Source organism: Antennarius striatus, chromosome 9 (genome assembly GCF_040054535.1).
Source record: "Antennarius striatus isolate MH-2024 chromosome 9, ASM4005453v1, whole genome shotgun sequence".
Taxonomy (NCBI): Eukaryota; Metazoa; Chordata; class Actinopteri; order Lophiiformes; family Antennariidae; genus Antennarius; species Antennarius striatus.
The window spans coordinates 5,392,753-5,464,841 of NC_090784.1; the positions used below are offsets into that span (position 1 = coordinate 5,392,753).

The window sequence follows — 72,089 nt, forward strand, 5'->3', positions numbered from 1 at the left end:
GCGTTTTACAAACAAATAAATAAGTTGCAAGACAAAATCAAGAGGAAACAAGAACAACAATATTATTATTTTAATGATTATTATTATGAATGGTTGCAGGGATAACATAATAATAGTATTAATACTATGTTATTACTATTATTGAGTGGCAGTGACTTAGTGTTAGAGTGGGAGGTAGAGCGGGTTGTCCAATGTTCCCAAAATCGACATTCGATTCCCGCTCCCGCCCAGCCACCTCGGAATGTGAGCTGGCAGTGGGAGGTGTCAGCTCACCTCCCGGGCACTGCCGAGGCGCCCTTAAGCAAGGCGCCATGCCCTTTACAAGTTGCTCATTAGGGCGCACCACAATGGAGCTGCCCACCCCTCTAGCACCCCCACACTGCATGCCTACAGGCCCATAAGTGTGTGTGTTACGGGCCTGTACACACTATATATATGAATGAATAATAACTAACAGTGTGAAAGAGTGTGCAACTAACTACCGTAATTTCCCTTTGGGGATTAACATAGTATATAAAAGAAATTATTATTATTATTATTATTATTATTATTATTATTATTATTATTATATTAACATGCAATTTGTGTGGATCCCAACATTATTTCTGCACTGAGATGAGACAGGTAACAAGCTACATTATAGTTACAGTACAGGATATTACAATCTTTCCAAAAGCAATAGAATATGGCAGTTTATTTCACCCCTCTTAATGGATTGCATTTCTTCCTGCAATTTTATGATATTTATTGAGGGGTAATCTTGCTGTGACATTGCTTTTCTGATGGATTGTGCACAATTATACTAGGAGAAGAAGTACAAAGGCAAGACTGTGGATGTGTTCATGCATGAGCAGTGAGAGAGGGTGTGCTCATCAATATATCATATTTGGAAGCCCAGGTGTAGATCCCAGTGTAACCCAAGCTTTGGCCTCCCTTTACCCCTTCCTTCAGTACGTATACTTAGCCTCTGTCAATGTGACAGTCAACTGAGTGATGCTGTAGAACGTGGATTGAGGCTGAAAATGATACTCCAACCAGAGTTCCTCATGACATTGTGCTTGCCATGTTGCAAACATTTGCACTATTTTCAGAAAATTGTAATGTACATTATAATAAGCATCTCATGTGAACACTGTTGATAATGTGTCATATTCAAAAATGATGACATTATTTGCAGTCTTTAAAATGATTAAAATGTTATTGAATCTCAGTCATGCATACATTATTTCAAAACTTGTGAATCTTTTTTCTTTGATTGATCTCAATTGAGTCTAAATTGAAAATGGTCAAATTTACGAATACATATTTGGCCACTGCAAACGGAATAGAGTTTGTAAAAATTTTCAAGGCAAAGATTTTCCCTTTGAGTCTCACAAGATTAATTTACATCTTTGAAAACTATCAGATTAATTTCTGATTTTTATAATATTTTTAAACTATTATTGTTTTAGAATTATTCGATTTCGAGGAACCGAAAATAGAAATGATTTAATGTAATTCCAGTGACATCATAGCGACAGCAACAGCATACAATGCCAAAGTAATAAAAAAAATCAACCAATAAAATGTTGAGATATACGTTAAATAACCAATCAAATATCTCCATTTATTTGAGCGGCGTATTGACCGACCAATCAGAAGTCTCGATACTACTGAGGGTTTTATTTGACATACACGGTTTCCGGCATTCTGTCACAAATTGCATTGGAGCTATAGCCGCTGACTTGTCATATCTGTAGTAATGACTCTGTCGATGTACGTCGTTGATGCAGCATTGTTCATGTCACCTGTCTTCATTATCTAGCGGAAGGTAGGAAAGTAAACCACATTAAATTCTCTGGACCAAAACGGCTAACGCTAGTTATTGATGAGCTGCCATTTAAGCTAGCTGCTAAAGTAGAATATGCTAACTCTTACTAAAATGTATGACAACTTCTCAAACTTTATGCACTTTCCCACTCCATGCGTTAGCTACTGCATTTGACGTGGTGTGAGATTAGCCTGTTCAAATATATTGAGTTGATATGAAATAGCTGTTCCTGCTAAACGGTGGCTTGTAAATATTTCTCTTCACTGCAGCGTTTCTATAATTAATTAAGATCAGTTCATCTGATTATAATGAACTGAATATCGAGCCGTGCAGTTTCTCAAGCATATAACAAGGATGACTTCAGTCTGACTCAGCCAAACATAAAACAAAGTTTTTTGTAATTAGCCAGTTTATTCTGTTACATAATAATAATAATAATAATAATAATAATAATAATAATAATAAAAATCAACATTAAGAAGCCCCTCTACTAACTCTACAAAGCAATACCCACAGTACGTTGATTAAATATGAAATTTCCTGTATAGCTGTGTGCTTATAGTGAAGCTGCCAACTCAGGCTGTCCTGTAGTTTGTAATGAGGTCAGTGCTGTTCTGACCTTTGACCTCATCATAATGGATCACATCTTTGGTGCATATCCAGCATGCAAAGTTATACTTTTAGTTTGTATTTTGAAAACGTGTCAATGATGATTTTTTGTTTTAACAAATACTTTGATTTCTCTTCCATAGGTGCGCTCTACAATTATGGAGTTTTGAAAAGAAGAGTGAGAATTTTGGGGGGGAAGAGGCCTTTCCCCTCAAGATTGATGGTTGGACTGTTGGGAAAGAAGGTCATAGGATCGCTGAAATTCTTTCCTTTTTTAAAAAAATTATGTAGAGGAGAAACTATTTTTGAAGAAAGTAATTTACACAATTTTATACAAAACGCACAAAAGGGTTTGCATTTAGTCAAGTCCTGATGTCATTGTTTGCTGCAAGCACCTTACTTTGTCAGCAGATCTTAGTCGAAATGGTGGACTGAAACCAGACACACAGATTCTGGAGGTGCTAGGGTGCAGTGGAATCTCAACACAAGCACAATTCTAGCACTCCAAACCATTTCAACCTTTTTCTGACATATTTTTCTTCATAAGAGCAGCTCTTAAGCGGTTTTTATTATTTTTGGTTTGTAAGTTAGATTTATATTGTTTTTTTTTAATTTATTTGCAACTGTGTGTGTTGAGCTGTCAGAACTACCAAAAGGGAGGAGGGTTCACTGTGAAGTTTTGGGGAATTCAGAATGAATTTGGCGCCGCCAGAATGCACACCTAAATGCCGCTCACAACAGCATGCAGAGGAGGTTGTAGCAGCCTTAACGGGTGGCACTGAGGGTCAACTGCGGGTGTTCTTGACTTCATATTGCCACAATGCAGCAGCTTTGCGTGACCCGTTTGGTCGCACCGCCTTGCACCTGGCAGCTTCTCTGGGAAAGAAGGTCCTGCTGGAGTGGCTGCTGGAGAATAAGAGTGCTGACCTGATGGTGAAGGACAAAGAATCTGGCTGGACTGCTCTACATCGCAGTGCCTTCTATGGACAGATCCACTGTCTAATATCTCTGGTCAAGGTATGACACACATGTTACCAAAAGCTAGTGGCCTTTTGAATTGTCCAAGACGTTCTTCTTCTATTGCAGTTTAGCAAATTGTCTATGTTATTTAGTAATATATTAAGTCACCAGTGAACCCATAAAAGGAAGCAGGTACTAGTTTTCATTACTAATTTTCAACTACTCTACCTATGTTTAACCTTGTCCAGCATGCAGGACTGCTCACTACTCAGGACAAGGAAGGTCTCTCTGTCCTGGACATTACAATGAAGGACCGACCATCACATGTTGTGTTCAAAAACACTGGTAAGAAAAACTGATGTTGTTTGTGCTTTCTCTGAGTAGGGATTTTAATTATCTACATGTAACCTGTATTTAGTTCACAATATAAGGAAGAATATGGCTGTTTGATCAGGACTCTTGGTTTTGTGGTCCTGAATGCATTTCACAGTCTTACCTGCATGTAGGACATTTCCTTTGTTTTTTTACAGACACACACACACACACACACACACACACACACACACACACACACACACACACACACACACATATATATTTAGTCATTCATTCATCTTCAATGACGGCGTCTTCTGCTGTTGTGGGGTTGCTGGAGTATATCCCAGCTGGCTTGGGGTGTGAGGCAGTATACACGTTGTGTGCAATACCGGTGCACGGCACTCTTTGTGTATGTGTGTGTGTGTATACACACACACACACACACACACACACACACACACACACACACACACACACACACACACACACACACACACACACACACACACAATACAGTATTTATACTGTATATAATACACTACCCCTGCAAAAAATGTGACTTACACACATATTTTGTTGGATGCTTTGTTTATGACATGCTTTTGCAAGACTTCCTGTTAATAGTTGAATACAACATCAGAAAATTATATTTTCCATTTTTCCATTGAATTTTTTCCCCAGGAATTTGTATTAGTCATGCGAGAGTTGGTTAGCTACACTGAGTCTTTTTCAGCACATCCCACAGATTCCCAGTGGGGTGAGGTATGGAGGTCAGGTCTCTGTGGTGCCCAATCCATGAGTTAAAATTATCTCTCATCTCCCTGAAACACTCTTTTGGGATTTGAGGATGATGAATCATGCCTTTGCCACCTAGGAATATGCACGTGCTGTCAGGGAAAAACAAATTCTTTGATGGGGAAAACCTGGTCATATTTAGGTAGTCTACTGACCGCATTGTTTGGGCACAAGATATTGCTGATCCCAGACCTGTCCAACTGAAGCAACCCCAGATCATAACACTGCCTCCAGTGTTATGTGCTGTAAACACAAATCATGATGAATGCATCACTTCATCTGCCTGCCTTCTTTCCCTGTTGCTCCTGCCACTTGAGGACAGGGTGAATCGGGAAGTGTCAGAGCATGTGAGCTTTCCCAGTTTTTCAGCTCCTAAGCATTTTGACTAGCTTCACTGATTGATGTTTTCTGGAGGCTACACAGCAGTTTAGTCCCAAATCCAGGCTCTCCTTGCATTGCATGGGTGGAAATATGTTTTCTATTAACCTTTAGTTCTATTGTACTGATGATTTGACATCATTAACAATTTTAACATTTTTCTGATGGGAGTCTCTGAATTATTTACTTGGTTTAATTAAGACTTTTTTGTCTTAGTGTATTTGGCAGTATATATCTTACCAGTCATTATGATGTGAGTCTCACATTATGTACAAACTACTTTCAGAAAAAGTTATGGGGGATATTTTAAGCACTAACTGTGGACAAAAATAACTTTGGTCTGATTTTCCTGGTTATTCTTCTCTCAGATTTAATTAGCGTAATTAATCCCACTTTAAATTGAATGTCACTGCTTCTTTTATATTTTCTTATGAGTTTCTTATGGTTGAAGGTTTTTGTATGAATCTGCTGTCCTTGCTTCTTTTAAATATGAGAAGAGGCATATTTACTGGCATTTGAGGCAATAGCAGTTGTGGCTCTGCTTTTAGTTTTGTTTTCTTTCTTGTCACAGACCCAACTGAAGTTTACACATGGGGAAACAATACTAATTTCAGTCTGGGGCATGGTAACCAAGAGAGCCGACAGCATCCTGAGATTGTGGATGTGTTTGCCAGGACTGGAGTTTACATCAAGCAGGTAGGCTAACAGCACCCAGCAAATGTGTCAGCTCTCCAAGGAAGTAGAAAGTAATTTTCTACAATATACTGTATATCTTCCCTGACCTGAAAGCACAAGTCACAGCAGAGTTGTTTCTCATTCTAAGTCTGTGCCAACATGTGTTACATGAAAAAAAGCCACAGCTTGTGATTTTTCCAGAAAAGACAAACCATCTGGGTGAACCAGAAAGACTTTCCCTCGCCAAACTCTGGGTAACACACCTTGTCTTCAGGCTAAATCAGCTGTGGCACAAGTTCCTCAGAGATTTGCTCATACTGACTCATGGCTTCTCTAAGTGAAACATTTATTATATTGGATAATTTCAAAATGTCATTTTCATGAATAAATGAGGTTAGTGACTGTATAAAAATGGAACATTTTATTACCATGGGCATTATTAGTGGTGAACTCTTGACTTTGGAGGTGGGGGTTTAAGGGGAAATAAGACGCCAGCAGTCAAACTAAGGCCAGAGTTGATGTACCAGGCAAGAAACTTCCCTCCATAGTCTTTATTTGTGTCTCTGCTAAGCCCGTGTGTGTATGGTGGTACCATGCCGCCCAGCAGTGCCAGCCTGGCTACTATTTCATGCATTTGTCATGTGAGTGCTCTTAATGTGATTAGAGTGTAAATCCCTTCCTCCCCCAAGTAGTGTTTACACACCAGGTGCTAGTTATTGAAGCAGAACCACCAAGTTGGATTTGCTTTCACTTATATTTTCCATGTGTATTTGTTAAGTGAATCTGGGCTTTGTGTCACCATATTATTGGTGTTTACAGAAGAAACCCTGTGTTTGAGTTTTCTGTCTGCCAGCAGGGCTTGTCATGCAGAGTAATTTCATAAAGCCTTATGGCTGGGGGACAGATGGATCTGATTTCATGACCACACAATGACCCAAGGGCACTGCACATACTCTTTGTCTTCCTGTCCCAATCCAGCAGGTGCCAGGGGTTAAATATTAATTCCACAATGACATGATTTTAATTAAATGAACTACGCTGGTGTGTGTGCACGTGTGTGAATGTTCAAATCAATGTGATACTTTGGGATACATCCATGCTTTCTATTGAAAGCCTGAGAGGGGCAATGTATTAGTAATGATGTTTGCTTTTCCACTTGTTCCCTGGCCTTTATTGCCTCAGTGTTTTACCATCACTACAAGAGGACTTGGCTGAGGGACATGGAAAGAGACACAATATAGTCTCTACCATGAGGTCAAAATTATTTGACAAGATCATTAGTCAGCCTTCATTATGATTTGTATAACATTTTAAAATCATGAACAAAAAAAAATCCTATTATGTTGTTGTTTGTATACCTTTGCTCTCATTTAGGTGGTTCTGTGCAAATTCCACTCCGTGTTCCTGTCACAGAAAGGCCAGGTGTTCACCTGTGGACATGGACAGGGAGGACGCCTTGGTCATGGAGACGAACAGACTTATCTGGTGAGACATGTTAGAACATTACTTTACCCTGTGTGTTACATTTTTTAACATGCTGTAAATTAAATAATCAAATGATCAAATGTAAAATAATCAAAATTATATGTATTTTTTTAAGCTGTTGCTTGATTAAGTGTAATAAAAAAAACGAATTAACCAAGGTTTTATTGTATATCATCCACTTTTTACTTTTCTATTTTCATAAATAATATTTATATAATTGAGAGAAGTGACAAGGTAGAATTTGAAAACTTGTTGAATGTATGTTAATATTTGTCAGTTTGAAAAACAAATGACTCGGATATTCAGCGTAGGCTGTTTGTATACAGTTTGCATTAAAGGCTTGTTGAAAGGCTTGTTGAATCGCTTTTATCCATTTTTGTTGTTCGCCTCATGAATTTGAAGGGTCTTCCTCGACCACAGTCACAAATTAAAGCCCTAGATGTTCTTTGTCTAAGATTAAATATCTGAAGCTGCAGATGTTTATAGTCTCTTCATGATTTACTACACTGTAGACAAGGTAGGTAACTAGAAACATACTTCAATAAAATACTGTACAGATAAACACCAACTAAAACATGAGTGAATTTAAATAGAAAAAAAATACACACACACACAGTGCGCCCTTGTTCTATGTGGTTAATGTGTTCCAGGAACCAGACGCGATTAATGAATTCCGCGATAGAGCTATGAACTACTTATTATTTATGATAATTTAAACGTTTATTACCCTCCTCATACTGCTATTAAACCACCTTATATCTGTATTGCTGTTCAGATAGTATACATATTTTACATATTCAATTTTTCTTTTTTTTCTTATATTTATCCGACAGGCTAACTGCAACCTTCAGAATGGTATTTTGTACTGTCTCGTGAAAACGTGGGTCTGCATGAAAAATAAAGATTCTGATTCTATTACCTTTTCCCACACTCTTATCGCCTGTTTAAAGCACTTTTGTGTCTCACGTAAGTCCGAGACTCATGGAACCAAGCGCACGTCTGGATGCCGTCAGCCAGTAGAATGTGCGTACGGTAACACGTGACTGCCTACCAAAAATCCACAATGAGGTGAAGTCACGAGCGTTGATGCGCGAATGCGTGAGGCCGCACTGTGTCTGTGTGTGTATGTATATATTAACAAGTCTTCACAATAAACTTCAGGGTAATATTATAAGATGCTATCTTACAGTAGTTCAGTAATTGCATTCAGTGAAACACAAAACATCGGAGCTCCTGTGTCAACCGTCTGAGTGATTGTCTGTAAATTGTTATAATTAAGGCCCAGATATAAACTGAGTCTTTTCCTGGTGCTTACAATTCAGTTGAGGAATGCTGCCACACAAAATGCAGCAGGAACCCTCTTATCTGCAGCTCAAAGATTCAGTAACTCAGTTATTTATTTTTTTATTCTTTCCTCTCATCCACAGGTTCCTCGGATGGTGGAAGGTCTGATGTCCCACCACTGCTCCCAGGTGGCAGCAGCTAAAGACCACACGGTGGTCCTGACCGAAGAAGGCTATGTTTACACTTTTGGCCTCAACACATTTCACCAGCTAGGTCTGTCACCTCCTCCTGCCTCAGCACACGTCCCCAAACAGGTAGGAGGGGGCAGGCAGGCGAGTGGAATGGGGCCGATGATATATTGTCTTAATAGCATTTGCTTGCTTTTGTATACATGTTCAGTGTGCTCTATAATTTATAGATATGTATTCATTTTGGCTTCATCAGTACTTTTTACTTTGACAATTATCTCTGCTATATTTAAAAAATTTCAGACTTTGTTTCATTGCCTGTGTGATGTGTTGTGTGTGTAGGTGTTTTCCAAGACACTGAAAGGTAGGACAGTGATTGGTGTTGCAGCTGGAAGGTTCCACACAGTGCTCTGGACCAGGGAGGCTGTCTACACAATGGGGCTCAATGGAGGACAGCTGGGTACGTCTCAGCGTAGAAGGTTTAACAAAAGCAGTCTTGCAAGAGAGTGACCCTAAGTACTGTTCCACTTAAGGAAAAATATTTTTAGGAAGTTTTACTACAAATGTTGATGCTATTGTGGAATTTTTAGATCTTTAAAATCAGACTTGTGTGATGCAGAAATATTTTTTTAAATATAATTCACTCATTCATTAACCTCCCATACCCGCTTCAATCGCTGTCGCGGGTCGCAGAGGGCTAGAGTCGATCCCAGTGCACTGGGGCGTGAGGCAGGGTACAATCCGGGTGCGACGCCAGTGCACTGCAGAACCACATGTAGACAAGCTAGCACACACACCTACCGGCAATTTGAAGCCAGGTAATTGCCAGCAGTTCATGTTTTTGAAGGTGAGAGGACATGGGGAGAACATACAAACACCACACGGAGCGGGACTTAAACCGTGAACCGCCTTGCTTTGCGGCCTTTTTTAAATATAATTTTCATTTTTAACTAAAAGACTCCACCTGTGTTGATCTCCAGGTTACCTGCTGGATCCCAATGGAGAGAAATGTGTGACAGCCCCCCGGCAGGTGTCAGCCTTGCACCACAAGGATGTTTGCATAGCAATGGTAGCAGCTAGTGATGGAGCAACAGTTGTTGTGACTGAGAAGGGGGACGTCTACCTTCTGGCTGACTACCAGTGCAAGAAAATGGCTTCAAGGTGAAACAGACAGAATAATTTAGTACACTGAATAACTGTAAATGACTCAACAATCCTTGTTTTTACTCTTCTCCTCTTTCAGAGGACAAAGCTTCCATTTAAAAAAAGACCTTTGACCTTCTCTCTTAATGTAGACTTTGAGGAAAGTGTCCGATTGCAGAAGTAGCTGGCACCTATCTTTTTAATATCTAATGATCATTCCTAACCTTCAGAAGGCTGCATATCAGAATGCAAGGCATCATGAGATTATTTGTCTGGCAAAGGTATAGCTCTGATTTCCAAGGAATATTGTTTTTACTGTTTGCTCTTTTTTTGTTATACATCTGTTTATTCTGAATCACTTCTTATAGTCCACTGTATGCTGGTAAGAAAACTTAGTTATAAGAAAAGAGTGGTTTCACCTGAGTGCGGTAACATTGATGATGAAATAAGTGAACCCGAAGCCTCATAGATCTTGATCGGCTGATGATTAATTCGTGAATATTGTATCTAATATGAATATTTTGATTGGTCTGTTTCAGGCAACTCAACATCAAGAAGGTTGTGGTCTCGGGTGGTGGTTTGGACCATCGTGTGATTTCCCAGATCCTGAAAGAGGGAGGAGGGGAGAAGTTGACCATCTTAGCATTAGATGAAGCTGGGAGGGTAAGATTATTTAGAAAGTACCAGAAGAAAGGCATTTCTAATTTCTTTCTGAAACTGGCTCTATCTTATTATTACAAATGTAATACAAGGTATCATGCTGTTTTTCTTTTTTTAAAACATTGTTTTATTTCCCTCATAATCTAACCTATGTTACAAGTAGATGTTTGTAGGATCCTGAGACAGACGCTACGGCTGAAAAAGGTCAGTAAAGCTTGTGTTGAACCTTGAGCTTAAATCGTCTTCCTCTGTCTGTCAGGTGTTTTGCTGGCGTTCCAGCAGCAGCTCGGTGAGACAGTGCCGGTGGGCGTACGGCCGTCAGGTTTTCATATCGGACATCGCTCTCAGCAGGAACAGCATGATGTTTGTGACTCCGGAAGGGGAGGGGTTCAGTGGCATGTGGGCTGGAGAATACAGGATGTACTGGGAGAAGAAAGGTAACAAATTTAGCAGCATGATATTTTATGTTATTTCAGAACTTTTCATAGGACTTATGTTGATTATTTTCTAATATGATTAAATAATTATTGGACTTACTCTATTAATTACTAAATGTGATCTTAAAGATTAACATTCTCTCCAAACATTTTGGTTTTTGGTGTTAAGGTAATTGCTAGTAAGATGAAAACCTATGATCATAAAAAATTATTATTAGTAAAAACAAAGTGACAATAGGAGAGTTGTTCGAACTGAATGTGTCATTAAAATGTCATCGGGTGTTGAAAGAAAGTTGAGGCAGTAGTAGTGACGAGGAGGCCTCCTCTGGAATCCATTATGCAAATTATGGATAGACAATATGACTTATTTTAATTGTAATCTGTCTTGCTCTAATCTTCCAGAGGTCAGCGTGGAGGTTTGTGGACATTCAGATACTGGAACACTATATGAGCGAATAAGACTCGAGAGACTCCCATATGTGCACAGAGCTGTCAGTATCACCATGGACTCTAAAGGTCGAAATTTTGGGGTACTTCAGTCCGACCCCAAGACAAGGTGAGATCACTTTCTTTAAGCAGAGAGGATAGAAAGTAAACTTGAAGCCTTTAAAGACTTTTTTTGGATCAGACACAGCGGTGAAAGCTGTGCCAGTCGGTTAACTGCTGCAGTGATAAAGCTTCAGCCAAGAGACATGAAACACTTCCACTCCGGTTGCACTGCTAAAACTACTAGTGACTACCTCGAGAATGATAATTGAAGTGGAAATGAATGATATTATGGAACAGAAGATGGAGATGAATTCCAACCCTCACCTAATGAGATAATCCCAGTCGGTGAATAAAAGAGGTTTCATAATACCAAATGGAGGCTGGCTGACCATTATGGTTGTTTCTTCAGAATTTTTCTGTAATTCATTATTAAAAACGATCTGTTTCCCGTATACATATGTAGTTGTTTGGTACAATGTCAAAAAAACATTATAAGGTATTGTTTATTAGTGATAAAGAATTATTTATTAGTAAAAAATGTTGGATTATACAGAACATTGAACACAAACATCAAAAAGAGTTTGAACAGCTTTACTGGAAACAGATCTTATGATTTAAATACAAAACTCTGCCATCTGGAGGTGGAAACCTGTTCCTTAGGAGATGGAAGCAAGATCAATGTTTTAAAGCGTCATATCACCAGGTACTCAATCCGAATATTAGGTTGCTATATTTAGCCAGTTGGGCATCATGCAAAGTAATGGACTATCCATCTTATCAGGACGAGTGTTACAGACTCATTATGTTTATTTTTAACATTCATTTCTTCAGTGGAGCCAGTATTATAGCATGGTGGCTTTTTGATAGATTTATCATGCTCCTGTTCTGTTTAATTGATATGACGTACAGTAGAGTCAACATGATATGCTTTTCTTCAATTTTTTTTCCCTGCAAAAGACGTTTTCTTGTTAGAGAACATTTTGACTCTATTTCTAAGTAACATTTCGATACAAATAAGTGCCTGATGTCTTTACACATGATTTGCACAAGTATACTAATTGTTGTGATGTGACAGATGGTACACTGTTCCAATTAATCAATACATTCTTTATACAGCTTGTACGAGATCCCCATCACTTCTCCATCCTCCTTCAACCAACACTTCCGTAGCCTTTTAGATGAGGCTGAAGAAATGGACAGCATCCATGACGTGACCCTTCAGGCTGGCGATCGCACCTTTCCTGCCCACAAGTACATCCTGTCCATGAGGTCCGAGTTTTTCCGCAGACTGTTCATATCTGAGCACAATGACGTCGCTGAGGAGCTTGATGAAGATGTGAGGAAGAGTGAAGATGCCGTGGGTTGTGATTTGTTCATATTGGAGAAGATGTCGGCGGATATGCTGGAATACGCCTTGCACTTCATCTATGCAGACTCCTGTGAGCTCCTGGTCCACGGGGCTCGTCCAAAAGTCTCAGTGGGAAAAGACCAGGTGAGGGAGAGAAAAGACAACATCATATTCATTTACTGATGTCCTTGGATAAGCTGTTTCTAAATCCTGAACTCCATGTTCCACTGCCCACCCTGTTTTGGTTAGGTCACCAAGCAGGAGGATCTCATCAGCAGCATGCAGGATTTGAGTCTGAAAGGTCGTTCGGCCCTGGAAGTGTACCGCTCCCTTTCTCCTGCAGCCAAAAGAGATACTGACAAGGCCAAAAACAAGTGTGTTAAGACAGGCAAGAAGGAAAAAGGAGGGAAGGGTGACAAGGCTGGGTCCAACAACGCTGGAGCCAACCCTGTGAAATCTTTACAGGCCGTTGCAAAAAGGCTGGGCCTTGGAAGCCTGTCTGCACGGTGAGGAATGACATACAGTATACACCAGACCCGAGGCCAGTTGGTGTTAACTTTTATTCATAAAGCTTTCCTTTTCCTCAACAGGCTGGATGGAGTCAAATATGAAAATGGAAAGATCAATGTCGTAAACAAGAAAAGTTTCAACAAACCTAAATTCTACCAGAAAAAATGGTTAATAAATGAATCATTTATATCAGTTGTGGTTTTTCCAACACTCTTATATAGTTTAGTCCTTCTGATATATTTCTTGTTTTTTTTGTCTGTTTTTTGTGCAGCCCCTATCTGTGTGATGTTACTTTAAAATCTGAAGATGGGAAAGAGTTTCCATGTCACAAAAGTGTCCTCTGTGCAAGACTTGGTAAGAAGGATGAAGCAAATATAAAGATGTCCCCACTGGTTTATTCGGCTTCCACTTGTAACATCACTTGACTAAAAAGTTCTCATCTAAGTCTGATAAATCTTGTTGGATGTTTTATTGTCACACATGAGTGGCAAAATGTTTTAAACTCTGGTGTCAATCCTTTTTCCAGAATATTTCAACAGGATGCTCGGAAACCCTTGGATAGAGGTAACCAGTTTTAATCATTTTGATATAAAAATTAAGGAAGTCTTTTAAATATTCTATATATCATCCTAGTAAAATAAGCAGTTCTTCCTTTAGTTATTGTGAACTGTTTCCAAATTATTTATTTATTGGTGCATCTTCACTATACATTCACATATAAATTATATTGTATGACAACTGTATGTAGTTTTGCCTGTAAAATTTTTTCAATTATTTTTTCTTTTAATACATGTTTTCACAAACTATAAATTTTAATCTCAAAATTTACACATTAATTCACCGTGGTAAGTTTATGTATTAATTTTGTATAATATGATGAGTCTCATTTTTTTATACATCTGTGTTCATTAACTATTATTTTGCTGGTCAGAATTCTTCCAACATATTTACTGGAGTAGTCGTGCTGGTCTGATAATGTTTTCTGGTCCATAAGGCCACATCCTGCACTGCGCTTGAGATGCCCACCAGCTCTGAGGTCCTGCAGGTCATCATGGAGTACATTTACACCGATGACTTTCCCCCAGTCAAAGGTAGCCTCACCAGTTTAGTGTTGACTCCCAGCTCATTTTGGCTTACTAGTTTTCATGGGTTGCAAAATTTTGAAGGTTAGATAGTCATGATCTGTGGTGTTCTTGTCAACAGAGTCTCTAAATGTAGAGTTTGTCTGCAACGTGTTGGTTGTGGCCGACCAGCTGCTAATCACACGACTGAAGGAAATGTGTGAGGTCCTCATCACAGAGAAATGTACGTTATCCCTTCCTGGTACCCTTCATGTTTTTGCTGCTTCTTTTAAAGTGAAATAAATCTGCATTGTATTGTAAGAATCACCGTTGTCCCCTCATGGACTCATTGTTTTCTTTTAAATTACTCCATTTCCAAATTGTAAATCATGTGATTGCAGCATTTTACAAATTTAATTTGTGACAATCATTTCAGATTCAGTTGCTTCAAAAGTTTTTTATGTCTATTGTTATTGAAGGATTCTTAATTTTCTCTTCGCAGTGACTCTAAAAAATGTTGCAGAGCTGCTAGAGTTTGCTGCCATTTACAATGCAGAGCAACTCAAACTCTCCTGCTTCCAGTTTATTGTGCTCAACATGGCGGCCCTGCTGGAGTCAAGGTGAGAATCACAATAACTTTTACATTTGGTTATGTGTAGACTACCTGAGACAGGCTTGTAATCAGTCTTCTCTAAAAGCGTATTTGACTTCAGAGGTTGCATCCATCTCTGCAGGTGTGTGTCCACTCTGTTTTCAGTACAGTTTTTGCCATGGACATACTGATATGCAGCTGGACAAAACAGGAAGTAGCTAAAATTCTGTTTATCCTCTGTTTGTCTGTTTATAATCAGAGCTCTGGATAATCTGACTGATGAAGTGCTTGTGGAACTTTCCGCATCCTACAGAAAGATGGTGAGTCACCTTGCAAATGGAAACATCCCAGTCGGTACCATCTTGTCCTTGACTTGAATGTTGGCTTCTTTTTTGAATTTTTTATACCCCCATCAAAGGGGGAGGGGGACTATGGGAAACAATTTAATGAAATGTACATTCCAATAGAGACAGACTACAGTCAAGGATTGTTGACTTTCTTTGTTTTTTTGATTTTCATGTTTGCTCGTGTTTGATAGAACTGATTGTGGACTCTTTACAGGAAGTTGTAGTTATAAATGTTCAGGTGCTAAAGGCACATGGATACTTAAGCCATTAAGCTTGGTTCTTCCATTATCCTTTCGGATTTTTGAATTGCCCCTATTTCAGATCCCAGCCATGGAAAGGAGGTTCATCACTCCATATCCTGGTGCCCCAAACCTCAGTCTGTATGATGAGGAGGATTTGGACTCGGCATTCAGCCTCAAATCAGAAGTAGAACTAGATTATTCCAGCAGGTACACAAACACAAATCATCAACAAGTTAACTCCTGTCCATTTTCTTGTTTAAAAAAATACTAATTTCTTAATGTAACTTGCAGTAGCCACTAAATGTTTTAATCTAAAGTTAAATCACTATCCAGTCTATCTTTAAGTCTTTGAGTCATGTATGTTTTCCTCAAGTACGGTAAATGCAAAAGATGGTTCCATATTTTCCCTCCAGAGAAATCCTGTTAAAAAGGGCCAAGGTCAAAGCTAAAAAGAAGCCTCGGCGACGTTCGGACAGCTCTGGAGGTTATACTCTGTCTGATATCATCCAGAGCCCCCCGGCTACAGGTATGTTTAACTTGACAGACAGGATATATTTTTATTTTAATGCTACACTTAGCTTGGGGCAGTGTGACAAAAGGCAAGACTTGCAGGTTTCAGCCTGTTTCATACTCATTAGGTTATTGTTGGCCCCACCGTGTGTTTTGACACTTACATGTTTAGTCTTATTTTTAGTACAGATTGCTGTTACTTTATGTTGAAGTTTGAATCAAACTCCTTTGGACCTTCTCCATTTAAGCTAAAAGATAATGAATATCGGTAACTATAGTAACCAGCCTGGAGTAGAACTGCTAAAGGCAGCACACTGTTTTCCATCTGAAGAGAACAGAAGTCTTCTGTGTCTTTGGTTTGGTTGTTATGACTAATAATCTTGTCATTCAAATCGGACCTCTGTTGATACAGTTAATTATTTTTCCTACTTTGTCCTTTTTTTGCCTTTGGGTAAACATTGTTTTAAAAAGACATTGTGACCCTACAGTAATTGTATGATTACTGCTTGGTTGTAGATATTAAGCCATCTAGATTATAAATCCATCATCTTGGAAGCAAACCTCATTCATTCATTAATCTTCTACCACTAAGTAAACTTTTTTTGCAAGAAAACTAAGCTAAACTAACTCAGTATGCTATAAAAGGGTAGTGGGGACTGCATGTAATAAATGTACACTATGTGCTAAGTCAACATTAACAGTTACCTAATTTACCTAGGTATGAATTTTTTTCAACAAATTGCATTTTGAGTTGAAGTTATTGTGTTTTTCCTTGTAAACTTGACATCATGCTGCGACAGCATCACATCGGATTCAGGGAATCTGTACTTCATGTTAGTCTGCACACATCAGCAAAACGTCAGGATGCAGTATTTCTGTTTGGCAGTAAGACTCTCAGCACCAATTAGAAAAACGTTGAATGTCTGTTTTAGTTCACGGATATCTAGTTTTAGTCAAGGAAAAATGTGACAAACACCTTTATCACACGCATCAACATTTGTTAAAGAAAATGTCCGTTGAATAATATATTAATATAATCTCTCTACATTTTCCCTACCGACAGTAATTCCTCCGACACTGGTAAAATCAGGAAAGGTGAACTCCACAGAGTCCCTGCAGGAGCTGCTCACGTCTGACTCCGAGGGGAGCAGTTTGGGCCTCGGCAGTCCCCGAGACGTGCAGTCCCCCGTCTTCCAGGACAGAGCTGAGGTCAGTGTTTGACCAATTAGACCTAATCATGCTGTAATTTCAGATCAAACTTAACATAGGAGTAAACCACTCCTGTTTACTACTGGGGGTAAACGGGAGTGGTTAGTGTCTCAAAACAATGTGAAGCAACTGTCAGTTGATTTGATTTTAATGAGAAAGTTATCCATTGTGTTATTTTGTTAGGCATTCAATAATTGTATTATATGGACTGGTGATTATAAAACTCACAGATGCTGGAGACACAAGCATAAAGTTTTTATCACCTGCAGGATGAGAAGGCTGTCAGTCAGAAGACCCCACCCAACACACCTCCCTTCAGGAGGGACTGCCTTCCTTCTCCCCCCAAATCTGCACCACAAACTATTCCAAAGATCCTTCCATGGTGAGAACAGCTTCATTCTCACTGTATTTTATTCTCCCATTCAATAAAATACTGTAGGTGGAATATTCAGGAGGAAATCCTCAGTTAGTATTGGGTCAGTTTTTATGAAGCAGGTCTTGAGTTGGATGTGAAGTCAGGTGGATTCAAAAAGCAGAACTTACATTCTCCCACTTTGCTGGTAAAGATCATTTTAGATTGAAATTGAGCCAACTGTTATAATCTGCAGTCCTGCTCGTCCACCACCAGTGCTGGATCTGAGAACCATCATGGACATGGAGGCCAACTCTCTGCAGACTGTAGGAGCAACTCCTAAAAGCCCTGGAAGGTATGAAGTCCATCCATTCGTTTTCTGATACCGCTTTTGTCTGCTGTCGTGGGTCATGGGGAGCTGGAGCCTATCCCACCTGGCTTAGGGCGTGAGACGGGGGAAACTCCGGGCACGATGTCAGTGCACCGCAGAGCCAAACAAACAAAAATTGCAGTGGCAGTTTGGTAATAAAGTACTATCTGATTTTTGTGGGATTACAACATGAAAAAGTTTGAAGGGCATAATCTAGGTTTGTAGTCACTCCACCTAACGACTCATATTGCACCCCCTTTCTACAGTGCCAGCACCAAGCACTCCCACGTTCCTGCCAAACTGTCCCAGAAGCAGAGGAAGATGTTGGCCATGGCCCACAAGGAGGCCAGCGTTGAGTCAACAGCGTCCAAAATAGCAGCCACAGCCGTCCCACCCAGAAGCAGTGTGAAGGCCTGGTGAGTGACCACAACTCACAACCGTCTCCGGTTCCTCTTCAACGACTTACATTTTTTTCACTGCTATGAAGTCTTCAGCAGCTTTGGATTAACAACACATGAGTCTAAGTTTCATTGCATGAAATGACAACCCCACAAAGATTTATTACCCGGCTGTAGTTCTGCAGAAGGTTTTGGCAAAGATTTCTTGGACATCTATGAAGGAGGCATATAGAATTACTTTTGTTCGTCCTTACATGTGTCTGTATCTCCATCCTCTCCATACATGACTGGTTTTACAGTAGGTGTGATCTTTTCACATGCTCAACTGCTCTCTTCATTGTACTAATGTGTACATTTTATGGTGCATGTGAAATTAGGTGAGTTTTCTGTTATTGTCTACATATGACAATAAAGTTGACTATGACTATGACAATTTTGTTTGACTGTGTGGGGGTGTGTGTTCCATAAACCTCCTGTTGAAATCGTTGAATTGTGTTTGTGTGTAGCACACCCTTTTTTTTTTCCAGTAATGGCCACATCTGCTCCCATCAGCTAACACACAGCTTGCTTCACATTTTAGAGCCAGGGTATCAAAGCTGTATTCTGTTCTGAGGTGTAAATATTGTTCTTGTCGATTGTGAGTCCATTGACACTTTTTCAGGCAGTGAGGACCAAATCATGTTTTGCAGTTCACAGCCTTGTCCTGGTGCTTTGGTTTCAGTGAGGGTCTTTTTGTCCATGCATCTTTGACATCTTGTGTTACCAAACTTATAAAGGCGTCTCTGCAGTGTTGTACCCTTTGTGTTTTTTTGACAGACAAGACATCCACATACTGAACTAGTTGTCACACTGGTTGCCAGCGTGACAGGTTCTCAGTTACAGCTATAGCAAACGGAATAGGACTTGAGGAAAAACCCTGTGGCATTTATCCATTTATAAAGGTTACCATTAAAAGTACAAGCAGTCCAAAATTGTGAGCTATCTGACTGGTCTCCAGCTCCCATTTGGTTTTTAAGCAGGCATGATGGGGGTGTGACATGGTGAATTAGGTGAAACAGGGGCACCTTGATCCATGACTGACTGAATGGGAGCAACACCATGAATTGCTTCAGAGCTAAAGAAACAGTAACGGGTTGCACCCTTTACATTTCTGAGGTCACCTTTAGTTTCAAACTATCAGGAACTGTTGACATTGTTTCTTCTTCAGTCGTGTGTGTGAACAGGATGTGAATAGGATGTAATTTTCAGGGATGCAGAGTAATGACTACTACCATCTGTGTTGACTTGCCAATCCGAGGCCTCTCAGTCTTATTTTCTTCCTCCAAGTACAAACAGAGTTCTTGTCAATGGAATATAAAGCACAGAGCCAGGCCCTAAAAACATCTACAGTTGTGAGTCAGAGTCAGACAGATGCTGCTGTAAGCTCTGAACCACAAACACTTGATCAGTTTCTTCGCTATCAGCACTCTGTCCTATACATTTTTCTTCAAATGTAATCTGTGGCCCTTGGTGAGATGTGTCACACACATTACAGACGTTCTGAAGCTACCTACACTCATGGTATCCTGGAATACACCCTGTTAATCAGACGTAGTAAGTCCCAAAAATCACTATAATCACTTTCAGCTGACAACACACGATATAAACCAGCAGTAACACTTGTTTCAGTGACCTGTTGGGTCACAGTGCATTTTAATGCTCAGGGAACATATGAGGTCACAGCCCAGTAAACTAACAGTGCGCATATCAGAAAGGAGAAATGGATGTCCTCCTCTATAAACACCAGGACATACAATCAGTAATTCTATATTGGCTTCAAAATTAGGAACACAAAAGGCTCCTACTGTTTTTAAGAATGTAGTTGTTTTGGTGCTTTTGGCAGTAATTTAGATTGAATACCAGAGAACTCTGCTCCTGAATCTATAAGATATGCCACATTGACATCTCACACTTGAAGTATCAATGCAGGGTCTGTTAATTTTGCATGTTGGTATGTGCTAACGCGGTGCACTGGTGTCACCCCTGGTGTTTCCTCCGCCTCACGTCCTCAGTCAGCTGGGATGGGCTCCAGCCCCCCGCGACCAGCCACAGTGGATGGAAGCGGTTGACAGTGAATGAATGAATGGTATGTGCTAACTGGATTGTCAATGCTGTAATTTAATCCTGGACGTGTGTTTATGTTTGTGTTTGCTCATTTCTATGACCTACCTCCTCTGCTTGCATTGACTGCATTTTGGGAGAACAGAGACTGAACAGACAGTCCTTCAGGAGGTGCATGTGGGCACAGTCCTTTCTTTTGGCAACCCGTTCTAGGAGCAGCAGAATCGCGTACAATTTGGTCATGAACTCCATATCGGTTGCATTTCCAGCAGCTGTAGTCAGTCCTGGTATTCTTCTTTTGGATTCGTGGAATCAGTGTGTTTTTCCCCTCTGCTGGTCTCATGAATTTTCTGCCCAGCAGACCTTCAATGGAAAATTAGAGCGTACTGCAACATACAGCCAATTCATCATCATCACAAAACTCTGGATCACACTGCTGGTCTCATTGTCCATTTTCACAATCGGATGTTGGTCCATTGAGGCTGGAAACACCTGCGATAACAACAACTGCTGCATTGCCAAGGCCCGTTTCTCACCTCTGGTCTTTTTCGGGTCATGGAGTTCCTCTGCAACCTCCTTCTGGTCTCCTGTTGGTCACAGCTGAGAGTTTAGGAACATCACCACTGGCATGTGGTTTATCGTTTTGTCGCATGGAGCCATGGAGACTGCGTATAGCAGAGGCGGAGTCTGCTCTCTTGCCCTATTTCCCCTTGTGGTTAGACATACTCCCTTCTATTCTCAGGTTTAACACTAAACTTGTTAGTGATTTAGTTAGCATGTCTTTGTTCTGCTTCTTTCCTATAACTGAAAAGCTTGCTTGGCTGCTTTTTCCTCCTTTCGCTTTTCTTTTTCTTCTATCAGCATTCTACATTTTTCTAAACAATCTATTTAATTTGCCTTTAACTGGAAAAAACCATTTTATACTTACAATGAAGGATTTAGGTGAATCATTTGCGTGATTCACTAAGAAATTACATGCCATACATAAATTTAAACCACCATGGAATTATGTTCCCTAAGTCTACCCCACCAGAATTACAAGTCTTCATTGACACCGCCAGACTTATGTGTAAGTAAGTAAGTAAGTAATGTAAGTGAGTGTGACCATGAAGGATTTACATCACAGTTAAAGTAAAAGTCAGCTTATTGTCAAATGTACCATATATTGAAGGGGCGGCAGTGGCTCAGTGCGGGTCGGCAGGCGGTAGAGCGGGTCGTCCTATGATTTCAAGATCGGCGGTTCGATTCCCGCTCCCGGCCAAAAAATACCCGGCGGTGAGCTGACAGTGGGAGGTGTCAGCTCACCTCTGGAGCACTGCCGAGGTGCCCTTGAGCAAGGTGCCGTCCCCTTTACAAATTGGTCATTTGAGGCGCACCAAGATGGAGCTGCGTGCCACTCTACCTCCCTTGCATGCCTACAGGCCCCCTTGTGTATGTGTGTGTGTGCTACAGGGGCCTGTACACACTAATATATATATGCATGTGTTTGAATCATTAGCTAGAGTGTGCATTCTTAATTTCCCTTCGGGGATCAAAACAGTATATTAAATTAAATAAATTAAAAATTAAATAAAATATATGCAGGACATACAGCACAGATTAATTTGCAGTCCTCTCAAATCCACGGTCAACAGGCAGTACAACACTGGCAGTACAACAGGGGCAGTACAACACGGGCAGTACAACACGGGCAGTACAACAGGCAGTACACCACAAAGTATTAAAAGGAAACTCAAAGGGATGGTAAACATGCATGCTTAGTAAAAGAAATGTCATAAAACTACTCACTTGTAAAAGTAAATGGAGCGTACTGTCTGGCAACCCTGACTGACTTCAGGCGGGATCGTGTCCTCCTTTTGTAGGAGCGGAACTTTCCCTGAGTCTACTAGAGACTCCAGCCAGCAGTTGACCCTCAGGCATGGATCATGTATCAATTAGCGACAAGTCCATCCCGTCCTAGTCGCCAAATGTGTCAGGGAAACGTTTATGCAACATTGAGAGTTGCATTACAGACTCGGTGTGATGACCTAGAGCTGTTTAACCCATTTTAATCCAAATTAACAATTTTTAAAAAAATTAAATGATTTTCAGAACATTTGCATAAAATAGAAATACAAACATGTTGGAACTTCCAAAACTCCTTTATATCAAGTAAGAAAAGCAATACAGGCTGTCCTCAAATGAGGACACTGGGTTGATATTTATACATTCCGGCCAAATAAAAGAATATTTCCATCTTCAGAAGACAATAAATATAAACGGTTTCTGCTTCATAGAAAATGACAAATGAACAAAAAACACTTAATGTAACATGTTCAGAAGCAGCTCATTCCTTAGAATGATAAGGAACAAACATTCAACACCTAAGGTTACAGTACAATTACAATATGCGTTTTGGTTGTGGGACATTTCCTATTGACTTATTCTTGCCGCCAATGCTGTACATTCTTTATTGGTTATACTGTCATGATTTCTACCAATTGTAACACATTTGTTGTCCACCCATTTCACAATGGGAATTTTTTCATTGTGATCAAACCTGTAATCACATGTTCCTCTCTGTTCTTTTTTCATTGTATTTGATTCCTTCAATGGGCACTTGCTGATCCTGTTTTCCACAATTGTTCTCATGGCATTGAATCCCAAAGTCCTCAAATGAACATATTATCAAAGTATACATTATAAGAGAATGAGTTATCTACAACCGAGAGCGTATTCAGCACCGCCTTAGAACTGAGCAACAAATCGCTGTCTTCTTCATTAACAGACCCTTTGCCAATACAGATCAAAACTGTAGCAGTATCCTGACACCCCACACAATGCCCAAAATTTATACCCAAATCGAATTGGTTTGCCCCGCATGAATTGCTTGTTAAAGGCAAGTGTTATGTCCATAATTGCACACAAGCATTTCGTCACCTGACAAATTCTCCTCAAACACTCCAAATTTTTGGAAAGATTCTTGAAGCATAGTTATCAGTGGCCTTATTTGTAATATTATTTATTATAATATTTATTTATAATTTATAATATATTTCTATCAGAGTAAACTAAATGACAAAAAAGTGGATATACCAACTATGGTAATAAAACATGTAAACACATATCTTCACTAATTCATGGAGTGACTTAGATATTCATACAGTAATTCCTAACTGTGGTACACTTGGATCTTACCTTTCAATCTCCTCTACATAAAAAAACTACCCACCAGAAGCTCCAGTCAATGAATGCTCGGCAGCACGTACAGCTCTCACCTGTGTTAGTCACTTTACAAGTTTCAAACGTGTTACGTTCAAGCTTTTTCCCACCTTGCAGTGCAAAACTTGTTTAGAACAATACATGAACATTATTTCATATTAGAAGTATGAAACTCGTTATGGTTTGAGCTAGTTTCTTCCAATTGAGGCAGCGTTTCTTCTGATGCATATCATTTGTGTAATGCCCAGTGTCCTCATTTGAGGACAGCAAAGTTTACGCCGTTCTGTAGTCTGTAATTACAAGCCTATTTCAAAAATAATAAAGAAAGCATAAAAATAAACCCTTCTGCACACTAGTCACTGAATAGCAGTATACGCAGATCAAAATTAAAGAAAATATTGGTAATCATATTCATCGATCTCCAGAAGTGGATTTTTGTCAAATTTCCATGGAGTCTTTCTTATGCTTTATATTATATAAATGATAATTTTGCATCATATATTGATGAATCAATATGTTGTTATTACCCTCACTTCATAATGTTGTTCTATAACCAATCCTTGTCATTATTTTCATAGTTTTTTATGCTGTCCTCAAATGAGGACTGTGGGTTAAAATGGATTAATACATGCGGCATGGAGAGAAGACTTGAGGAGTGCTCTCTGATAGCTGTAAGATTTCTAAAGCCTTTATACCAACCTAAACAATAGAAGTACAATTTATGACGTCCAGCTCTTCCTCCAACTCATTTCTGTGGTGAGGTTATCATTGAAGACAATTTTCTAGAAATTCTTGTAGAGTCAGTGAAGTGCCCCCTTTAGCCTCCTGTACCCCCCAGCTACATAAATAACACTCAAATCGAGGGTGTTGTATAAATCCTTTGACCATTACTCACAGACAGATTTTACGTTGACAATTTAAAAAAGTTTTGTATACTTAGATTTTCATGCTAAAAGTAAAGACACTTTTTTGGTATGACATAGTGTCCCAGAGGATTTTGTGATCAAGGAAGGGGTTTTTATTAAGGTTAAATATAACAGTCTGGTGCACTTTGAGAGCAACATAATATGGCCCAATAAAGGACATGAACATGCATATTTGTGCAAAAGGTCAAGTTAATGAACACTGTTGCCAGTTTGACTCTCAGTCTGGCACTATTGACCGCACAGAGTAAAAGGGTTGAAGGCATAAAACAAACCGAGGAATGTCGATGGACTGCCATTTAGCATTCCTTCTAACTACTGACGACAGACAGAAAAAGGAAGTTAACAAAAACTGGCCCCACAATTCAGTTAGTTTTTATATAGCATTTATATGACACCTTCCTGTCATTATAAGAGGTGTTAAGATTTTGTTCATTATGAAACATGCTGTCAAACAAATTGTCAAAGCCTACATTCACTGTCAGTTAACAGATTAAAATCTCCCAAAGAATGGGAGCAACAAATTAAACCCAAGTTACGACTTAACATTCTATTCATGCTCACTTTTTTTGGTCATTTGTTTGTATCTGCAGGGCTACAGCTGTCCAGTCTCCACCTTCCTCGTGCTCATTCCGGGCACTGCTGGAGGAAGAGGAGAACCGCCTGATTGGAGCAGGACAAACGGGGCTCCAGAGAGCCAAAAGTGCCCATGTGACTCCTCCTCCTGCAACCAAGAGGGTCACGTTCAGTGAGCCAGAGAAACCCACTGGGTGAGTGTGTGTGCATGTACTGCTTCCGTGTTACTACTGTCCACCAGGGGGCACTGTATAATTGTTCTCTTAATCCGTCTCTCTCATACTCTCTCACACACACACACACACACACACACACACACTGAATTCAATTTTGAGGATCACACAACAAACTTAATTATAAATCCTAATTGAACCACTACTGTGAATTGTTGGCCCATTTCAGCACATGCTTTGAATTTCAGATAAGGAACAAGGAAATAATGAAGAGTGTGTATCTAAACTTAGAGAGGGTTGATGCTCTGATCTGGATGGGGTGAACAGCTCAGAATGACCCGGTACAGCTGGATTGACCTGCCCACAGACGCTACGGAGTCGGCCTGACCTTTGAAACGTTCCCAGACAGCTGGACAAACACGCCACACTCAGACCGCGGCAGGAGCTCTGGTTCATAAATGCGCAGTTGTTGATTAACTAACATCTAACAGTTATGTATGAAGGCAAATAATCTTTTTATCATAATTGGCTTATTTGACTTAAAATAAAAGTCAACTTCATCTCTCCCCCTTTAAGGAAGTGCATATTTTGCTTTCCTTCTTCCTCTGCTCTGTGTTTATTCCTGCTTCACACTGCTGCCTCTAAAGCAGACGTCTATTAAAGCTGCAGAGTGAGTCACTCTCGTGAAGCGGCTGATGCTAATCAATATCGAAAAGGGCATCTCTCATGTCATAGCAGTTCATACAGAACAGGAAGCTGGTTTTGTGTTGGTCTTTATGTTTGGATGAGCAGACAGAAGTACGAGTTCAGGGCCCAGGAAGCAGCAGCAGCCCGGCATATTCCTACTTCCTCCTTCTGGAACCCCATTTCCACATCCCAAGATAAATGCAGCGCTAACACGTTGAGTCAGTGTCACTGTGTGTTTTCAGTTTTGTTTTGCTCTTCAATGAACATTTCCACTTTCTCTTTCCCACTGAGAGTAACATACACTTACACAAGCCCTTACTTCACTTTCCATATGACTTAAGCATGAGTCACAGTGAGTGATTAAGTTAATGCAGCGTGTCTCCAAACCTCAGTTTTCAAACACGATACAGGAATCAGACTTCATGAGAGCTCTAATCATCCATGTGACTTCACGTGTGCTGTTAAGTAGAAGTTTAGGGTCCTCATTGAAGAGGAAAATGCTGGACAGGTTGCGTTCTTTCACAATGAATGCATATAAATATTGAGAGAGGAAATGTTTCTACAATCTGTTTTCAAGGGAAACATTTTTTGGGAGACAAGCAGGCAGATGAACAGATGTGGTTGTGTAGCACAAGGGAGATTCAAAAGGCTGCATAAACATTCAAAGTTTGTTGTTAACAAATATGGACTTGCGTGCAAATTCATAAATAGTTTTTTTGTGCATAAAAAAGTAACACAAACTTGGATAACTTCAGGAAGATGTTTGATGATCTGGGGATTTCTTCCACAGGAATGCCTTCAACTTTATTATCGCCTTATGTAAATGCATCGCTCAACATCTAACAGGTTAACATCATATGACAATGAGTAATGCACAAATGTAATGAGACCACTCAGTAACAGCTGCAAAAAACAGCGGTGTTGTAAACAGAACCGGCACCAAACAGCAATCAGGCAGGAGATAAGGTAGGACTAGCTGTCATTCCTTTAGCAGGCAGAAAGAAAAGAAGAAAGGAAGGTCATGTTCTTCTGTATCAGCTTGATTTTTAATCGTACTTGTCATATCAGCTTGTTGTCACAAGTTGTTCCTGTTCTCTCTAATTAGACAAAATATTTGTTTTAGACTAAAAAGTAGGATGCAGAGAGAGAAATCAAGACAGAAAACAGACAGGTTTTCAGGAGCTTCCTAGTCGTGATACTTTTAAGGCAAGGCAGATCGGGATTCTAGACTAGATTTTATTGTCTTAAACATTGTGAGTTAATACATCTGATATCATTTTTGAAATTAGTGTGATGTCTGAACACATGACAGGACATTTTCATACATCATTTCCAACAGTCATTGTGACCTGTGTAATGGGTGTGTTTTTTAACATCAGTAACATTTCATAACCATGTTTGAGGTCTTTGAAAATCACGTGGGCTGCTGGTCTCTCCCACAGCATCAGCATCAACCTTAGTTCACAAAATTAAGACACTTGCCACTTACTCACCGTCTCTCTGCATCACCCTACTCTCCCCCTCAGGCCATGGGTGCTGGGAGCAGTGGGCAGCCCTCCCCACTCCTCCCTGGTGACCTTTGCCTCTATCGTGGAGGAGGAGAAGCAGCAGGAAGCTGCACTGATCCGCAGCCGAGAGAAGCCGCTGGCGCTCATCCAGGTAACCAGCGTTGTCAGCCGGTGTCAGCACTCACACACTCAGCCACACAAACACACTCCTGCCATGAATGGATGTATGGCTTTGTGTTCGGCTTCCAAGCAGAAAATATCGTGGTGCTTCAGGGCGGTCCAGCCGCTGCACGTGTCCCCTTTCTATCCCTACCTGGAGCACATTTTTCTAATCAAATTCACAAAATCACATTCTGTACTGTGCTCGCTGGAAACAGGGTGCCTCCACTTTGTTCACTGGAAGTCATCTTTATACTTGCCAGGCTTCTGTCACCACCTTAACCAAAGTTTTTTTTTTTTCTTCCTGTGGTTTCTGGTTGTAATTATGTACGTGACTGTGTTATCATTTATGCTCTCAATCCCAGGGTTTTTTCCTCTACCTACTAAATGAAACACACTTTTGTTGCCCCCATCTTTTGCTTGATTTCTCATTTTTTGTCCTTTTGTGTCAATGTAGATTGAAGAACGGGCCATCCAAGACCTCCTTTACCATTATGCAGCACGAGACAACCCAGATGAGATGATAGTGGTGGAAAGGAGTTCCAGAGGTCCTATAGCAGCTCCAACCTGGAACAAACACTGAAGTTAAACAGTTTAGCTGCTGTATACTGATAAAAAGAGAGCATCACGTGCTGTTGTCCACTCTGTGTTCTTGGCAACATCCCAGAACCATCATCGCATTCATCAGTGCATGATGAAATACAGTCATGACTCGTACTACCCATCCTAAGCTAATTCATGCTTGCACCTGCAGTGTTACTTTGTTTTATTGCTGCTCAACATTTTGTTTGTACTTGTGAAAGAGTCCTTTCATAATTGAATGTGTTCCTGAAGAGTAGTCTTGGGCTTTGGAATTACTTGTGAAGTTTTTGTTCAGCCTCCCTCTTATTTATGTGGGAATGTATCTCTACTTGGTAAACTACAAACATAAAATGTAACCAGCTCTTCTAAAATAAATGTTGTTACGTATGTGAAGTGACGTTTGCCAAAGAAATGGACAAAGAAGTGGTTCCAAAATGAATTGCCTTGTGAAGTCTTCTATTTTTGAAATCTGTTAACACGAGTCAGAAAATAGAAGAGTGCCAATTACCAGCTGTGGCAAAATCACGTTTACTTGGTTTCTTTAAAAGCTCATTTTTAGTTCTTCCAAATGCATAACATTCTTTTGACTGATTTCTTCACCTCAGTTTGTTTTAATGCTGAACAATTCTGATATTTAAAAAAACATTATTTAATGCAGGTATCGTAAATGCTAAATGCTCAGAAGTGTTGGATATGATTTTTTATCTTGAAATTATCAGATTAGAGGAGGTGGTAAACCACCATTATCAACTGATCTAAACTAAGACAGAGCTGGTACAAAAAAAAAATTACTCATTATCATTCTTTAATTTTTCAGTTTTATTTTCCTTTTTCACAGGAGTCAATGTATGCTTGGTAGGTCCCTCAGATCTGGGCTGTGTAATATCTTCAGATACCATTTGTGCCATGTGAGATATTAAAATGTAATGAGAAAATGGCATGTAATAAATCATCTCAGCTGTGAAATGATCCTGATTCTGTTCATTTCAGTCTAAATTGCATTTGTTGTATTGAAAGACCAATGACAAATTAAGTTTTTGCTCGTGTGTTCCTGCCTTTAACGGCAGAATCGTGTTTCTTAACTGAGAACTGAGGCTCTCAATGCATCTAATAAATGTAACATTTAACCTGCTCCTCTCCTGACATTTCAGCTGCCCTGCATGAGCAACGTGCCATTATGGAGTCTCAGCCTGTGATTAACTGTGATGACCCTGATCTGAACAGTGAGTGTGGTAATTTAGAGATTTTATTGGCTGTAATTGCAGTTAGAGCATCACATCGGAAGTCTGGGAGAGATGGCTCACGGGGGGAATATTAATTTCAGATTAGGATCTATTAGTCGTTGCAGAGACGACGCATGAATCAAAGACTCGTGGAAAGCTCCACCACTGCCTGACTGTACAAGGGCTGAGTTTTTCAAAAGAGCTGCTCATCCTGATCATTTACCCCATGTGATGAAGTGATTTTGCAGAGAGACTGATGCATTAAAAACAAAATGTATTTAAGAGTGTGTGCTCGGCTCTCGAGTGTTTACACATTGAGCTTTATCTGAGATTCCATCTTATTTCAGATGTAATGTTTACATGGGAACAAGAAACCTGTTCCTCCATATCCCTGGAAACGATTCAGTATCCAGATTTCTAATCATAATCTAATGTGCACAGTTCTGTTTTGTTTTTCTGTTGTATTCACTGAATACGTTCAAAAAGCTGGAAAAAAGGTGCTTTCATGCCACGATGATTGCATTACTTCAGCTTTGCTATGCAGGCTTCTCAGAATGGAAGAAAGATCTTATCCAGGTTTCTAAAACTAGCGTGTATGCGAAATGTTAGTGCTATACTTCAAAACGTGATAACATGCTAGTGTGTATGTAAACTCAATATGCAGATAATATCTGCATTGCCTGTAAAGCTGCAGCTCTGCTGCAGCCCTTTCTGATCAAATCTACTTCAGCAGCACCTTATATCAACAACCAAGTTATTTCTCTTTATTATTAATCACATATGACTATATAGTGTTGCATATTTACTAATAGCTCAGCCCAATGTTTCCGTTGCTCTTCTGAACTTAACAGTTTTACAGCCACATGGAGCAGGAGCTTAACATTTCAGCCATCAATGCCATTGATTGCTGGTCACTATTTCTAACAATCAAAAATTCTCTGAACTTTACATTAAGTGTTTATTAAATAACTTTTATTTATTTGTTACTTTTGATGATGTTACGCATTCTATTTAGCCCTATTGCCACTTCAACACGACCACTAGATAGTTTTCAGGCACCCTCAATAAGAAACAACAGGTGCTTTGTTTGATAAAGTGTATGGATTTTTTAAAATTCTGTTTTTCAAATGTACTAAGCTGCCCCACAATCCTTCTCAGGGTCAAATGGCAACTGCAGAACTTCCCCTGAGTTTCAAGCACCCTGCTATTCACCACTGTAGTGCACATAGTTTTGCAGGGAAGGGTGTGGCAGAGCAGTGGAACATATTTGAGAAAGGTGCGCTCTTCTTGAAAGAGATGGTGGAGGATAGGTCCCGACCATCAAGCCTTCCTGCCAGGCAGATGGAAAAGTCATACAGTGGTCGTCTGGGCAGTGAGGAAAATTTCAAGATTAATTTGTTCATGGAGAAAAAGGCATGTTCTAGACTCACCATGGAACAACTTCTGCATTCCCAACCTGTTCTGACTGGATAGAAGGGTGAAGTAAGATGAGTAGGGTCAAACTTCCTTTAACCAGATTCAATAACTGCTCAGGTTGTTGATCAGTGCCATATGTTTGGTTATAATGATGAACCTCAGCATCTTCATCTCTGCTACCTCCAGCTCTGTCTCCTGTCTTTTCCTCAGTCACACTGTCTCTAGACCAAACAACATCGCTGGTCTCACCACAGTTTTGTACACCTTTCCTTTCATTTTAGCTGAAACTCTTCTATCACACATCACACCTGACACTTTCCTCCACCCGTTCCATCCTGCCTGGACACGCTTCTTCACCTCTTTTCCACACTCTCCATTGCTCTGGGCTGTTGACCCTAAGTATGTACTTAAAATCCTCCTCCTTGATCTCTTCTCCCTGTAACCTCACTCTTCCACTTGGGTCCCTCCTCTGTCACACCTACAGCACACCTCACCACTGTCTTACAGTCCTCATACATGTCCTGCACCGCTCTAACATACTTCTCTGACACTCAAGACTTCCTCATACAATACCACAGTTCCTCTCTCTTACACTGCATCTCCCTGTACTCCTGTCTACTCTCCTCAGTCCCCTCAGTGTCCCACTTCCTCTTGGCTAACCTCTTTCTCTGTATACACTCCTGTACCTCCTCATTCCACCACCAAGTCTCCTTATCTACATTCCTTCCAGATGACACACCAAGTACTCTCCTACCTGTCTCCCTGATCACATTAGCTGTAGTTGTCTCGTCATCTGGAAGCACCTCCTGACCACCCAGAGCCTGTCTTAACTCCTTCCTAAAAGTCATGCAACATTCTTCCTCTTTCAGCTTCCACTATTTTGTCCTCTGCTCTGCTTTTGCCCTCTTCCTCTTCATCTTCCTCACCACCAGAGTCATCCTGCACACCACCATCCTATGCTGTTTGGCTACACTCTCGCCTACCACTACTTTACAGTCACTGATCTCCTTCAGATTACACCGTCTACACAAGATGTAGTCTACCTGTGTGCTCCTACCACCACTCTTGTAGGTCAGCCTATGTTTCTGCCTCTTCTGGAAGAAAGTATTCACTACAGCCATTTCCATCCCATCACCTCCTCATCACCTCTGTTTCCTGCACCAACATGTCCATTGAAGTCTGCACCAATGACAACTCTCTCACTTCTAGGCATGCTCTGCATCACTTCATCAAAGTCCAACCAGAATTTCTCCTCCTCCAGCTCACATCCTACCTGTGGAGCATACCCACTAACAACATTGAACATCACACCTTCTATTTCTAGCTTCAGACTCATCACTCTATCTGACACTCTTTTTACCTCCAGGACATTCCTAACAAACTCCTCCTTCAAGATAACTCCTACTCCATTTCTCTTCCCATCTACACCATGATAGAACAACTTGAACCCTGCTCCTAAACTTCTAGCCTTGCTACCTTTCCACCTGGTCTCCTGGACACACAGTATGTCTATCTTCCTCCTGTGCATCATGTCAACCAACTCTACTCTTTCCTGTCATAGTTTCAACATTCAACGTCCCTACTCTCACTCCTATACTCTTGGGGTTCTTCTTCTCTCTCTTCCTGTGAACACACTTTCCTCCTCTCCTTCTTCTGGTTCTACATCTTAATCTATTTTATGTAGACCACTACAGTTTTGTAGAACAAAATTAATAAATATTACACCAAACACATTTTTAATTGTGTTGTTAAATGCTACTTATAATCAATTTATTTTATTTGTGGTTTTTAATTCTTTCCTCAGTTTTTAATTCTTTTGCCACTGTCAACCTGATTATTTACTTTTGGTTAAAAAAAAAAGAAGCTTAATTTTCATCATCTTTTTATGAAATACACACAATGGAAGCAAAGTCATTTTTCACCCACAAAGGAAACTGAATTCTCGTTTACTCAAGTGTTTAACAAGTGTTTGAGGAAATTGCTGAGACACATGTAATGAGAACAACCTGAATGTGTGACTTCATCTGCCCTCTAGCTTGTCTATGACGAATAAGCTACAGGCAGATAAATCAGGTAAACTAAGTAAATCGATTTGAAGTCAATGGTGTACAGAATGGATGGATGTTGTGCTGTGAAAATATGTGTGACGACTCTTAAAGCCACAAAAAAATGGTGGTGAGGAAATCTGCCTGTTGGCTGCTTTATTTCATAGGACTACAAATGTAATTTCCCCGAGGGGATCAATAAAGTATATCTTCGTCGTCTTCTTCTTTTTCTTACAGTTTTACATACTAAAATACTATTTTGTCACACATTTCATTCCGTGAATTTTTAGCATTAGCCCTGCAGTGACCTGGGGTCTCATCTGGGTTGTGCCCTGACTCTCACCCGTAGCCAAGGATACATCTTAATTTGGTTTTTGTCGACCCTCTCCTCAATAAGGGAAGAAGGTTTAGAAAAAGGTGCATGAAGAAGACATAAACTCACCCATCTTCTTTGCTTCTTGTTGCACAGATTATTACATTGTTGGGAGTTACTGCATAATCAGTAAATTATTATAATATAGAATTATACCGGTTCACATTCCTATACTGGTCCAATTTATCCAATTGCATGGACACATGTCCTCATTGTTAGCCTAGCTTCTTGTTGTTGTCTTCTCAAACATGCTACTCTCTATACGTACATTTCATCCACACTTCTGTTACGTACTTCCTCCACTTCCCCATTTACAGCCCAATCTTCACAAATTCACAAACTTCATTTCATCTCTCATTTCATCTCAGCAGAGTCATCAACCACCCCCACCGGTGTCTAGACTCTATGGGGGATCTATCGCTCTGCCTCTCAGGATGAGGCTCTTTGATCACAATCTCCCTCTGGAGTCTAAGCACCAAAGACTTTCTGATGGACTACAATGTTCATACAACACTGATTAGGCAAGTTGTTAATTCATATGTTATGTAATACCACGTGTTAATGTATGTTTTTTGTGAGGTTATAAAACTTTCATCAGCCACCTCTATCGCCATGAACAATACAAAGAAAGTACTGTTGTAAGATATCGATCTCTATAAGGTGCATCCACAGCTGACACTTTAAATGTGGCAGAGTGCCTCATCAGACTGGCTGATGTGGCTGCTCCTCCATAATATCTTAAGACTTACTTAAAGTTATTCATACCCTTCTTGGGCTTGAATACTGACCTGTAGCTCAATCAGAGAGAGACTTCCACAAGCCTTTTCAATCCTATTTAGTGGACATGGAGCCAGTTAGCCTTGGATTACCTGACCAAACGGCCGTCACTCTGCTGGTAGCTTTACAAAGACAATTAGGGCCTCAGGAAGTGTTTTACTCAGGGATTGTGGGTAATCGTGCTGTACTCCTGCTGTCTTTGCTGCCATTCAGCTCACATCCTCTTGGCTTCCTCTGGCTATCAGTTTGACAGCTTCAGGGTCACGTGTCTCCTGGCAGAGTCTTCATAGCAGTGTTACACAGCAGACACTAAACCAGAAGCTGATTTCCAATACTGTATCAAGCAGAATGTCTTGACACATAATGTTTAATTTGTGCTCATCTGGCCCCATGCCTTTTTGACTTTCAAGATAGTCATTGGTTTGATTCTCAATTGATGTACTTGTCATTCCTTTAACTCTCTTTAAATACAGCATTGTGCTTATTTTCCTTCTAAATAAATGAAAATTATTGAAAACATCTTCATGTCTTCACACCTGATAAAGAGCTTGAGACAAGAAACTGTAATAATTAAATAGATTACGATAAAATGCAGACTTCCAAAGTGTGTTTATTAACAGTAATTACTTTGTCTTTGTTTTTGTTTGCTGAGTTTGTTTCGAGGGGTTTCAATAGACATCATAGTGATGTTACGAAAAAATTGCCCGTTAAAAAAAATGACACTCATGTCTCACCGGGAACAGGGAGAATAGAAGTTGCCTGGTCTGGTTGTGTTTTTCTCTCAGAAACTTTAAAATATCAACGATTCCCAACTTGACACTGTAATCACACCATCACCTCTATTTTGACCCGGAAGAAGCCAACACTACAAGCTATTTAACTAATCAGAACAAATTGCCTACTGTTGTAGGCTATATTTCTAAACTCTTAATACATTTGTGAATCTTCCATTGCCAGTAATATTTGCAGAGACAATGTAATAATTGATATTAGCCCACCAGTCTAGTCAGGCTTTAATGATAGGTTTATTATTGTGTGATATTCACAATATGTCCACAGCTCAGCACTTGGACCAGAGTTTGCATCAGCCGTTGCATCAGCTCCCCCTAACCAGATAGGATGACACAACTCAGCTTGTTAAAATTGTTGTTGTTCCTGTAACTGTTCTGCTTGACCTGGTTGCATTGCATGTTGGTAAGGATGTCCACAGGCAGGTCCAGGTTGACTCCCTATCTGGTCATTTGAACGTTTTTTTGTGGTCAGAATTTCCCACAATTAGATTAATGTCATTTTGAGCAACAATCCCTCACATGAACACCTATAAGAACCCAAACTGTTTTACCTTTAGATGGACCCAGGACAACTCAGCCAATTTCTAGTCTTCATGCCAATCTGAGCTAACCAGGTCCTAGCTACAGCTCAATATCTAGTAGTACTGGTTATATAAATGATATATTTTCCCCCACTTTCAAAAACACATGATTATTGCTTGTAGACTCATGCGTGTGAAATATGCAGGATGTGTATATGACGCACATTGGAAAAGCACACTCAAGTTAAAGGTGTGATTGTTGGTAATGTTTCCACCATGCCTTTGGGATTATTTGAAAGTCCAGGTGGGGGGAGACTATCATACCATTAGGGTGAATCCACTGAATGACTGTCAGCCAGAGACAGCATACTGTACCGTGGGCTACCATGATCACAGTCTGCAGCACCCATTAGTCTCAAGTACTTCAGCAGTGTTGAGCTTCTCTGCTGTCTCTGGATCTGCAGACTAAGTTCACAAAAACCTTGAAATAAGACAAATTGAATGAAACGAGGGTCTCTATCTCCCTGTGAAACAATACCCCCTTGTTACCCTCACCATTATTCTACCAGGAGTATTTAATACCAGTATTGCAAAAAACAAGCTTCTATTTGGGATCAAAAGAACTGTATTACTGAGAATCTTTGTGCTGAACTGATTACTGCTGCGTCTTCTTTCCACAGACCCTGTATAACCCCACAGTACTTCTCTTTAAAGGCAGAATGATTCTGCAGGTTTTTGTCACTGGGGTCAGATGCAGTGTGGCTGAAAAGTTCTGGAAATCCCATTTCTATGGACGTACCTCTGATCATTTTCCAAAAATAACTCTGCAGTCATCTCGGGGAACATCTTTCCAAATGCAGGTACAAACTATTTTGACCCTCCTGGAAATGTATTTAAAGCCATGAAAGGAGGGTGGGGCTAAAGGAGGAATGAAGAGACACTGTAGGAATCAGTTAAGTGACATTGTCCCAAATGACATGGCTCAATGGCTCAAAGTGTTTGCCCACATGTGAGAGCGATTGTCATGTCAAATGCTTTCTAAGATCAAGTCTTTCAGATCATATTTGATCTGAAAGACTTGACATATTTGATCAGTTATTTAATCTTCACTCCTGTTTGCCACAGAGGCAGCACAAAAAGAATTTCCAATCCTGCTGACAGCTTAAAAATTAAATTATTTGGTGTGGATCTATCACTCTAGCCATAACCGAGTCTACCCATGTGACAACAAAGCTTCTCAGTACTCTGTTTGCATAATTTAAAATTTTTCACTGCTTATTTGCCCATTTTGGAGCAACATAACAACCAACCCTGTTCTCCTATATAAAAGAACAAATGGACATGGGTCAGGCTTTTGAGGAAATACTCCTAATGAGAAAGAAATACTAATAATTATGTCAGGAGGAATGTGAACCTCATCATTCCTTCTTGTTTATACTGTGACAAGGCCGAATGTCCATAAATCTCATTCTTTAAAAATTGCTATAATTATAAAAAATGGGAAGAACACCGAGGTGCACCACTGGTGATTTTTGTAACAGACTTTTCCTATTACAGGCTCAGGACAAAAGCTATTCTGCATCAATTGCATACAAAATTTTTCTAATCAACAACAATTTAGAAGGTAAGGAAGCAACACGATGACTAAAAAACTTTTTCAACAACAAAAACAAATCTGAGTTCTGAAGATTGTGACACTGCATTAAAAAATAATAACAGAAGGGCAATTATATCATGGTATAGTGAATGATTAATACTCAGTCACATATTGTTATTAGACATCTTCTTATTCTTGTTTTAATTATAATGATAACATTTATGTCATACTCTTATTGACACTCTCCCTCAACAATTATATTTATTCAACACCACTCTAGCCTCAATCAACTCAAAACTTTCAGACTTCTTTTAAACGTGTTCCCTGCTTTATAAAACAATATGGATGGGCTATAAGTGGCCATATCAATAGCTATTCATGTACTTGAATTCCATATACTTGATCACAGGTACAAGCGGCCGAAAATGGGTTTTCTTAGGTGGGTTGCTGCTGTCTCCCTCAGAGATATGGTGAGAAACACTGTTAATCGCAAGAGGCTCAGTGATGAGCCACTGCTCCTTCATGTAGAAAGAAGCCAGCAGAGGTGGTTTGGCAATCTGGTGCCAATGCTTCCAGGGCGCCGCCCTCGGGAGATGTTCCTGGCACGTCCAACTGGAGGAGATCTCGGGGGCAGATCCAGGACCAGGTGGAGGATTATATCACACTGGGTTGGGAGCGCCTCAGGATCCCCCAGTTAGAGCTGGTTAATGTGACCAGGGAAAGGGAAGTTTGGGGTTCCTTGTTAAAGCTGCTGCCCCCACAACCCGACTCCAGATACTGTGGGTGCAGATGGTGAACAGCTATTCATATTTATGTCAATAAATACTAATACCTGGTACCAATTATTGCAAACTGCAAGACTGGCTGCTTATCCAATGTGTTAAGGATACAAATATATTGCCAACTTGTTGAAATACATAAAGCATTTTGTGTATGACTTTGCTGTTCTTTTTCAAAGTGGGTCATCATCTATTTATTTATTTATTTATTCAGTTAATTTTTTTCTTCTTTCCGAACATGTTATTACAACATATCTCACTTTCATCAGTGTTGAAACATCATCAACAACATCCGAAAAGAAAAAAAAAAGGTTAACGGGTAGAAGCCATTGGCTTGTAAGATTCCCGTCCACTAAATTATCAACAAAAACATCTCTCTCATTAGAATATGTAATCAACAAACTCAGACATTAAAAGTCTTCAACCAGCTCATACATTGAATTTTGACAGACGTTCATACCCTTATCCACTTCCAGATATTAGCCTTTTACCCTAGAGTATAACCATGTTTACATTCTTCCTAGGAACACAAGGTTTGTTAACATCATAAATAGTCAAAACAAGAAGTTGACCTTGCCAGTGTTCTCCACAAGAATATAACAATTATATTAACCTCTTTCAGCAGACAGTGTTTATACAAGAATTAACCAGTTTGTTGCAGACACTTTAACAGTTTCACATGGCATTATATTGTCAAAAAATATCAACATGCTCTCAAAGTTAATGTTATCCCATGTTATCACAAATACATGTTTTTTTTGGTTGTTTTTTTTGTTCATTAGTCCATGTTTGTGACATCAATGATGTTGATTTTTTTCGACTGTTCCATGAAATACTTGACGTGTCCAAAATCGTAGAGCTCCCAATATCGAAGTGACTCTGTTGTACTGATCTCTGGTGTAGTAACAATTCTTGTCCGTCTTTATTGCTCGTATTTCACCAACTCCTCTGCACTCCTGATCACCATTGTTTTTCATCTGGTCTGGAGAAAGCCCCTTTGTTTTGATGAAGATCCTGCAGTTGTTTGTCCAGGTGTTGTCGATCAGTCCATTCTTCTTCAGTTGTCGAGCTTTTTCGGCGATATCAGCATTCTTTTTAGTGAGATTAACATTAATGTAGACATTTTTTCCTTTCAGTTTGAAGCCTTGTTTCAAAAGAGCAATCTTGTGTTTACGATTGCTGAATTTTATCAGCACTGCAGGTGGTCTCCTACCTCCAGATGGTAATGGGTAACATGTCTCAATCTGGTCCCGATCTATAGTTATCTCCAGATCCCTCAGTTGAGAACTCATTTGTTGCTCCAGACATTCGATGTCAGCGCTAGCCACAGGATTTCTTTAATTCCTCGGCTTGATTTTGATTCCAGTGATAATCACATCATTTATACGAATGCTTTGTTCCAAATCATCCATTCTTTGTTGTCCCTGTTCCAAGACAATAATTTTTCGGTCTTTTTCATCCATGTCTTTCTGCATTTTCTTCATTTTGTCCTTCATTTCTTCCAAGGCGTCTTGCAACGGTTTTAGCTTTTCTTCCAACTTTTTATCAAAGTCACTCCAAAACTTATCAAAGTTGCTCTTTAACTCACTCTTTAATTTTTTCATAGAGACCATCTGGTCTTTAGTATCCTCTGATTTTCCTTTTGGTTTCGTCATTTTGCAGAGAATAAGCGAGAGTCATTCTGGGTATGAGTTAGAGAGATAGCGACAACAGGAGACAGAAGAAAGACGTCTGCTCCCATTGAGAGCCAGAAGTATCATAATTATGGTGTAAATTAATAAGCTACATTTAAATAAGTTTGTCATTTTTAAACTGCTTATCTAGAACCGGCCATGGAGGACACAATCTGAGCAGAGGTGCCCATACTTTACAGGCCAACCAAGAGACATAGTCTCTCCAGCGTTTCCTAGGTCTTCCCTGAAGCCTCCTCCTGGGAGGAAATGCCCAGAACAACTCCCTAGGGAGGCATCCAGGAGGCATCTGGAACACATGCCCAGCCACCTCAGCTGGACTCGACGTGGAGGAGCAGCGGCTCTACTCCGAGTTCCTCGCTGGTGACTGAGCTCCTCACCGTGTCTCTAAGGGTGTGCTCAGCCACTCTAGGGAGGAAACTCATTTCAACCACTTGTATCTGGGCTCTTGTCCCTTCTTTCATGACCCAAATTTCATAAAAATAGGTAAGAGTAGGAACATACTGTAGATTGACCGGTAATTCATGACTGCATCACTGCAGACGCTGCACCGATCCATCTGTCAATCTCACGTTCCGTCTTTCCCTCACTCATGAACCAGACCCCAACTTATTTGAGCTCCTCCAATTGGGGCAAAAACTCCCAACCGATCAGGAGAGGCTAGACCACATTTCCCGGTCAAGAACCAAGGCCATGACCATGAGCATTTGGAGTTTGACGATCCTCATCCAAACTGCATCACACTCAGCTGCAAATGGCCCCAGTGCACTCTGAAGGTCCAGGTTTGATGAGGCCAACAGGACAACATCATCCGCAAAAATCAGAGATTAATTCCTTTGATCTCCAACCCAGACTTTGGTCATACAGGGACTGGACAGACCCCTACTCTCGAAGCACTCCCCACAAAATACCACAAGGGACACGATCAAATGCCTTTTCCAGATTCACAAAACACATATGGATTGGTTGGGCAAACTCCCACAAATCCTCATGGACTCAATGGAAAGTGTAGAGCTGATCCAGTGTCCAGCAACCGGGATGAAAAATGCATTTTCCATCCGAATCCGAGGTTCAACTATAGGTCTGATCCTTCTCTCCAGTACCCTGGAATAAACCTTCCCTAGGAAGCTGAGAAGTGAAATCCCCCTATAGTTGGAGTGGCAGTAGCTAAGTCAGTAGAGTGGGTCATCCAATGATCCAAGGTCGGCGGTTCGATTCCCACTCCCGACCATTCACTCTAGGAGTGTGAGCTGTCAGTGGGAGGTGCCAGCTCACCTCCCTAACACTGCCGAGGTGCCCTTGAGCAAGGCACTGTCTTCTCAACAAGCTGCTCACTCTGGGCGCTTCAAAGATAGGAATGTCCGTCACTCGGCCTCCCTGTATTTACTGCATGTCTACAGGCCCCTTGTGTGTGTGTGGGGGGGGCCTGTACAAAAACATATATATGCATGATTACTAACCGCAAGTGAAAAGACAATAATTTCCCTACAGGGATCATTAAAGTATACTTCTTCTTTGGAAATACTGAACAATTTCTGGCTCCATAAACATTATAATTAAGCCTTTTAAATAATAATTGGATAACTTTTAACTCTTGGAGGAGATGTATCAATGCCTAACATTTGATAAGCCCTGGGACAGCCAATAAAAGTCATTCATGTGGCAGCAGTGTTTAATTGACTGAACCAAGTCATCATGCTACAAGAAAAACAAAAGCAAGCAGTTCTCTGCTGCTGTGAGATAGTGGATAGTCATGTTGAGTAATCAAACTTACAAGAGGAGAATTGGTGTGCTCCCAGAGGATTCCTGCCCTGAAGAAAAAAGCTTGAAAGTGTCAGCAATGTTAAACTTCTTGGTCTATAAATCCAACTGATGGCGGCAATGGAAAACAAACAGATCTCCCTTTATCCTCTCTGTCCTTTTATTGGTCTGAAAATGTTTCATAGGCCCCAACTGTGAAGGATTTGCTTTATGAGAAATTGAAGACATCTCTCCCACATAACAGACAGTCTCTAAAGTATTTTGGGAGTGTTTTTACTTTCCATATTTTGAGCTGCTGACATTTTCACTAAATGAACCCAAATGCATCAGATGACGGAAATGACAAGGATGCAATCTGGAGAAAGGAGGTGTGTGTGTGTGAGTGTGTGTCTTGCAAATTGCCACCATTAATATTTTTGACAACATAATCTCATGTCTTTCAGTAAGTTCTAACTAATGCATCATCTATTGAGTAGGCCTAAGGAGTCATATTGAAACATAGCTCATCTAAAGATATCAATGTGTACCTGCAGACAGTGTCTTTTATTTGACTCTGCACCGAGCATAGAGGATAGACTCAGACCAATCCTTCATAGCAGTCTCACCACACCTGGAAATCACATCGACAAGGATAGTTTCAGTTCATTGTTGCAAACCAGTAGTTCCACATACATTTCCAGATGTGGGATTCAATTTCAGAGACCTGCATTCAACCTGTCTGACACTTGCCAAGCATAGTATGAAAACAAATATTTTAAAAAAGAACAAATTTTAAATGACACAATGTACATATAAACATCCACTGTTTTCTTGGCTCTTAATTTGTGTTCTTCAGAATTATTTTCCCATTATTATTGCCTGTAGAAGCTGCATCATGTGCTTGAATATCAGAGACTATGTGGGGGAGAGAGTGACACAGGAGGCAAAGCTCCTGTGTGGGCTTTAGAGTTAAGACAAGTGCAATAGAGTAAATGGGATAATCAGGGTTTACAGATCTGTGTGGCTCCAGTGACGCAGGGCTTTACGCTGCCTAATAGAGCATATCTGACATCTGCCAAGCCCTGACCCTTCCGCTGACATCAGGACCCCTGGATGACCCCATCACATTCCACCTGAACCAGACTGTCTGGTTCATCTGACTTGATATTTCTGAGCAGGTTTATCTATGAAGAACAGGGTTGTCTCTGAAAGAACATGTTACAGGGCTCATCAAAGTAATCAGGGACTTCTGGTGAGGAGCTGCAGACCCTGACCTGAAGGTGTAAGCAGTTGAAAGGGAACAGATTTATGGGCTGAAAAAGAATTGATTTCCTGATAGTTTAAAGAGATCAATTCCCTACATGGCTTTGTGAGTTGTTCCAATATTAACGCACGGTATGCCAGAATGTATTTCATGTGGCAGGTGTCATAAAGAGTCCCGTTCTAAGTCACATCCTAAACCAGCCCACAGAGGGCGACATGGCAACATGGAGTATGCTTTCAATGCAGATCGCCATCAATTGAATCTGACAGAAAATACTAAATACATAGCCATGAATATCTCAGGTTATGTATTTACATGTATTTTGTTTTTTCATGTATAATTTATGTTCACTTATCAATGTTCTATTCAATAATAGGCCATAAATACTCTAATGGCTCCAAATACTATTTTATGTAGAAATTAATTCAGGTGCAACAACAATTCAGAGCACATCTGAAGGCTAAAATCGTCAGATTAACGGGTTCTTGATAGGTATTTAATTGAGTGTGATCTGGTTCATAAAGTCATGCAGTGTATCTTTCAGCGCGATCGTGTGCGCCGGGGTTTCAGCGAAAAGCAGGATGGGAGGGGGGCGGGATGAAGCGCATCTGACGCCCTCATCGGACTTGACTTTGCAGACAGACGCAACATGTCGTGTGGGCAGGTAACAGTTAATTTCTACACATCGCGGAAAATATGTTGAACTAAACAAAGTTGATAAGGCAAACTGGATTCCCCGAGCACATTCAGATTAGATTAACGGGATTATTTGTTGGCAGTATAATGAGAGTTTTGAGAAATACGATGGATATGCGCGTAAGGAGGTTCTTCTGAAGAGCAGATGTTCGGCCGTGCCAAATTGACACTTGATGAGCAGCATATTCATGCAAATTCATAAAATCATAGGCGTGCCTTTGGGCGATGGAGTCACAGCCGGAAAAGCAAACCCCCTCCTGGATCATCAGCGTCCTTCAAAGACGGTGATGCGCGGCGCTCGGACGCACTGACGGCGGCACAGATGTTTTAGAAGGGCAGAGAGAGAGAGAGCAAGGAAAGTTTTCTACGCGCTTTTTCTTGAGTGTCTGCATCGCTTCCTCAGCAAAGCACCAGTTGCTTGCCTCACTGGATCTCCAAAACACAGGTCTATTGTGCAAAACTATCACAAATTGCCTTCATTTATATATTTTGATTTGTATATGTTTACAGTCGAGTCCAAGAAATACAGAGAATCCTGGTGTGGATGACGTTGTCACCTTAGAATCTGTGCGTAAAGACGCGACCACAGATTCCGCTTTTGAGAAATAGTTTTTCTTTTTTCTTTTTAAATTTTATTTCACTTGCTTGAGACTTCTCAGCCTTCACCATGTCAGACGACGACAGTAGCTCCACTACCAGCTCCATGTCTGACACAGAAGGCAGCAGCAACATTAGCGTCCTCAACTGGGAGCAAGTGCAGCGGCTGGACGCCATCCTGACGGAGACCATCCCGATCCACGGCCGGGGAAACTTCCCCACTTTGGAGATGCAGCCGCGACAGATCGTTAAAGTGGTGCGTAGTCGGATGGAGGAGAAACAGATCCACGTCCGGGACGTTCGGTTAAATGGCTCCGCAGCCAGCCACATTTTACACGAGGACAGCGGACTGGGCTTCAAGGACCTAGACCTCATATTTTGCGCAGATATGAAAGGTGAAAGTGATTTCCAAACTGTGAAGGACATAGTTCTGGACTGTCTCCTGGATTTTTTACCAGACTGTGTGAATAAAGAAAGGATAACTCCTTTAACATTAAAGGTATTTAGTTCATTTGCTTCTTCTTTTTTTTTTTTTTAAAGTATGTGATAAAGGTTAATTGCATTTGTGTCAGTTCGGCTTAACTATTATTACGCACCAAGTAATGAGCAATTAGATTAGTTTAGTGATAGTAGAATGTAGAATGTCGGTTTTCTGTAGTTAAGACGATTGAGTTAAACCAATTAAGAAGGGATCCTCAGCTCAGCCACCTAGATCTCAAATCCAAGTATGTTCTATGCTATGTAATATTGGGGTCAATAGCATTAACAAGAAAAGATTTCTAACCACAAAGGAAATTATTAATACAAATAGAACATTGGATGTAATCTATAGTTGAATAATCCAACATTAGGTCCACATGTTTATGTACACTGTATGATTGTTGAATGAATAATGCAGTCTTGAAGGCTGTGTACTTTACATTTATACATTTCTCTCTCTGACACACAAATAGGAGGCCTATGTGCAAAAGATGGTGAAGGTGTGCAATGACTCAGACCGCTGGAGCCTTATCTCACTGTCCAACAACCGGGGGAAGAATGTGGAGCTGAAGTTTGTGGACTCTCTCCGGAGGCAGTTTGAGTTCAGTGTGGACTCCTTTCAGATCAAACTGGACTCCCTCCTGCTGTTCTACGAGTGCTCCGAGAACCCAATGTCTGAGACCTTTCACCCCACCATCATGGGTGAGAGCGTTTATGGGGACTTCAGCGAGGCCCTCGATCACCTTTCCCACAAGATCATCTGCACCCGAAACCCGGAGGAAATCAGAGGCGGTGGTCTGCTCAAGTACTGTCATCTGCTGGTGAGGGGTTTCCGGGCGGTTTCCGAGTCAGAGATGAAGTCCCTGCAGCGCTACATGTGTTCACGCTTCTTCATTGACTTCTCTGACATTGGTGAGCAGCAGCGCAAGCTTGAGTCATACCTTCAAAACCACTTTGTGGGCCTGGAGGACCGCAAGTACGACTACTTGATGACCCTCCACGGAGTAGTCAACGAGAGTACGGTGTGCCTGATGGGACACGAGAGGCGTCAGACCTTAGGGCTCATAGCCATGCTGGCAGTGCGAGTTCTGGCTGAGCAGAATGTCATTCCGAATGTGGCTAATGTTACATGTTACTACCAACCTGCTCCTTATGTGGCAGATGGCAACTTCAGTAACTACTACATAGCACAGGTACAGCCAGTGTTTGCTTGCCAGCAGCCTGCATACTCCACCTGGCTGCCCTGTAACTGAGTCTAGCCCAAGGAAAGGAAGTGTGAGAGAATCAGATTTGTTTACACAGGCGTGAGCGGCACAGTCCCAGCCTCAAAACTACCCAGTGTTTGACAGATGACAGAAAGAAGAGTCTTCTTTTAAAAGAGTGTTTTGTTCAGGCTTTGAGTATGAATGTCTGGTGTTCACTTCAAATGCATATTTGAATGTGCGCATCGCACGTTTTTTTTTAAAAACACCAGCGTCTTATGATTTTACACGAGCCACCCAGGTTTGGTCAAGATGTAACTTGGAAATAAAGGTTGGATGCAAATGTGTCACAGCCTTGAGTTTAAACAGCAGAGCTGTCATTGAAATTGTATGAGAATGATCAAACCTGTCAAGAACTGATCAGCCAGCATGTTCCAACAGCAGCACCAAGGGCTGCATCAGTTGAAGTTGACGCACGCACGCACACACACACACACACACACACACACACACACACACACACACACACGCACACACACACACACACACACACACACACACACACACACACGCACACACACACATCCTTGGTGAAAGCAGGTGTCTGCAGCACATTAGACTCTGATTTATGTCGGCTGAATGATGCTGTTAAACTAGTTCAGATAACAAGCATCATCACCAGGCATTTGGATACAATTATGGTTGTTTCTAAACCAAAGCATTTTCTAATTGTTTCCAACATAACACCCAATTTTGACGGGAGAGAAAAAAAATATCTATGAAGCTATGTCTGTTTGAATATGTGAATATTGTGTGCTTTAAGTGCCTATTGCCTCTCAGTGGACAGAGACAAGAATGAGCAGGCCATATGATTTTTGTGAATTAGCCCCACTATATTTTCACTCGAGACAAAAGCACCACAGAGGCTTGTGAATGTATACATGAACTCACACACAGTCCGCGTCAGTGTTGCAGTCATATAGGTGATTTATGGGTTGCTGACAGATTAGCATTTTCCTAGAGAATTTGCATTTGGAAGCTCAAAAAGGTCTTCTCTGAGTAAAACAAAGATCCTGTAAATACTAGTGTTGGATCTTTGTTGGAGAAAAGTTGAAATGTGTTTTTAAATTATAAGCAAGGGGGGAAAAAAAGGTACCTTCTTTTTGTTTAAAAGAAGTAGTAAAGAAACAGAGGAAAGGGTGTGTTCAGACAGAGCTCCGGCAGACTGCTGGTGTGTGTTCCTCCTACAGTGGAAGGATATTTGCAGAGACACCTAAGATGATGAGACACTATTTGCTGTAGCACCCTGGCAGGGAATTCCTCAGCTGCCGCCGAAGAGCTTGAACTCAGCTATGGATGGATCTGCAGATGCTGTGTTCGTGGTTCAGACGGGACGTCATTGATAACCCTACAGTTTAATGAGGTTGATTTTAGATATAAGAAAAATGTGTTGTTTGGACATGCAAGAAAGTAAAAGTCGTGAGAGAAAGGAAAATGTGTCTGTCTAAAAAGGAAGTGGATCTATGGAGTCGGTCTGGAGAGGTGGGTGCAGCTGGTGATTAGGTTTATCTTTGTAGGGCCACCACACTTTACTGTACACACCTTCTCTATTAAAGCCTGATTAAAACTTATCGGACAGCATCATACCTCTCTCCCTTCTTTCAAGGAGACCAAATTATTCTGTTACCTTCTCTCTGTTTAATCTTCTGATTCCTGTTCAGAAGGGTGGAAACTGAAGACAACTGCATGCATTCACACCAGCATCAGGAGAGTAAAATGCAGCTTGTTTGTTAGGTTGCTTTGTCGATTCTTACTGATGAGTTTAATGTTCCAGTCTACATTTTAAAGAACTCTGTATATATATATATATAAATATATATAGATAATAACATGCTTCATTTTTGCCAGCACACTTACTTTTAGCTAACTTCACTGCAGCCTTTTCTGATAGCGGAAAGAAAAAGGAAATAATTTCAAGCATTTAAGGGCTTTAAGCCCAGCAGACCAGCATCAGCCCAATACTATGATGTACAGAATAACTATCCAGCTGGGAAAAAAGCATCTCTATTTCACCCTCCGTTTCGCCTGATTCTAATCATCCATAACTGCTCTGTTCAGTTGTTTTTTTCTTCTCAGTAACTGTTGATGTGAAGGGTATTCTTTGGATTGTGCAGACCATGTATTGTCTTTTTATACTCAGTGGAGTCCTAACAGCTGACTAGCGGCCTAGCTACAGTCTGCCTGTCAGTTAGTAATCGTGCCTATCCCTTAGAGGTTGTGGGTTTCTGCATCGTCTTGTATGATCGTTTCTATTATCTGTTATTTTAAAAAAAAAATCACACTTTGAAAAAGAAAGAAAAATATCCTTGTCTTGTATGTATATTTTTATGATATTTTTATAAATGTACCAGACACTGTGGTGCTGCAGTGCTTTGGAATCTGTGATCGGGCTTCAAAGGATATGTTCTCAATAGCTTTTTTGCTATAATATGTTATATGTCCAGTGGGTCAAAAGGTTAAAGATGTTTTCATCAATAAAATATTTTGAAAACCTTATTTGTGATGTCTGTAGTTATTCATTATCTGAGTTTAAATCAATTTTACTGCCTTGGTCTAATCCTGATAGAAACCTGCAGCCGAACACGATAAACTGCTCATTTGTTGATTAATTCCAGCTTTCTTATTTCAGTAGAGAGAATTTTTTTCTTCTTCTTTTTTTAACTGATGTTAGCCATTCAGTTGCTTTCGGATGCTTCCCTGCTCACTCACCCAGAGGCAATTCCCTGACATGGCCTGCTGGGCCTAACAGACCTTGCCAGAAACCCGTCCAGATTTGCCTGAAGGTTCTGTTGCTGAATGTGAGGGGATTTGTATCCACCCAAAAAGAGAGTTCAACGCTTTTGTACCATGAATATCTTTGCCTACTCATCAAATTCTGTCTTAACAACCAAAGTCAAAAAGTCTCATGGTCGTCAAACTGAAATAAATCTCCACACAAGAGAGCTGACTGTCAAACAGGTCACATGACAGACTGTCCTAGATACAAAGTGATGCGGACAAGAAAACAGAATGACTCATAGATTCACTAAATATAGCAGGTATGATAAAGACATTATCCCTTTCACATAAGCGCCTTTACAGCTCATCATCTGAGCCATCAAGGGAATGATTGTCGGGCTGATCTACAAATAGATCTACAAATAGATCAGAGCGTATCCTATCGATTCAGCTGAATACTACACACATAAACAGGTGGAACTGTACAACTGTGGATACATTTAGTATTGTTTTAAGATAGCTTCAGAATAAAGTGTAAAACAATTCTATAAAATCTTGAGAAAACTTATATTACCAACAAAGTCCTGGTGGACAAATGCATACTGTTTACTGGACATGAGAGCGAGGTATTACATATATAATTAATATAGTGTATATTTAAAGCTTCTTCTCTGCATCATAATGTTCAAACATAAACAGATGACATCCATCAATGGCAGCATTAAGCAATCTACAAAACAATATCGTGAGAGAATAATATATGATATTATTATTATAGAATGATATATCACAAAATAGCCAACATCTCATGTTGGATTTTAATACTTCTGCTGTCAGAAATCAGATCATATTTTAGCTACCTGACACAGAGCTCATGCTTGTACTCTAATAATCAATAAATTTTTGAGGTTTAGAATTTCATCTGTATGTGTTAGGCGTTTTTTGCTCAGTGTTTTTAGAATTCGAGCTTTATTGTTGCATCAACTTGTTTCCAGTGGCAGAAGGTGGCTGTTTTCAGTGTGTGCCACCTGTTCATGGACCATTAAGTTCCCCTCCACCAGGATCAGGTACAGACCAAAACAGCTCTGGACATAAAGTGAATATTGATTTGTCCAAGTCCATTTGTCTGATGTGTAAAGAGACAACTGTTTGCTAAGATTGGAGCCCTTTTCAACCTGATATGGTTGTAATATGTCAGTGCAGTTAAAGTGAATAAGAGAAAAGAGATTCTCTTTAGTATCCATGTAGGAAATAGTATTCTTATAGGTGACCTGTAGGGCTCAACCTTGACACCTCTTAAGTGCATTAGATTTCCTCCTCAGGGGATTAATAAAGGATCCTGTTTCTGATAAATGTCATCTATTGCATACATAACCTAAAACAATAAGACAGGAGTTTTTTTAAGGTATGTAACATCACTCTCTGCTTCCTGACCTTTCATCAGCAGTGAACAAGACCTCTGGCACCTGCCTCTGAACTAATTTCAGGTGAGATTTGACTAAATCTCCCTGAAGAGCCCTTCTCATTTGTGGTTTTGCTCCAAAGAAGACAGACTGATGAAACAATGGCGCCAAAGGGTCTAAATCTCAGATGCAACATCAAACAAAATTGCCCTCCTAATTAAAGGAGCTTTGATTTAAAGTTTAAAGAGTGAGTTGTGAAAGACTCACTGCAGCAGCTAGCTGACAGAAAGTGATAAGTGAAGCCAACCAAAGAGGGAATCTCCGCTATATGTTCCTGTGAACGTTTTTCTACTAAACTATTTAATTTTCATTTGAAGCTTAAAAACTAGTTGCTCATCCCTTGGTTGTTTTTATCCCCCGTGCTTGTCTGAGAGCTCAGTTGAGCACTAATGGATTTTCCACCACATGGACTGGAGAACAGTCTGGTTATGGGACTTCTCCTCTTTTTTTCTTCTCCACTGTCCATTGAAGAGCTTTTTCCAGATGAAAGTTTTTATGGAATAAGTGGGATCCATTCAAACCAGGATGAGTTGTTCTAGTTTGATGTCTAATCTGCTGGTGGAGTGTCAAGCATGGCCAAATTACGTTATATTTTGATTTACAATGTGGCTTACTACCCAAACTCAAAGTGAATAGAACGTTTTGACATTTTCTCTTTGTGGGATATAGTGTGGGATAACACAGACTGGTCTGCATGAGTGCAGACCCCCAACAAAGCACGCTAGAGTTATTAACAAATTACAGAGGGGTGAGTTTGTACAAACAGTCAGGAAAGATTTATCATATGTGTCAGCATCCCCAAGAAAGATAAAGAGCTAGGCCAGGTCTGACCGAGAGTATGACCGGTCCGCCCAGAAGTCTGTCAAAGGTGTGGCCGCAAACAGTCCTGGAGTGTGACTCCTCTCTAATAAAGACAAGTTGTAATTACTGTCAATATGAGAGTTGACGAATCACATGCTGATATACTTTAATGTCTTACATCACAGTAAATGTTATCTGATGTTATCTGATGCACATGTAATGTGCATCACATGCAATGCACATGCATCCATTGTCTCTGAATGCTTGTCTTTTACATGATCAGGGAGGTGGGGGTCAAGCAGGCACCGGATCAAGTGACTATCTCATCGGCTCATAGAGCATTTCAACATCTTTCAGTTTATTTATTTGGTCTCTAGGCATACAAAGTGTGTTCCAAATTGATCTTAGTTTCCTTTTTTCAGAAGACCTTAACCGAACATTCTACCCATCACCAAAGCTGCTAAATGGTGAAAATGGTGACTCATTTAATCACTGAAAACATCTTTTTCAAGAGCTGGCAGACACCAACTGAGAAAAGAATGGAAAGAAGAAGTAAGGTTGGAAAGAACAGTAAATGTTGGATTTACATTTTCAGGTGATCACAAGAGTCTTACGTTGCATTGTGTTGTTCTTATCAATCTTTAAAATCCATCCATCCAGTCATCATGCGCTTATCCTGGGCTGGGTCATGGGGGCAACAGTCTCAGGAGGGATGCCAATATTTGCCTCTCAACTCATCCAGCTCCTCCAGGGGGATCTCGAGGTATTCCCAGGCCAGCTGAGAGACATAGTCCCTCCGTGTCCTAGGTCTTCCCTGAGGTCGAGACCAATACAGCGACTGCATTACTGCAGAAGGTGCACCAATCTGTCCATCAATCACACGTTCCATCCTTCCCTCAACTCGTGAACAAGACCCCAAGATACTTAAAGACCTCCATGTGGGGCAAAGCTCTCCACCAACCTAAAGGGAGCACACCACCCTTTTCCGGTCAAGAACTATGAACTCGGATTTAGACATTCTGATCCTCATTCCACTTGCATGACACTCAGCTTCAAACTGTCCCAGTGCACGCTGAAGGTCTGGGTTTGATGAGGCCAACAGGACAACATCGTCTGCAAAAAGCATAGATGAAATCCTTTGGTCCCCAAACCAAACTTCCTCCGGACCATGGCTGCACCCAGAAATTCTGACCATAAAGATTATGAACAGAACCAGTGATAGGGGGCAGCCCTGCCGGAGTCCAACATACACTTGGAACAGGTCTGACTGACTGCTGGCAATGCGAACAAAGCTCCGGCTTTGGTCATGCAAGGACTGGACAGCCCTCAGCAAAGGGTCCCAAACCCCATATTCATGAAGCACTCCCCACAAGATACCACAAGGGAATAAATCGAATGCCTTCTCCAGATCCACAAAATACATGTGGACTGGTTGGGCAAACTCCCACAAACCCCGGTCTGCCAGTCCAGAGGTACTGTCCCTGACTGCCATGCAATGTTACAGAGACATGTTCACTATGAAAATCCCTGCACATCCAGAGACTTGAGGTACTCAGGGCGAATCTCATCAAACATCGGTGCTTTGCTACCAAAGAGTCTGGTAACCACCTCAGTGACTTCAGCTTGGGTGATGGACAAGTCCACCTCTGAGACCTCAGCCTCTGCTTCCTCTGTGTAAGACATGGTAGCAAGATTGAGAGCATACTTGAAGCATTTTTTCCACCGTCCGACATTATCCTCAGTTGAAGTCAGCAGCTTTCCGCCTCTACTGTAAACAGTGTTTGCTGTGGAACACTTTCTCTCCTCAGGCGCCGAATGGTTTGCCAGCATTTCTTCGAGGCTGACCGATACTCCTCCTCCATGGTCTCCCTGAACTCCTCCCAGACCCAAGTTTTTGCCTCCATGACTACTTGGGCTGCAGTACGCCTGGCCTGCTTGTACCTGTCAACTGCCTCCTGTGTCCTACAATTCAGCAAGATTTGATTGGACTTCTTCAGCTTGACAGCATCCCCTACTTCCGGTGTCTACCTTACTTCAGGAGTTACCACCGCAACAGGCACCAGGGACCTTGCGACCACAGCTCTGAGCAGCCGCTTCGACAATGGAGGTGAAGAACCTGGTCCACTCTGACTCAATGTCCCCAGCGTCCTTGGGGATCTGAGAAAAGTGCTCCCAGAGGTGGGAGTTAAAGACCTCACTGACAGAGAGTTCTGCCAGACATTCCCAACAGACTCTCAAAACACGTTTGGGCCTGTCGAGTCTGTCCGGCCCCCTGCTCTGCCAGCACATCCAGCTCACCACCAGGTGGTGATCGGATTGACAGCTGTGCCCCTGTCTTCACCCGAGTGTCCAACACACGTGATTGGAGGTCTGGTGATACAAAAGCGAAGTGGATCATCGACCTCCGGCCTAGGGTGTTCTGATGCCATGTCCACTTATGGACATCCCTAAGTGTGAACAAGGTGTTCGTTATGGACAAACTGTGAATAGCACAGAAGTCCAATAACAGAACACCACTCGTGTTCAGATTGGGAAAGCCGTTCATCCCAATCACCCCTTTCCAGGTCTCACTGTCATTGCCCATGTGAGAGTTGAAGTCCCCAAGAAAAACAATGGAGTCCCCAGTTGAAGCACTATTTAGTATCTGTCCCAGGGAGTCCAAGAAGGCTGGGTATTCTGCACTGCTGTTTGACCCGTAGGCTGAAAGAACAGTGAGACACCTGTCTCCAACCCAAAGTTTAACCACGGTGAACTCCAACATATGACAGCTGAGCTGTGGAGGTATAAGCAAGCCCCAACCAGCCCGCTGCCTCTCACTTTGGGCAACACCAGAAAAATGCCGCTCTCAATGGTTTGGGTTCCAGAGCCCAAGCTGTGGGTGGAGGTGAGCCCGACTATATCTCAACCTCCCTCACAAGCTCTGGCTCCTTTCCCCCCAGCGAGGTGATATTCCATGTCCCTAGAGCTAGACTCTTTGTCTGGGTATAGGATCATCAAGCCCCATGCTGACAACTGCTACCCAATCCATACTGCACCCATTCCCTATGGACCCATCCTTCAGTGGTGAGTCCACCGGAGGTTAGGCCCACGTCGTTCTTTTGGGCTGAGCCCAGAAAAAAACCATATTATTATCCCACCATGTATCTAAAACGTGCGTGATTTCATGGCCATGCATCTTACCAAAATTTGTGGAAATCTGTGGACCCCAAGATTCTGCATAATCCTTCTGGAACTGACAGAGATGAATGCAGAGATATTAACTTCAGACACACTATCTGCAAGTATTTTCTTTGTAGAGGTCTATAGATTAGGCCAATATGAGCAAATCTGAGAAAGATTTTATTACAATTTGCATCAAACAAATGGTAATACAAGACAAGTGTTATCATCACACTAACTGGCCATCAAACACCTTGGGGAAACTGTTAGAAATTAGACACTGGAAATGATATAGGTATCAGTGCAAGGTTTTAATGAGTGAGATGCAAAGGTGAGTTTCTCTTTTTGAGGTTTTAAGATTTATCTTCTCCTGTAAAACACCTGAACTGACAGCAGACAGCAAAATAAAGAGCTGAAACGACCCAGGGGTGATGACTGATTTATGGATCTTGAAGGAAGCTTCAGAGGGTCAAAGTAATGGGGAAGGAACAGGGTGGGGAAGGGAAAATGGAGTGAATATAAGAATATAAACAGAGTTGTGCTTCGTGTGTGTGTGTGTGTGTGTGTGTGTGTGTGTGTGTGTGTGTGTGTGTGTGTGTGTGTGTGTGTGTGTGTGTGTGTGTCTTTATGTGTGTCTGTGTTTGACAGTGAGAGGTTCAGGGAGTGCAGGCAGGGAAGGTGATCCTGTGTTCAGAGATTAGTGTCACTGAACTTAGCAGGTTTATCTTATTTAAGACTCAGAACCTGCAGGACAGATGAGTCTCACTCAGCAATTGGGACACAGAAGTCTTCTGTCTGCTTTAACAGAGTCTATGTGGTGAGAATCTCTCTGATGAATTTATATTTACATTTATCAGAATGTATACCCATGGACATGGAAATAGGATCTGCCACATGTAACATGTCTAAACCTGGGTAGCGTATAAGGCACAGATAATATAATTTCCTACATGGACATGAACATCTTTCAAAGGTTTGGTAAAATAAACTATGACTTCTTCTTTTATAAACTCCAACTAGTAGTATAATGACATCCACCATCAGTATAATGTTAACCACACAGATTTCACATTAGAAGATAACCACCAGAGTGATTCTGGGTTACAGGTCTCACTCATAACTAATAAATAATGTGGACATAATGCAACCTGTATTGTCATTATGTCAAATGACATATCATGTTTACTTATAGATATAAAGTATACAAACAACTGAAACTGGAATATACTGTTTGGGAATTTGGTGTTCTGGCTTCTCTATTGAAAAGATGTCTTTGCAAAAGAAACCTTTAGACTGTAAGTGCATCATGAACAGACAGAAGAGTAAGGCCTCTAGGATAAACCGCTGAAAAAATGGATGAACAATTTGATTTGGATATCTAGTGCTGAAGGGGTTAACAGAACCCTTGTCAGATAGGTAGTTGCGACAGAACTTGTAGCTGTTAGGAAGTTAACCAGTTAACACCTATCTACCAATGCGTGTGTGTGTGTGTGTGTATGTGTGTGTGTCTGCTTGCACATGCGTGTATATGACTGAAACATTCCATCATTAGTAGGGAAAGCAACAATAAGAGAATTTGGATTAAAACTCATTTTAAACTTTGACTGAGATAAATGCCTGATATTTAAACCGTTATATATTGTTTAATAATATATTGTTTATTGTTTCAAACTACATACAGTACAATGTTGCATTGCATCATTATATATTAAATTAAGCAGAAACAAATAAGTAATAAACATTACTTGAATACTATATTTATTACTAGATGCAGGCCATTTACATTATTGATTATAATAAAGGATTTTTATTGTTTACAATAAACTAATAACATTGTACTACTTTTAGCTTCATAAATATCTGTTGTCACATGAGTTTACTTCAACAAAGGTCTCTCTTATGATGTGCATGTGTGCAAAATGACTCTGTCATGCAGTAAATAATGTTACAGTTGAATGAATACATGGTAATTATAGATGTTTAGTTGTTTTTTTTAATCTGATCATCTATTCTGATTATCTGATCTGATCATGTTTGTGTGAGGAGCAGAGAGAATAGGAAGGTGCAAATATCTTAGTCAGATTTTTACATGCATGATCTGACAAATCTGACAAATCAAATATGAGTGTTACATCACCAGCTGGATATATATCATGGATTCATTCCACTAAAATTCATGTGGATGTGGTAAGATGTGATGTGTTGTATGATTATCTAGATCAGCTGTGGGCAATCTACGGCCCGTGGGCCATGGTTTGTAACTGGGTTTAGTAATCTGTTCTGCCAAAGTTGCTTAAACTATGTAATTAAATGTAATCAATACTAAATCACATTAATTTTCTCCATTCATCTGCTCCTCAGCTGGCCCGCCTGTCAAATTTTAGAACTCTATGTGGGCCACCAGTCAAAAATTTTGTTTCCCCCTGATTAAGATGATGTGATTTTTAAGCTGATTGATTTTTAATTTCTGGAGAAATGAGACTGCTGATGTCATAAAACTACTTGAATAGAGAGTAGGCCAAAAACAGTATAAAATCTCCAATGTGCACTGAAAGCCAGTGGAAACAGTGATGACACAAAGACTCACATAGAACTGTACTTCCCACTACACGCTCAATATCTACCATATACCACCTACTAAACGGACACTGAAGTCTGCCACACCCATTACCCATCTGCTTAATGTGTGACTTGTTTATCTTGAATCAAAATGACCTCGTCCATCCAATATTATCTTACCAGAATTATTTCAAGGTTAAAATTAGAAGATGTGAAGTGGGGAGAAGTGAAGGTAGAGTTTGCAAGTGAGAAGAGCCTCGAGGAGACGGAGGATTGCTTTTAATGTTCACTTTTACTGGAGAATAAATTCAGTCTCTCAAAAAGTGACTGAATTTATTATTGGCTGCTGTGATCAGTGTGAGGCAGCCTGCACATCCACCAGAATGTCAGCCAGCTAAATGATGAGTTAGCTGTGAGTGGAGCTCCTAGATTCTGATAATGGTCATAGGCTACGTCACACATGCTTCACCTAGAAACATTGCTATGTGGAGTTGATTTGTAGTAGTAGCTGAAGGAAAAGATGTGCAATATAGGTCATAACCCTAATGGTCAGAGGTGAAGGAGAAATAGAGCATGTAATGTTAATTTTATTTGCTTTTAATTACTGATGTGCAAAGAATCTTGAGATAATATGAAGACAGATACGCAGACATTTTTTCCAATTTTTTCCAACGTAGGTGACATATTTGCCGTACACGAAGTACACGTATGATGCAATCAGAAAGAGAAACAAACAACAGAATTCTGGCACATTGGGCTAAACGCTAACATCAATGAGCTAACATCATAGAAGTAATACTTGCAGATACAACTTAGTAATACTGTGTCTTGGGTCGCACACTTCTATCAGTGAGCTATCATGTGATTTGTTATATGTGTGTATAGTTACTTGCATGGTGCATGAATTTCCCCAGGATAGCTAAACACTGCAGCAGTTCACCTAATGTTGCTTTACTGTCACTTGGCTAAAATTTGAAAAATGATTGAATATGCTCCCTGTTTCATTCATAACTTCTGTATATGCTGTATTTGATATGGCCATAAGGCGATTTGATACGGCTCATAGCATATTAAACAGACATACAGTATAATACAAGTATGGAATCAACAAATTTTCTTTGGATTGTACAATTATGATGATCTCATTCCACTTTGGCAAACACATTTAGTCTGCAAATAACTTGTGACAACAGGGAGAATAAATTTATAGTTTCCATTTTGCAATGATTTGATGAAATTCCATTCCAATACCTACCATCTGTTTCATTTCCTCCAAGCAGTTTTTTTTATTCCTTTTAATTATGTAGAATATGAACATGAAGTTTAAAGGCCACACTTAAATCATTTTAACAATTAAAGAGATGATTTCAGGTAAAGTTTAAGAAAACAATATAAGTTGAAGACAATCTCAGTGATGGAGGAGACGGGAGGGCGCCACAGGGTTGACTTTCTTCCCCCAGACAGCCTCAGGGTGACGTGAGAAAAAGTCTGTAGACTTTATCCTGTGGTGGTCATCTGGTAATGTTTGAAGGGTTCAGTCTGTGCCAACGTGGTGGATTCACAGATTAACAGTGGCTTTTATATCATATCAAAAACAAACAGAAAATCAATATTAAATCGATCATAAATTTCTTTTCTGATTGTTGGACCATAAGATGATGGGAAAGCGTATATATTTAATGTGTATCTGTATTCATTTTACTCTATTTTATTGGTATTTTACTGTTGTGGTTCCTGCGGGAACTTAACATCCAGAAAAGAAAGCTCAGTTCAGATGACGGTCACATCTCATCACTCCCCATCTCATCCCTCATCTCATCTGATGACACTTTCTGACTGTCTTTTGCCTGGAACTCATGACAACCTTGACCCTGATGAAGTCTTTGCCTCATATGAGGTGGTTTCTCTATCTGGACATGCATTCACATTGTTCTCAATGCTACAAATCCCAAATACTGATAAATAATCCATTTCCTCCTCAGCAAGTCCTGTTGACGAGTTAGAAAACATTTCTTGACAAGACTTGGAAAAACATTATTTTAATGTATATCTAAAATAGTTTTTATTTATGTAACAAAATATGACTGAAGATGATCCCAAACATAATGTGTGACGCATCAGCAATGACATTCTTCTCTGACTTGCACATGAAACCATTTTCAGCTGTGTCATCAGCTGCTGAGGTAATGGGACCCATATGGTGGGGCTGATATAAAAGCCAGGTAATTTCATACAACGGCATTGTGAAATGACGAGACACTTCTTGTTTGATTTGGTGCAGACTCTTACGTAAAACCAAGCTGAGATAAGGCTTTCCTGTCTCCCCACGAAGAATATCCATGTAACCTTGTATAATTTCCTTAAAAAGACATTTCATTACTTTCCAATTAAATCTGAGTGGCAGGAGAGCATTACGGGTGAGGAAATATATTAAGAATCCCTCTGGCAGGGGCAATTGATTTTCTTTTGAATGCACACAGTGCAAATAGAGGAGGTCGACTGAAACGGACTGCTAATTTAATCATTAGATGAGAGTGATGATGAGACACTTTGGATGAAGTCTACTCCAGTGACAGTTCTTAAGGTGCCATATGTAAACCGCATGTGCTTCAGCATGTTCCTATTACTATTTCCTTTATTTTAATGGATAGAAATTGAAACCATGTCTGTAGTTGCACTATGGGATGTCAATACATACTGTAGGTTGTTGGGACAAGCGGAGATAATGTACAACATTTATTTAGTTCATTTCTCAATGTTAAATTAGTTCATAAAGGTTTTCCTTGTTCCCCAACTTATAATTCTGCTTGTGAAGACCTTTTGGTTACTACGCAATGTGATTCATATTTACCTGTCCATATTTACCAATAATGGAATGCTTCTTCCATAAAGCATGAGATAATTGTGAAACAAGTTGAAACAGCTTTTCAAACAGCTGAACACCGGCAAGTTAGACGCACTTTAAGACAAAGAATAGTGACAACACGTAATTGTCGCATAATCACACTCTCCACTGTAAGAATTAAAACAAATACCTCCAATTTTTGCAATGCTGGAAAGTATCTCCTTTTTAACTCACCAGAATGCTTCATAATGACAAGCTTATACACAGGACCGTAAAAAAACGGTAAGCTGACCCCACCCATTTGTAACCCCTGTAATACATCTATCACACAATACGCCCTTCAGCCGCACTCCTCTCAGAGCCTCTTCTGTCCCTCGCAGCAATGTGTGACTGAGGTCTCCGGGCTCAGAGGTAGTTGTGTGAAGCTGCCGGCTCAGTTCACAGGGGTCAGTCTGAGGATGTGCACTGTTGACATTGCAAGCGGCGCTGCTGCCAAAGTGAGCAGTGCGGGAACTTTTAGAGCCCTCACCAGAAAAAGAACGGCATTTTTGGGAAGTCTGAAATTTTTTTCCCTTTCCCTCAGGATCCTACTTCATCACAGAACACTTGAATTTTTATATGCAGTGGAACTGGGTTTGTATTATAAGAGCTCTGTGCAGTATAATGTATTGACACTGTGGAGTATAAAACGTTGCAGGGTTTACGGGGTCAGTTTAGCTGCTGCTCCTCATGAGCTTCTGGATATTAGGGAGTATGTCTATAACATGTGTGTGTAGGCTCACATTAGACTTTGCTCATGTGTGTTCATTGACATGTTCCCAACTTCCTCATCCACTCCTAAAAAAAGCACTTGTCTGGTCACAGAACAGTAATTCATTGTCTGACAGCTGTTTTCTTTTCTGAGCTTGCTCAGCTTAGATTCTGGGGTGTAATTCCACACACAGGGCCAGCTGGAGGTTTTCCTGAAAAACAGAAAAGGCCATGAGTCCAGCGCTGACACATCCGCCAGCAAATAGTCACCAATAACCAGAAATCAATGCACGTCTCCTTTGGTTAGTTTATTTCCACCTGTGTTATGTCCAAAATACATAAAACAAACTCCAGTGGACTCATAATTGAATTACTGTAGACATAATTCAGTCATGAATCCATAGATTTTGTTTGTTTATACCACTGATTGTATATAAATGTGAGCGAAACGACAGCTCCCTTAGACTGAAGCCAAAATGTCGACCGATAGGCGACCTACGTTCAGACATAAATCTCAGCCCATCCAGACCTGATTAAAACGTCAAAGTACACAACATCCATCCATCTATTGTCTACAACCACAGCATTACTGTTGGGTGGGTAAGGTTGGAGCCAATCCCAGATGACAGTAAGTGAGAGGCAGATTACGCCCTAGACAGGTCGCCAGATCATTACCGGGCTGACACATAGAAAGACAAACAAGTACTTTCACACACATTCACACCTACATGCATTTAGACAGAAAGCCTCCAACTTGGGAATCCAACCCAGAACCTTCTTGCTGTGCAGAGACTCTTCATCATCACAGCATGCAACCACGAACGCAACAATGAAATGCATTCTTCCAAAGATGACCGTCATTATAAGAAGGGTTTCTGAGGTGAACGATCAGGAACTGAATCTGCTGCTCCACCATGTGACCACGCCCGCATGGACTCCGCCTTCAGACGAGGCCATCACTAGATTCAATACACATATAATTTGGAAATCAAATTCTCATTTTCAAGCTCACTCATCCACATGCAAATGCTTGTTAGCATGCTGTGTTCAGCATGTGTGCAGGTTAGCATGTTGAACTACCAGTAGACATGAGGAGCCGCTGCATTGATGCACACCTTCAGATGAGAGTGTTTCTCGTTTCACGCTTACTAATAAAACGCGATAAAATGTTGCAGTAGCCTAATAATAAAATGACTGTGTTAAATCTAATATCCACATGTTATTAGTCACAGAGACAGCTTTTGGAATTTGAATCCTATTTGAAGGTCATATTGACATTTCAGACAAATGCATTAAACTCGTCAGTGTTTGCATTGCAAGACTAAAGTGTACCAGGCTGAGGGACAGCACCTCGCCCACTCTGAGTGCCAGGTCTCCTGATGAGTCATGAGCAGAACATGTTTTACAACCATTTTCCCTTTCATTTCCTGACAGGATGACCTGAACCTCTCTGGAGAATAGCCTGTAACAGAGCTCCTGCTTGGGTTGGACACCGTGTCTGCCTTTGATTTGAAGCGAGGATACTTAGCTGGACCGGGTGGAGAACTCATCAGTGGGGTGCCCTGGGGTGATTTTCCCCAGATGGCGTAGCAGCATTAGTGCATTTTTCTCAGTACTGACATGATAAAAATCATGTTGTTATCACCATAACAACATGATTATTCCTGCTAAGGTTTGGATAAAGATGTCATAAAAACAACTTAGGTGATTTTTATGATTTCAGTGCAGCTGCGGAGTTGCATGCTCCTCCATTGGTCAGGAGATTCGTCGGCCTCTTACTCTTATGAATAAATGATGTTCTCCACTGGGGTGACAACATTTTCAAATTGTCTGTTTTTCACAGCTGGGCCAAAGATACATTCTGGAGATGCAAGGTTTTCAGGCATTTCAATCAAAAGCTCTTCCTTGCATTTAATTTAGAATTGAATATAGGTTCAGCAGTTTTATAAGAGGATTGACTAAAGTCAATTTTATCAAATAAAAGCTGAGGACCCCATGATCAACAACATTTCCATCGGTACAGTGACTACAGTGAAAGTCCACCAGCACTACTGATTAAATGACAGCCACGATGGCTGAAGGATTGCGTTTTCACATTGTCCACAAACCTGATGTGTGTGTTAGGGAGTTTCATAGCATTTGGTACAAACATCCACTTTGATTGAAACATTAAGTGATAAGATAAAATGTTAAGGTCTGGGTCACATAAAAATATCAAAAATTATCTTATGTTCTAAAAAAAAAATGTCATTGTGACATTGATGTTTTGCAAAAACACTGAAATCATACATTTCAATAAAGCAAATATAATGACAACAGTCATTTACTTCAGGAATAATTATTTACTCAGTTGTAAAGTCTTCCTTTCATGCAGTATACAGGTATTAAGTCTGGACAGACATGATGTGGATTTACGCAGCAGCTTGACAGGTGTGCAGAGGCATCCAATCGCAGGCGATAATTCTAGGTCATTATTAGGCCTCACTGAACATTTCCTTCACATTTTGACATCTGACAAATTTTATAGTTAAGCTTTTACTTTTCATTACTTTTTTCACTTTTTTGATGATTTACGAACACGGGAGTTGATTTTCCTGTTTTGTCTTTTGTCCCAATGCCTGTTACAGCAAGAACCAGCCAACTGCACATTTCCAAAGCAAGTAATTTTTTTACTCACAATAAGCCGATGAAGACAGAATTTAATTCTTTTTCCGTTTTTCAACTAAAATGTCATGCTTGCTCGGTACTAAACAAAAGGCAAGGCAAATTTGTGGCTGTAAATGCTAAGTTACAAAACAGCAAGCGCTGCCACCTATAATATCGTTCTGCACATGTCCAGCCACCGCAGTGAAGGAATTACACTCGAAGGCTTGCAAGTGCCAGTGATGGAGACTTTTAAAGATAAGGGCTGCCAGGAGAACCACGTTAATGTTTTATTGGCGCACAGTACCAATTTTCAACATACCTCTCTCCTCAAGTGCTCATTAAAGCTAAAATTACATCAGTTAAAGGCTTATAAAACCGCCGTATCGCAGAAGCTTAATGGTGGAAGCTCCTGAAAGCCATTCCCATTTCCCTGGACAAACCGCAGTGCTCCAGTGATGGAGCAACACTCAGATCTAGACCCGACGAGCCACAGCTATACTTACTGAGGATAACGATGACAGTAATTATCAGGTTTTCCATTGTCATACTTGCGCTAGCAGAATCCCCGCCTCACTGTGCACACCTGTCCCAGTACAGGTTAGCACAGCCCTCCTGTAGTACCTCCAACTCAAATGACAGATGCTTTCACAACCTGAATGAGTATGTAGAGAGATGTCCACTGGGCAGGAAGATGGTTTTAATTTCAGCACTGGGAGAACTTCCAGGAACTGTAGACTTTGGGTGGAGTATCATTTTCCTAAAAAAATAAATAAAATTAAGAGAAAGAAAAAATACAAGAAAATAAAAAGCAGATATTTGGGGAAAAATGTTTCCTCATCCTGAAGTTGATTAATAGCTCAGTAGAGCTAAGACAACTGTTTAACAATGGAGACAAGTCCTCCTATCCTGCACTACCTCCTCACGACATCAGTAAATTTTATCCATTGTTTTTGATTCATACTGAATTTTTAGACACATTTCTACCTCTGCTTCATCTGTGGAAGTTTGTGGAAGTACTCTGAATGTTGGACTGAGCCATGCTAACCGTTTCCTCCTGCTTGTAGTCATTATGCTGAGCTTATCTGACCACCTTCTGGTTCCACTTCCATACCTTGAGCAGAAACCTGAACAAACTATTTCAAGCAGCCAATTTTTTAATGCATTTCATGGTATGCTGAGATGACAGAAACCATTACCAGTGAATAAAATGTAATGGTTTCTGCCTAGAGCAGGCCTCGTGCTTCATGAGGTCATTGTATCTGAGTTACAGTCCTGCTCCGGGTCACAGGCCGAGCCCGTTCACGCTGCGGCCCTCATGTGACTGTTCCTGTTGTTGCGCGATCCAGCCGTGCCGGTCCTCAACTGACCAAATGTTGATAACTCCATAGACGAATCTGGAAAGCAAAACATGTGGGGGGGATTATAGAGGACTCTTACATAGGGAGAAAAGGGAGACAGAACAGAGAGAGGGAGAGAGCCAGATATATTTAAATCTTGTTGAGTGGTGGTTACACTGCCAAGAGCTAAAGAAGCGTTTTATCAGTTTCTGGGTTTCAGATTTATTCTGGTGTTGCGAGTCTCTGCCTCATAAATCAGTCCATGATTCAGCCTGAAGAGAAGGTTCCAGTGTATGGAGGAGCATCTGGCTTACATGCCCATGGATTCAGGATGACACAGAAGATGTTGTGTAAAAATCATGATCCTTAAAACAACGTTTGATCTAAACTGTGAGCACATCAGAAGCTGGTGAACTCAAGAGTAAGTCAGTGTTGGACTGAGCAGAAGAAAAATTTATGTCAAAAATCGTTTATCACGATGAATCCAGCCATGATTATTCATTGAGACAAATGGCCTGCATCCTACCTGAAGTAGTGATGGAGGCATAAAACTAGCTTTACATATTACTCACCTTTCAGGGCGTACAGTGAGGAACCACCCACTTAATTTTTATGTTTTTATGACGAGATAACACATCTGTGAACCTTTGGTTGAGGGCATTCTAGACAGACTCTCCTCGACTCGGGGATCCATACCTTTTCCTCTCTTCATGCCAATATTTGTGTTGCCTTTTCCACTTCACCCCTCCTGCCAGCCTCCATCTCCCTTAGTTGCATTCCTTCATGCACTCATTTCCTACACACACGAAGAATCTAATCCTGGTTCTTATTAGCCATGACCACACTGACCCGGTTCAATGATCGAGTCAGCATGTCCATTCCCACAACAGGAAACACCATCACCCACGGTTAGCCAACTAATACAGAATCTTTGGCACTGATTGAAAACCTTCAACCCCACAGATCACATATAGATAAACATGGCAATGAGTTGAGGATGGGTTCATGGAGACGTAAAAAAAAAAAAGAACCCCAAAAAAAACATGATTATTACCTAATGCTATCAAGAGTCGAGGTTCATACATACAACATGTACCGTAGTGGCCAAACCGATCTGACAGCAAGAATCAGCCAATTGGACATTTCCAAAGCAAGTAACTTTTTTACTCACAATCAGCCGATGAAGACAGATTCTTGGTTCCACTTCAGGTACTTTTAGTCCATAAGATTGTGTAATGGGAATTCTGGCAGCACATTGCAAGCTTTGAAATGGAACTGAAAATATCAAAGTAATCCAACGCTGCAGGGAGTGGGGCTTCAAGAGAAAGCCAACCACTTCTGTGTCTCTAAAGTGTGACAAATTCACATTGACAAGGTTGTGAAAGCATTTAGGACTGAATATTTGTAATCTATCTTCATTGCTCCCTTGTCCATGCTTTGTCATAATCTGCCGCATGCACTCAACATTTTTCTATACTGGTATCATCTTTACAATCAGTCATATTTCCCATAATATTCTAAAGCCTCTAGAAAAGTGTTGTTTGGTGCGTTGTAAAACGGGTCTAATGTCCATGGGAAAAAATAATCCGTCTTATCAGTCAGATATTAACATCCAAAATGGTGACTCATAAAGGATGAGAGGAGGATGCTTTACCCTGAGCAACAATGGGCCAAATGACATGAGAAGTTTTAACCGCAGTCAGAACTAAACAATTCTCGTCATGCTTTTATCTGGAGTTTTATGGCTCACAGATTTAGATTTGCTTCAGTCTTTCATTGTCGTCAGTGTCCTGTCTAGCAGCAGCAAACGTGCTGAAAAAGCAGCTAGTACATTCTTGCAGCTCTAAACACAGATCCAAAGGAATTATAATGTTACTATGTGTTGCAGAGTTGAAAATAAAACCCAAAAAAGGATAATGGTTAAAATTGCACATGATGCTTGTTTGTGATGTCCGTATTGTATCGTGGGAAAACTGCTTTATTTGATCATAGACAGTCAGTGCAGCCCACATTCACATGCAGCTGCATGCCTGTATTTCAGTAGTATGCAGTATGTACTACATGACATCACTGTGCCATTGGCACGCACATGTCTGCTGTATGCATGGATGCACTGACATACACATGTGTAGAATAATCTTTCTTATTGACAATGACGTGCAGTCAGGGGAGGCTGGTGAGGCATTATGAAAGGAAAAATGAAAAATGGATGAAATAAATTAAATGGTTATATTTATCTAGTGATGTGTATTATAAAGTTGTTTCCGTTTGACATCACCCACTTTAGGCTACTTTTACCCAAAATCGCTGAATTTTCACATTTATAGCTGAAATACAGAGCAGAGACCTGCAGCGAGGCGCCAGCCAGCCGAGCCTCACCATGGATTGCACAATAGCTCAGCTAGCTGTGCTGGCATGATAAACAGCGAGACCGTAATGCTATCTCTTCATATGTCGCTATTAAAAACATGTTTGCTATATGAACTAAATTCCCATAATTTAGCTAATGTATATAGTTTACAGTGTTGGGTTTTTTTGTGAACACTGGATGTGTGTAACGTCTTTCATGAGTTGAGCGGTCCTGAAACCGCTTGGAAAAGGCATGAATTGAGGCACACAGTTCCCCAACCTCATGGTAGGGGGCGTTGGTGATCCGGCCGAGGATTCCTCTTCCCCAGCCGCAGAAGAAGTGACAATAAACTACAATCTATAGTCAGCAAGTCAAGTGCAGCCATTCATTTGTTTTCCAATCGCCTTGCCTTACTATAAAAATGGAGGATTACATATCTCAACTCAAAATATTTTGGCTGCTTTTGTTCACAAGGAGCTGTGCATGGACTTCATTTATAAGTAAACATAACATATAAGCAAACATGTAGGAAACAACACTTTTTTTTAGTCAATCAAGTTTTTATGTGTAAATAATTCTCTTCTGAGACTTTAAAAATGACCTGTTGCTAATTAAATAGTGAATAAGCTACACTGTAGGTTCATATCTTTGTAAATCTAATTATGATGAAGTCAGTGCCTCACCAGCCATGAACATCACCGCACGTGACTGCTTATAGATCATATATAACATATGACAGTTATGTTCGAGTAGATACCTGCTTGTCTTGGCTGTAGTTCAAAATGGCCAAAAGTGCACAACATGTCATATTTGAACGAGGGCAACAGGTGGATTGAAGCTTTAGGCATCAATCTAATGTTGAAAATGTGTGCAAAACTAATACCTCAGGTTTTCCACCGTTCAAGGAGAAATTCCATAAAAGCAGGATTATCATGTTTCAGATAAAATAGGATAATGATACAGAAGACATGGCAGGTAAATTCAAAATAATGGCAGACAAAGATTATGCCTTTGACAATGTTTGGATTGTGTGCACAAAACATCTTGGTGAAGAAACTCCCTCTGACGGCACTCCAGGTTTCCATAACTTCTGAAATAAATTAGCTCTAAAAATCAGCTTTTATTTGAATGGTAAACATGCAAAACACACGGTGCATGTCTTGCGCAAAAGTCTTGTGTGAAATTATTTTTTTTCAGTGATCACATGACATGTCTCAGTAGCTGTGATCAAACCAGATATTTTTGAAATGAATGACGAAATTTCTACCGTAACATAATCAAACTTAACTTCTGCGCAGTTTTGCGAACATGATAAAGAGGGAATGAGGGAAGAACAATCAAACACATGAACTCGGCAGCCTCTGGACATCAGGAATCCGACAACATGAATACTAAATCGCAATAGTCACTCCCTCACATTAGGGAGAACTACTGGAACAGTCACAGATGCACACTTCCAGGTGGCTGCTGCCAGGAGGAAAGATGGATGGGGAAGGCTATTCTGGCCAGCGGTGTTTTACTAGCAACTGGGATACTTTGGGAAAAGCTTTAACACACTTACTTTAGTCTGCATCATGTCTTCCAAAACATAGCTGTAGACAAAAAACTAATTTCCAGCTATGAAAAGACAAATCTTTGTGAAAGCAGCACCAGATTTTGTGAGGATGACTCACTAGCCGTTTGCATGAACCTGCCTTGGAAACCCCTGGAAGTCTGTCAGTGTGACCATCCTGTTTCCAAGGTTAGGAAACAAGCGTCTCTGTGAAAGGCTGCTCTGAAAAGGACATTAGGATAGTGGTTTCAACTGTTATACAGAAGTAGCACTCAGAGCGTTAAAAAGGCCTTGGTTATGTGAGGGCTTGAAACCCTGAGGTGCTGGTGTGCAGCTGTCTGTCTGCATTTAAAAATGAGAGAATGGGAAGAAAGGGGAGAGGGGGACTGTTTTCCATCACACAGTAAATAAATGGGGTTAGCTATGTGGCATGTAGAGACAAGGCAAAGAGTCAAACTAAACTGAAAAAAAGAAACGATTCTTAAACAGGACAGACAGATTGATCATGCAGCGGTTGCTCTGTGCAGGGATGATTTTTCCCCTCCGTTGGCCTGGTTGATCTCTTTGTATTTGCACATGCTACCCATCACATTTGCATCATTGTCAGGAAAAGATTTTTTTTTTCTTCTGTCAAACGGTGATTCATAAATGTTCCCTCATTTGCCCTGCATACTATAGTAAAGTCAGTCCAGATTGAAATTAGTTGATTCTTCTTCTTTTTTATTGAGGAATACAGTCATGCATCGTTTTATTTCTCACATAATAAATAAAGACAAAGGAACACGTTCGCCAAAAATGAAAATTGCCGTAAATTGTAAGACATGTCATCGCGAAGATGCATACTTTCATTGTTGCCTGCAGAGGAATACACTGTCCCCCCAGCCGCAAGAGGTCATAGTTGGCAGTGTGTGAAACACATACTCAATATTTTTCATTTTAAGAGGAGAGAAACACACAGCCCCTAAAAAGCCAGTTACAAGAGATAAAAAATAATTTACTATTAGACACATGGTTCACACACCATGACAGAGAGAGAGAGCCGACTTGATTTGGATGAGCTGGAAGTGAAATAGCTTGCAAGTGTCCAGGAAAATAAAATGGGTAATGATCTTCAGCACACATTGATAATGCGAGAGGGTGACACTTTGGAGATGAACTGTAGGGATCAACATTAGTTCACAATTGATCTTGGGTAACATTTCCATCCAGAAAATGCCTAAAAATGAACAGCATGGATCTTTTAACATGAACAAGTTGAAAGAAAGCCAAACCTGAAGTGGCGTGAAGGTGTGTCTTAGCATGGGCTCCAGTTCTGTTTAGGGTTCTGCTAAAGTCCTTCTGACTTAATAATATTCACGCTGTCAATCAGTGGTTGCAATACTACAGACGACCTGGTCAGATTTTTATCCACGTGGCTCCGGGGACGACCCTGAAGGCCCACACTAAAATACCTCAGCAAGGATTGAAACGATCTCAACATAATTTTGTGCAGACTTTAGATCCCCTTAAGAATAAATCGACTGACTGTGGCGCCACAGGTTGAAAATTGGTTTAGCATGAAACGTCTCAACAATGGAGACTCCATTAAGTTTGTTAGAGGCATTCACATTCCCAACAGAATGAACTCAAACAATCCTCAGGCCACATACCTGTGAAACGATCATTGTGTTTGCTGTTAAATGATGTCTGTCAAACCTAAACATGTCATTACCGATGTGAGACAATTAGTATATAATCGTATGAAGAAGGTAGATTCTGCCATGTTTTCTGTTGTTTCTAAAGCATACAAAACTCCACAGTAGGTGCAAACATCTATTCAACTTGCTTTGCAGTGCAGTACTATTTTGTGTTGAAGGGGTTGATGGGAGTCGACAGTATTTAACATTACCACATTATCAAAATACCTGCAGAGGTTCAAAGCTGCAGGTCATTCATCAGGTCCATTCCTATTAGAATGGAGAGAAAAATCTCAGGAGGGAGTTCACGTGTGTTTTCACTAACCGTGCTTCACGAGACACTGAGTAATGAGGTGAAGGTGAGTGTGTGAACACATTAGCTGCTCAGTAGGTCGGCTCCATTGGCCCTACAAACCCAGAGTAATAAGTCCAGCTGAGTCGACTGCTTCATTGACAGATAAATATATGGCAGTTATAGAAATAAAGAAAAAATAGAGTGCTGTGATGTAGTGCTGTAGTCAGACCATAGTTTTTATCATAGCCAAACCCTCTGGAAGAAATATAGGAGTTATTCCCTGCCAGTCATATAATGGTGACGCAGCATCAATTCCTCAAAAGGTAATAATAATAATAATAATAATAATAATAATAATAATAATTAATAAAGCATAAATAATGTCATTAACTAAAAAAATGACAGCTCCAGTGGCTGCTTTTTTACAAGTATGGATGCTGACATCCTTGGCTGAATAATGCACTGAATTTGATTTACTGATCGTATTTGGTTTGAATCAACTCTTGATGATCTCAAACTCAGCATGTGTATTACACAGTCAAAGTAAACTCAGCGACCTGTTCTCTCTCTGGTTATGAAATTAGAGGACCATTTTAATTAAATTTATCAAATATAGGAATGATATATATGGGCCATGAATATAATCTTGGGTCTGTGATGTTAAATGGTGATATTAGCCAGACTAGCATCTTGAAAGCTAAATCCTAAGTGTATATAACGGCACTGAAAATTATGCAAACTTTTCCAGGTGCCGACCATACTGTCCTCACACAGAGTGGCTCGTTCGACTTCACAGAAATGTGGAATCTCCTCTGGGCAGTATCCCAGGATTCCTCACACTCTCCAAACCATCTGTCTGAGTGTTTAGTCTGGTTAAAATGTGGATGGTTCAGTAGAAGGATCACCCATGACTGGGTACATTTAGCAGTTACCCCCATCTGATTAACCACTTGAAACATCTTAATAGATGATTTATGGTAAACAAAAAAAGGCATACGGCTCCCTGGACTGACTGAAAATGGTTCTTCCTGAAGGTAAATCTAGCTGCTGAGCAACAAGCACACAATACAAATTTATTTAATGTGACACAGGAAAAAAGCCTGAAATGTCACTGACTTGAACAAAGACCAAGAACTCAGGCAGGAAGTTTTAATGTACTGATTAAATTACTTGCTGTTGGTTTCAAGATGTTTCTCTCATCTTTTCACTAAGATTTATTTCCCATTAACTTCATTTGACCATTTCCTAAGAATTTAATTTAAACAGAAGATGACATGGAAGTTTGATGGAAACAGTGTTCTCAAAAATTAACTTTAACATCTGATAATAATATAAACATTTTGTTTTATGCTCTGGATTCAATCATTCATTCATTCATTCATTCATTCATTCATTCATTCATTCTCAAGCGCTTCACAAGCTGTGGCGGGTTGCGGGAGCTCATCCCTGCTGACTGAGGGTGTGAGGCGGGGGAAACTCCAGGCGTGATGCCAGTGCACCGCGGATCCACACAGAGACACAGACAAACAGGCACACACACACTCATACCTACGGTTAATTTGGATCAGCCAATCAACCTGAAGTTCATGTTTTTGGAGGTGGGATGAAGCAGGAGAACCCGAAGAGAACCCACGCAGACACGAAGACAACGTGCAAACTCTGCACAGAGCGGGACTCGAACCCGGTACCGCCTTGTTGTGCGGTGACAGCACTACCCGCTGCACCACCGTGCTGCATAATGTGTAATCTAATATGTGTTGAGCAACGCAAATTGATCCAAGGGAGGATTTTTATCACTGAGATATTTGCTGTCACAGAACGTTATGAATTCCAGCTTGACTAATCATAAAAGATTGCATTCAGGCAAAAAGATAAGATTTAAGATCACACTGACAACTAACTTTCTCTCATGTAGAGCAATACATTCACTGCATGCCAACAGAAAAACATCTAAAATTGGAAAGGGCATTGAGTTCAGCATCCAATCATTCCAGCGCTGTACATTGATTCACTAAAACCACTTTCATATGGCCAGAAACCGGCAAAACAAACTCCAAACCTCATTTTATAAGACCAGTCTGCATTGTTAGTTATATTGGAAGCTACTCACTCTCACTGTGATTTTAGAGAGAAAGTAAAACATGCTAATCTTTAAGGTAACAGAAGGCCTCTGACACCCTTTTGATGTTTCAGTAAAAACATTCAGATATTAGAATGTGGTGGTCTTTTCAACCAACTGCTGGAGCTGACGTTAGCTTTACTTTTTTACTATTGTTAAAATCTGCAACCTTCGCCATCAGGGGATTAAAGAGGGATTATTTGTGGATCTTTAAATTCCAGTTCATCATCAAGAGCCAGACTTGGTCCAGAGAAGATCTATAATTGAATAAATTACCATTTAACAAAGTGATAAAAATGATTTCTCATACGATGGTATAATGGTTGATGTTAGGACTGACATTAAAGTGATGTCACTACATGATGCAAAAAAAAAAAAAGACAGAATCTGCCGCTTTTCTACAAATCATGATTCAAAACAAATGAATCAGTCTTAAAATCTGTTTGTAAAAAAAGATTGTCAGACGGACTGTTTCCGTACACTTAAAT

At 40.5% G+C, this 72,089-nt stretch overlaps 2 protein-coding genes across 2 annotated transcripts; both read left to right on the forward strand.

The window, feature by feature from the left end:
* The first annotated feature begins 1,671 nt into the window (after positions 1 to 1,671).
* On the forward strand, positions 1,672 to 29,048 carry ibtk (inhibitor of Bruton agammaglobulinemia tyrosine kinase). The gene is made up of 29 exons (XM_068324054.1): positions 1,672 to 1,810; positions 2,563 to 3,436; positions 3,628 to 3,724; positions 5,442 to 5,566; positions 6,920 to 7,030; positions 8,458 to 8,628; positions 8,845 to 8,962; positions 9,483 to 9,663; positions 10,185 to 10,308; positions 10,565 to 10,742; positions 11,145 to 11,298; positions 12,348 to 12,723; positions 12,829 to 13,085; positions 13,170 to 13,256; positions 13,361 to 13,443; positions 13,616 to 13,653; positions 14,084 to 14,180; positions 14,293 to 14,394; positions 14,653 to 14,770; positions 15,002 to 15,062; positions 15,411 to 15,538; positions 15,745 to 15,857; positions 16,905 to 17,050; positions 17,320 to 17,432; positions 17,659 to 17,757; positions 18,039 to 18,188; positions 24,988 to 25,164; positions 27,357 to 27,489; positions 27,955 to 29,048. The coding sequence occupies exons 2-29, from the start codon at positions 3,113 to 3,115 to the stop codon at positions 28,078 to 28,080; spliced, it is 3,987 nt and encodes a 1,328-aa protein (XP_068180155.1). The 5' UTR covers positions 1,672 to 1,810; positions 2,563 to 3,112; the 3' UTR covers positions 28,081 to 29,048.
* A 13,902-nt stretch (positions 29,049 to 42,950) lies between these two features.
* Positions 42,951 to 47,424, forward strand: tent5aa (terminal nucleotidyltransferase 5Aa). The gene is made up of 2 exons (XM_068324320.1): positions 42,951 to 44,088; positions 44,543 to 47,424. Exons 1-2 carry the CDS (start codon positions 43,660 to 43,662, stop codon positions 45,320 to 45,322), a joined length of 1,209 nt encoding a protein of 402 aa, XP_068180421.1. The 5' UTR covers positions 42,951 to 43,659; the 3' UTR covers positions 45,323 to 47,424.
* The last annotated feature ends 24,665 nt before the right edge of the window (positions 47,425 to 72,089 follow it).

Bases quoted from the DNA above. Each gene is read 5' to 3' on its own strand.
- tent5aa (XM_068324320.1), top strand. From the start codon at position 43,660: ATGTCAGACGACGACAGTAGCTCCACTACCAGCTCCATGTCTGACACA. The intron at 44,089-44,542 runs GTATTTAGTTCA...ACACACAAATAG, and splicing joins TAACTCCTTTAACATTAAAG to GAGGCCTATGTGCAAAAGAT.
- ibtk (XM_068324054.1), top strand. From the start codon at position 3,113: ATGAATTTGGCGCCGCCAGAATGCACACCTAAATGCCGCTCACAACAG. The intron at 8,629-8,844 runs GTAGGAGGGGGC...TTGTGTGTGTAG, and splicing joins CAGCACACGTCCCCAAACAG to GTGTTTTCCAAGACACTGAA. The intron at 8,963-9,482 runs GTACGTCTCAGC...GTTGATCTCCAG, and splicing joins GCTCAATGGAGGACAGCTGG to GTTACCTGCTGGATCCCAAT.